The sequence below is a fragment of the Rutidosis leptorrhynchoides genome, chromosome 8 (genome assembly GCF_046630445.1).
Source record: "Rutidosis leptorrhynchoides isolate AG116_Rl617_1_P2 chromosome 8, CSIRO_AGI_Rlap_v1, whole genome shotgun sequence".
Classification (NCBI taxonomy): domain Eukaryota; kingdom Viridiplantae; phylum Streptophyta; class Magnoliopsida; order Asterales; family Asteraceae; genus Rutidosis; species Rutidosis leptorrhynchoides.
In genome coordinates, this window is record NC_092340.1 from 341,404,099 (window position 1) to 341,476,187 (window position 72,089).

Below are 72,089 nucleotides of genomic sequence, written 5' to 3' on the forward strand. Positions count from 1 at the left end.
AAAACTTCAATCAATAATTAAAATAAGACGTAGGTGAAGTGTTATATTAACACGTGGAATAATGATTTGTTTAAGAAAAATAATCGCATTTGTTTGAAATAGTATGGAGTATTTTTTTATTAATAGTTAAGATTATTATATCTTTATCTTTATCTTTTAAAAGGTAAAATCGGCTAATATTTAATTAATTAAGATCATTATATATGTTATCTTTATCTTTTAAGGTAACAATCGGACATAATTTGTTAATAATTAATTTAATATTTAATTTGGTTTAATAATAGAATGACATGTAAAATTATGCAATTCATATTGATTAATAGAATGACACGTAGGATAATTTAAATTAGATTAATTGAGGAGATGACACGTAGGCATAATGACACGTGCTTTATAATAATGTATAGATAGATAATTATTATAATTATAATTATAATTATAATTTATCCATATCCATACTTTCTATTAAATTTCTAAAATGAAGACATCATAAAAAAATAATATCTTTTGTAAAAAAAAATTAAAAATAAAAAAGAAAAAAATCTCAACACTTTAGATGATGTCATAAAAAAAATTAATCAAAAATCAATACGCGTGAATTTATTATATTTCGATCTTTCATTTTCATCTAGGGTGAGAGTTTTTAAACAAATTAGGGTTTCTTCTTGTTTCTACTTCTACTACTTTTGAAGATGATATTGAAGAGAAAATCATGGAAGCATTTTGATTGAGTGTATCTATTATCTAAATCTTCCTCATCTCCACTTCTTTCTTTTCTTCTTCTAAAACTATGCACGCCTCTCCTCTCTTCCTCATCCTTTTCCTCTTCAACTTCAGCTTTTCTTTTTTGTACATGCAACTCAAATTCAAATTGAATACGATTCTAAGAAATCTAATCGATCCTCATCATCATCAACCTTGATGTTAAATTTCCTTTTTTGTATTTCAAGTTGTTGGATAGCATATATAGTTCGTGGGTGTTTGGGTTTCTACTTTCCATATTTTGTGCAGGGCGCATTCCCTTCTATTGTACGTATTCCCTTCTATTATTTTGTGCATGATTATTTGTAATCACGATATATTTTGGGTTTCTTTTTAATTATTTTGGTTCTCTTTTTAAATTAAAATTAAAATAATTGTAGGATAGACATTACTTATTACGTAATAGTAAGAGTATATTTCGGATATACATCGTGAATTCTAATCGTAAAAAATAATAATAAAAGGAGTATATTACACTATTTAATAGAATCGTAATAATAGTAGGATCTTTCATATGTGATGAATTAATGAAATATTAGCTAATAATCTAATTTAATGGTTAGATTTACTTTTTATATAATAATCTAATAGCTGAAATTAAATATGATTTGCTAATTTCCCTTTTGTTAATGGTTAGATTTACTTTTTATATAATAATCTAATAGCTGAAATTAAATATGATTTGCTAATTTCCCTTTTGTTATAATATATATAGATAATAGATAATAGATAATAGATATAGATATAGATATAGATATATAGATATAGATATATAGATATAGATATAGATATACACAGAGATAGAGATAGAGATAGAGAAGATAGAGATAACACTTGTATAAAACATATATACATCACATACTCACATGCCATTATATTAAATTAAATATTAATATTAAATATAAAGTATAGGCATTTATAATATTTAGAATGTAGATGCTGATTATTTTATTTAACGAATAAAATCTCGCAGACGTATCTTAGCACCATTCGTTCTAATATACTCCTCAATGTTCACGGAGTAATAGTTATTATATATAAATAGTGTTGACATTATTTATCAATCCGATTCGGTTTTACATAAATATACTTTTATATGTTTGATCATGATAAGGATTCATAAACCATGTATGCTTTGAAGATATGTGATAATCGTCTAAGAGAATTTATGGTGCCGATATTTATCTATTAATGCGGTTTCAGTTTTACATAAATATAATTTTACTAGTGAAATGACCTGTGGAATCACGGGTTTGTTTAAACTGAATGTAAATGCTAACGTTATTTATTTTAATGACCCGTTCGACTAAGAAACTTACCGTTGTTTTTACAAATATATAGATCAATGTATTTTTGCATACATATGTAACGTAATTAATATCGTAAAGAGAATCCATATTTGAATATTAATAATATAGTAATTATAATTATTACGTAGTATAATAAAAATAAATAGTACTCCGTAATAATAAAGTTTGTTCAAAGTTAATTAATTATATTTTTAATAATAATTAGTAGTAATAATAAATGCTTTTTGAATTTTTTTTAGAAAATTAAAATATAATTATTATATAAAGATTGTACAATATGCTTTAAAATTTATAAATGTGTTGGTGTTATGTTAAAAGTTTAGTATTTTCTTTTATAACAGATTTCATATTATTTTTTAATTAATTTAATATAAAATAATGAAATCATTAAAGATGTTTTAAAATTTTTCTTTTTTATTTTAAATTATTTTTATACTTAAAAAAATATTTATTTATGACATCATTATTTTAGAGATTTAATATTAACTATAGATATGTTTGATCATGATTAGGACTCATAAACCATAATGCATTAAAGATATGTGAAAATCTTCTAAGAGTATTTATGGTGCCGATATTTTATTTTATAAATGTATAGATAGATTTGCGGACACGAATGCTTACGATTATTATATGGTAAATAGTGAAATGACCCGTGAAACCACGAGTTTGTTTAAAGAAACAGTATAATGATATATTGTAGATATTAAGTGAATGTAAATGCTAAAGTCATTTAGTTTAATGACCCGTGAGACCACAGATTTCGACTAAGAAACTTGTCGTTGTTAACTTGGTCAGAATAAATGAACTACATTTATTCTCCCACTACATTTATTTTAGAGGTTTATTAGACTATATATATATATATATATATATATATATATATATATATATATATATATATATATATATATATATATATATATATATGGACTTGGATTGTAAGTAATCTTCGTGCCTGAAATGGAACCGACTCCGGATTGATCTTTGAATCGTGTGAACACTTTCCTAATCGAATATTTCGACCCAATTAGCCATGGGTTACACGAAGTTTCGATTGGGATAAGACAAAGACTAGATTGTTGTCTTGGCTAAAAGAAAACAATCAAATCAATTGCAGAGATTTATCTTCTAATTGTTTAAGTTGAAAGTGTGTGTAAAAAGCCAAAAATCTGGAACCTTTTTCAAATACACAAAGAGATTATTTATAATGGGTCAAAAGGTTTGATGAAGAGTCACAACCTTTGATTCATACTCACTAATGACTTGGAAGTTAATATTCATGTATTTAGACTTTAAATGGTCTAAAAGCATGAAAAACGCAGTTTAAATGCCCTGGAACAACCCCAAAACGTTTGGGGTTCGAATGTGCCTTTTGGGTTGAAAATGCACCTTTTCAGCGACTTAGTGTTAAGCCGCGTAGCGGGCCCAAGAGCCGCACCGCGGGCTAATAAAGGACCAGACTTCAGAACATGCAAAAAGGCTCGACATGAAAATCATGCCTTAAGCCGCGCCGCAGGCCCAGGAGTCGCGCCTCGGCTTAAAGCTACTGCACACCAAATTTTTGTTTAAGCTTATTTTCAAGTGTGTTTATCCTTTCAAGTCGCGTTTCACATTCTTTCAAGTCCAATTCGCATTTCTTAAGTTCCAAACATTATTTCCAAGTTCAAAAGAAACCTCAAACCACCTCACGTTTTACGAACGTGTACTCAACACTCTCCGAATTCGTGTAACGTATCAATGGTTCGAAAACACTTTCAACATAGTAATCCAATCCCTAAAATGAATGTTGGATCATGCTAAAATCACCAACACACACACACACATACACACACACACACACATATATAATATATATATATATATATATATATATATATATATATATATATATATATATATATATATATATATATATATATATATATATATGTATATATATATAATAACGTACAATTTAATTCTAGCAAAAGTGGCGAAAAAATGTACGTTATGGATAAGTAAAGAAGAAACGTGAAGAAGCGTGGTTGGCTGAGTGTTGCATCAACGTTTCCGAAGACTCGAGAGATGGAAATTCGCAAAAACGTAATACTTTGTGGAGCTCGATCTACGACAAGTCTAACAACAAATATGTAAGATGCAATTATGTAATTTAAACGCAATTGTTGTTAAGCTCAAACATATCCTTCGTACAACAAAAATTTCATTAAAACAGCAATAACGCGCGGCAGGTCCCTCACCTAGTTCTTGCTACAAAACAGTTGATAATAACTTGTTACATATAGTACATATACTACATAGTTCACAAGGTTGTCTCATTTGTGGTTCGCTTGTTTGTTCGTAATGTGTGTTGGTTTTTTCGCTCTGTCTAGAGCGTGTGCATTGTGTGTGCGCATTCTCTTTGCTTGGATTTGTTTGTTGTAGTATCGCTTGCGTTCATGTAGTTTTTGCTCATGTGAGGCTCGAAACGGTTAGTGTGTTTAGTTGGTTAGGCTTTGATGTTTTCTTGTTTCGAGGCTCGTCGATTTTTCTTGTATCTGGTTAAGCTCTTTAGTCTTTAGTTATAAAAGTTTTCGTTTAATTCCGCAAAAAAAAATAAAAAATAAAAAAAATAAAGAGCAGAATGAAGCAAATCATACATATCACAACAACCTAACAAGATGATATTACAAAATGCTTTTATTATTTAACTACAACTTCATGGCGTCATCCTTATAAATAATAAACAAATGTTTTGCATAACTTCCTATTGAATTTGTTTAGAGTACAGATTTTTGTTTACATCAATTGAATTTGAGATATAGTCCTTAAATAAACCTACAGATAGTAGTATAATTATAATGCGTCACCTATCTGTGTAAGATCTTCCATAACAGATTTCATATCAGGTCTTTCATCAGCTGGTAGAATACACTTAAGTGCCACCTGAATCATCTCATCAGTAACTTTAACAATAACATCATCACTATCATTCATAATCTGCTGGTTAACACACTCAATAGAACGATTTTCAATACATAACAATCTGACCCATTCAGTCAAATCCACCACCTCACCACTACTACCCAGAATCATCTCAGCAGAACATTTTCCGGTCAGCAACTCAAGTAATATGACCCTAAACGCAATAAACATTACTTTTGAGAGACGGGCAGGGTTTGCTTGTACTACAAAACTCGGGCGGACGGTATCCAAGTGCACCTGCAGTGAGAACCTGTTCGGCTGTCCCTGATGATATCATCAATCGGTGGAATCTGTAATCTATAGTGATTTTGTATCTATCTTCAACACTTAAAATCGGGAGATTACTGGCACCAACTTCTGATGTTTGGTCGACCTTGGTAATGTTGTAAGACCCAATGGTGTATATTGCCCTTTCTTTTTTTAGAAAAGGGTATATCGCTTAGCTTGAACACTTTGGAAAATATAATTTTATTAAGAATAAAGAAAGAAAAACTGATCGTATTATTGATTTGTAAATTGATAATGCTTGAATTGGTTTTTACAATATGAACTACACATCTATTTATATTGTTACAGTGTGCTAAATAAGGAATGGAGCCTAAGTATTCTAGATGAATACTAGCCGTTTGGCCTGCTGTATGGATGCTGTGATCTTGCTATCATTTGACCTATTTATGGAAATGATGAATAGGCATTCTATTCTGATCCTCTGTTTAAATACTTTCTAACACTCTCCCGCACGTTGAACAATGGGATTTCTAATGTTTAACTTGACGAGTACCTCGTGAAACGATCTTCCGTTGACTGATTTGGTTAGGATATCGGCAAGTTGATCTTCAGACCTAACAAAAGGAAGGGAGATTATCTCTGCTTCAAGTTTTTCTTTGATGAAGTTGTAACGACCCGGATTTTTCCGATCGTTTTACACTTATAAGATTAATATTTACATAAATTAAACCTTACCAACATGATAAGCAATCTAAATTGTTGAGACTTATGTTTTTGAAAAGAGTTTTACACAACGTTTGACCGTCCAATTTGACCGATGATATCACGAACTATATAACATACGATAATTATACGTTTGTGTATATATATGTATTTTTATATATTTAACATGATCTAAGAATGTTTTAACATCTCATTGTGTACTAATAACAATGAGTTATAAGTATATTTTGAGACTACTAACTTAAGTTTTCAAAACGATAACTATATGTGACGTTCTTCGACTTAAATACTTAAAACTTATAATGCTTATACATGTATCGTATAGATATGTATTTTATCACTTTTAAAGGATTTATATACATAAAACAATATAAGTATATTTACAAAAGATAGCTTTATTTGAATCCTCGTTCCGTTTTCTCAAGATTTTTATACGTATATCTAGGGTATATGTACTCGTATCATACCCAGCTTCTATACGTAATTACTATTAGTATATACACATCACAATCACTTTATTAGCAGCCATGAGTCAGCCAATTTTGGATCTTAGCATGCATGATTAATCAATTTGGCATATTACAAGACTTTTGCACAATATTACAAATTTATACATCTTTTCACCACCATTTATACTCCATTCCAATTTCATTTTTACTACACATTTTCTCTAACCAAAAACACACTCTTAGGAACCTTAAGTGTTCTTCACAATCTCAGCAAATAACCATGAAGATCTAGCTTCAAAAACAAGCCTTAATCATCATAATAAATTCCTTACAAGAAAACTTCAATAATCCTTCCAAAAATACAAGTTTACTTCCAACCTTTTGATCCAACTCCACCACTCTTTTGGTTCTAGGATTTTTCTCATCTTTTACAGTAACTTTTTCCAAGTAACTTGAGGTAGTAACCTTGTTCATAACCTTATTCGATTCATATTTATATAGCTATCTTATTTTGTGTTGTAAAATTTTAACAACAAGAACATAGTTTGAATGATTTCAAACTTGTTTGCAAACTAAATAGATCCTTCTAACTTAACTTTTAAAACACTTCAAGACCTATAATATATCATAATGATATGCTAACTTAACAAGATATAACTTGGTTTTACAAAGAACATCTTAAAAACTGAATCTACGTCGTCGGAGTGCAACCGGGGGCTGTTTTGGGTTGGATAATTAAAAACCATCTTAAGCTTTGAATTGGAGGTTCATGTTCTGAAAAAATGATATTTCTTATGAATATGTTAACACATAAAAATTTCATGGTTTAACTCAAAGTGTAAGTATTTTTAGAAAAATGATCATTAAATGTTGTTTTTATGATGGAAAATGATCACTTTCATAAGTTTCACTAAAGTTTGACCTATAACCTGTGATTTCGAATACAACCTAAGGTATTTTCAGTTCATATTCTTAAAAATTGACTCGATCCAAGGAAGTGGCAAGTTGAACCAACAAAAACGGAGTTGTAATGAAGAAACTACGACTAAAACAAGATCGGGTATCCGAAGCTAGTTTAGCTACGAAAATATTTGGAGAAAAATTAAATTAATCATATATTTCTAATTAATATGATATTTCATATATATTTACTTATGATTTGATTTTATATATTTCAGGACCACCCATAAACAACACGAGAAGATTAATCATAAGACCTCATGATTGTACGCAACACGTCATTTGACAACACGGTACTTTATGTACGCAACACGTCACTTGACAACATGGTACCATGGGTCGAGATTAATTCTGATCAATACGAATACGATAGGGTCTTTATTTATTTTATTTAAGCAACTAATTGTGGACCACTAACATCGGACTGCTAACTACGGACTAAGAAAATATTAAAAGTATTAAAAGTATATATATATATATATATATATATATATATATATATATATATATATATATATATATATATATATATATATATATATATATAACGATTACTTAAAAAGAAAATATGTTGATATATTATATATATGGTTAGGTTCGTGATATCTATCAGAGACCAAGTCGTGATAAATACCTTCAAGGCAAAAGTGAGTATATAGTCCCACTTTTAAACTCTAAATATTTCGGGATGAGAATACATGCATTTTATAATTTACGTTATGGACACAAGTGATTAAAAATATATATTCTACGTTGAGTTGTACCACTGGCATACTTCCCTGTAACTTGGTAACTACTATTTACATGAGGTATTGTAAACGCGAATCCTGTTGATAGATCTATCGGGCCTGACAACCCCAACCGGACTGGACGATCAGTATTCAACGGTTGCACAGTACTTCGTTTCGGTGACTACACTTGGTACAGTGTAGTAAGATTTCATAATAAAGGGAATATGCGACGTTGATTAAATGTTAAGTATGGTTATCAAGTGCTCAACAACTTAGAATATTTTTATTAAAACGTTTATATATGAAATCTTGTGGTCTATATTTATAACGCTGCCGGCATTAAACCTATATCTCATCAACTTTATGTTGACATTTTAAGCATGTTTATTCTCAGGTGATAACTAAAAGCTTCCGCTGCAACATGTTGAATTTAAGCAAGATCTTGAGTATGCATATTTGTGTCAAAAATAAAACTGCATATCGGAGGATTTGTAATGTAAAATATGTTGGAAGTCGTATTGTTATTATCACATGTAAAGTTTGTAAGTCTAAGATTATCGCTAAACGATAATCATTATTATCTTGTTTAAACCTTGTATTTGTAATAAAAGTTATGGTTTGTATTGTAAAAACGAATGCAGTTTTTGAAAAACGTCGCATATAGAGGTCAATACCTCGCGATGAAATCATATGTTATTGTATTCGTCCTTATGGTTAAGGTCGGGTTATGACAGAAGTGCCGATCTATTTCAATGTGTTTGGTTCGGTCATGTTGGACTGGATTTTCTGAAATCGCGATTGCATCTTCATTGTCACACATGATCTTGATGGGGTCTCGGGGAGGAAATCCGATTTCTGTTAGAAGTTTCTTGATCCATAATGCCTCGGTTACCCCTCTAGTGATTCCCCGAAATTCTGCCTCAGCACTAGAAAGGGCAACTACTTTTTGTTTTTTACTTCTCCATGTGACTAAATTTCCTCCTACTAAGGCAAAATACCCTGAAGTTGATTTTCTATCTCCTTTCTCTCCTCCATAACTAGCATCTGTAAATATTTGAGCTTCTAAGTGACCATTCCTTTTGAACAAAACTCCATCCCCTGCAGTTCCTTTTAGATACTTGATAATCCTCCATACTGCGTCCATATGATGTTTTTGTGGTTGGTGCATAAACTGACTGACAACCCCTACCGCATGAGCTATATCGGGACGAGTGTGGGAAAGGTAGATGAGTTTTCCCACAATCCTTTGATACTGGCTTCGGTCAGCTAGTTCGGCATCTTGTTCTATATATAGCCTTTGATTCGGGATCATGGGAGTTTCAGCTGGTTTGCAATCGACCATTCCTATTTCAGCAAGGATATCAAGGATGTATTTCTTTTGACAAATAAAGATTCCCTGTTGGGATCGTAAGACTTCAATCCCCAAAAAATATTTGAGTCTCCCAAGGTCTTTCATTTCAAACTCTTTAAACAAATTTAACTTTAAGTTTGCAATTACTTCGTGATCATTCCCTGTAATGATCATATCATCTACATATATAATAAGACATGTAATTAAATTTTTTCCTTTGTTTTAAAAATAATGTATGATCGGAGTTACTTTGTTTAAAACCATAATTTTTCATTGCTATAGTAAAACGCCCAAACCAAGCCCGGGGGGATTGTTTTAACCCATAAAGAGATTTTTTAAGTCGACAAACTTCCCTTTCTTTGAAGCCTGATGTGAAGCCGGGAGGGCCTTCCATGTAAACTTCTTCTTTGAGATCTCCATAAAGGAAAGTGTTTTTAACATCAAATTGATGAAGTGGTCAATCTTTGTTTGCAGCAACTGAAAAAAGGACCCTGATGGTGTCGATTTTGGCTACTGGTGAAAAAGTCTCAGAGTAGTCTATGCTATAGGTTTGAGTGTACCCTTTGGCTACTAGTCGCACTTTGTATCTCTCAATAGTGCCGTCAGCTCTGTGTTTGATTGTGAATATCCATCGACATCCAACCGGTTTCTTTGATTCTGGAAGGACACATTTTTCCCAAGTATTGTTATTTAGAAGGGCTTTCATTTCTTCCTCCATTGCTTTTCTCCAGTGGATTGATTTTAAGGCATGTTCTACCTTGGCTGGAATTTCCTCAGAGTATAACGCGGAAGTAAACTGTTTAGCTTCTGTTGATAGATTTCCTTTGGCAATGTTTGCCTTAGGATATCTTGATCTGCGGGATTCCCTCTCAGGGGAGAAGCTTCTCGGTGGGACTCCTCTGTTTATTCTTGGAGAAAGATTGTATTGTTGTTGAGTCTGCTCTCTTGGTTGTTTAACTTGTTGTTCGGGTTCTGATGATTGTTCGGTTTGTTCTGATGATTGTTCTTGTTCAGATGGTTGTTCAAATTGTGGTTCGGGTTCAGAGGATTGACCTGTGGCACTTTCCTGTACTAACACATCTTCATTTTCACGGTTAGAAGTACTACTAGTTTCGAGAGATTCTGTGTTTACCTCATTACGGGGAAGATTCTCGTTGGTAGTACTGATAGATGGAGCACTTTGTGGATTGGTGGCATGAGTCACTTCTTCTGATGATGGTATATCTAGCCAACTCACAGTGTCGTTAGGTTCATTCTCCCCCTGACTCGTGTGCTGGGTAGCATAGAAATATTCGGTTTCTAAAAAATCACAATTCATAGTGACAAACATATGTCTCCTTTTTGGACTATAACATCGATACCCTTTTTGATTGACCCCGTAACCCACAAAGACACATTTCTCAGCACACGCATCAAGTTTTGTTCGTTCGATTTTAGGTATATGAACAAAGACCGAGCACCCAAAAATGCGAGGTTTAAGAGTGAGGTTTAACGGGGGTTTGTAAAATTTGGTTAAGGCTTCGAGGGGATTTTTAAGTTCCAAAGCTCTAGTCGGAAGACGGTTAATTAAATAAGTTGTCGTGGCAAGAGCTTCCGGCCAAAAAGACTTTGGAACATTTGATTCAATCATTAAAGCACGAGTAATTTCTAATAAAATCCGATTTTTCCTTTCGGCAACCCCGTTTTGTTGGGGTGTATGAGGACACGAAGTTTGGTGAACAATACCATTTTCTTGACAAAAGGCTTTCATTTGTGAATTGACAAACTCTCCACCATTATCGGATCTTAAAATTTGTATTTTACTTTGAAATTGAGTTTGAACCATGGCAAAAAACTTAGTAAACATATCAAATACTTCGGATTTATTTGCTAAAAAATATGTCCATGTCATACGAGTGCAATCATCAACAAATAATAAAAAAATATCGGAAGTTATGCCCCCCATTAACCTTTGCGGGCCCCCATACATCAGAGTGAACCAAGGAAAATGGGCGTTCAGTTTTTGTATTGCTTGTTTTAAAAGAGTTTTGATGGCTTTTAGCCAAGATACAAGTTTCACACTCAAACGTTTTATTCTTTGAAAATAAACTAGGAAATAAAATATTTAAATAACCAGCGGACGGATGACCAAGACGCCTATGCCATAACCAAGCTTGTCTCTCAGTGGTTCCATGAGCTAGCATGATAGTACCATCTTGAGTGACTTCATCCACATAGTACAAACCATCACGTTCAGTACCACGCCCAATTATCTCCCCCGTTTTGATGTCCTGTAAGATACAAAATGTTGGGTGTAATAAAACAGTGCAATCGAGTTCTTTGGTGACATGGCTAACCGATAAAAGTTTATGTGAGAGAGCAGGGACGTGTAAACAATTTTTCAAATTTAATTTTTTAGATATTTCAACCATCCCTCCGCCCTTGACTTGGACAACTCCGCCATTTTCCGTTTTAATTTTATTTTTGTTGGGTTTTGATTGTAGAGAAAAGTCGGTTTCGTCAAATGTCATGGTGTCCGTTGCACCACTATCAATTATCCATTCGTTATTTTTTGTTTTATTTGAAACAACGTTAGTGTATGAAACATTAAGTTCGGAAACGTATTTAGGTTTTAATAAAGATTTTTTATTAGTACAATTACTAAAAACAGAGGGGTTATCCGGTAAATTAGTCTTAATATGAGTGTCAAAATTAAAAAAGTCGGATGTTGGTGGGTTAAATGGGGCATTCCCCTTTTCTGCTCCCATTCGTGTCCCCGTTTGGTGAAACCCTAACCCTATTCCCAAATTAGGGTTCGATAACCCTAACCCCAAATTGGGGTCTGATGAATACCCAAAGTTACTTCCACCTTGTTGTTCTGCTGCAATTAAACCGAAACCGCCAGTTGTAGATGCACCGGAGTTGTTGACTTCATTGTTACCTTCGGTGGTTCCTGTTGCCGTCGCCATTGATGCTTTACCTTTTTTTATGGCCGTCGTTCCACCATTCCGGGTATCCAATTACCTTAAAGCATTGTTCCCTTGTGTGTCTTTTCATTCCACACTTACTACACTCGAGTTTATCTTTGTCTCGAGTTGATTGTGAGTAATCAGGTCGGCGGTGATTCTTTGATATGAGTCCATGGCCATCGTGGTCTTTTGTTTTTGATGCTACAAGGCCAGTTGCGATGCCGGAGTGGGTAGGGACTTCGGTCTTAGTGCCAAATATGGTTTGATGTGCAGTTTCTTTGCGAATTGCAGCATAAGCACTCTCAACGGTTGGTAAGGGGTCTAATCTCAGAATTTCCCTTTTGATATTGTCGTGTTTGTGGTCTAAAGCATTTAAAAATTGGAACAATTTTTGTTCTGATCGAAGGTTATTATATTTGACAATGTCATTAGGGTGTTCCATGGGATTTGGATCCCTCATATCAATTTCACCCCAAATCCCTTGCATTTTTAACCATAATTTTTCTAAAGACTTACCTTCTTGCTTGATGTTGTTAGCTTTAACGTGCAGATCGAAGGTTTGCAGCTTGTCTTTGCCTGCACTGTACGTTGTGATGAGTGCATTCCATAGAGCTTTTGCAGTTGGAAATTGGGTCAAGTTGCTTGCAATTTGTGGCTCTATGTTTTGAATAATCCAAGAGAACACAATCAGGTCTTCTTGATTCCATTTGTTGTTTGTAATTGCTGGCGGATCATCGGTCAGATGATTAAGGAGGGCATCGGATTTTCCTCCGATTGCAACCTTCATCATCCTTGACCATAAAGAGAAGTTTGTGTTGTTGAGGATTAAATTGATTTTCAACGAATCTGGAAGCCTGTGTGCTTGAGATTCCATGTTTGCTTGAAATAACTTTGCCAATTGGCTAGTTAATTCACTGATTTCGCTGCTTTGAGTATGGCTGCTGTCTTCTGACATTGTAACCACTCGAATAATAAAAAAAAACAAGGCAGATGATCGAGATACAAAGCGTGTGTACTGATCTTTAGATCCTACACCTTTTGCTCTGATACCATATTAAGAATAAAGAAAGAAAAACTGATCGTATTATTGATTTGTAAATTGATAATGCTTGAATTGGTTTTTACAATATGAAGCTATTTATATTGTTACAGTGTGCTAAATAAGGAATGGAGCCTAAGTATTCTAGATGAATACTAGCCGTTGGCCTGCTGTATGGATGCTGTGATCTTGCTGTCATTTGACCTATCTATGGAAATGATGAATAGGCATTCTATTCTGATCCTCTGTTTAAATACTTTCTAACAAATTTTGTCACTAATTATTTATAGAGTAATATTTTGGTCAGTCATTGTACAGTAATATTCTGGTCAGTTATTCTTAAATACAAATAACTGATTATGTGATTAGCAAATTTATTTATATAATGTAACATTATTTTGCATTTAAAATGATACAAGACAAGATTAAATGATTTTAATATTGTTAATTACTCTTTTTATCAGTACAAAATAACTAATATTAAGCGAAGGACCTCTCATCAATAAATGAGAGAAACCTATCAAAATAAGATACAAGAGAAGACTCGGGGAGCCGGGGCTAGAAAACGAACACGAAACCTAACATAACCGTCCGCAAGCAATAAGCGATCCTAGCTAAGCAACACAAACCAAACCATCACAGAAACTGGACAAAACATCTAAACAAGCAATTGACAAACATAACTAGCAAAAGGCAACTAAATAGGGACTAACAACCACAAACAAAACAACACTAAACCACACGAAAACAAAATCGAAACCGGATGATCATCAACTCCCAAACTCATACAACAAAAACAAAAGGTTCCATTCTTAAAACACCCTGACTCTGTAATGGTTCCTGTTTTTGACACATTATCCAAACACCTCTGATTGCAAGCATCCGGCGTACATGATCTGGGTGTAAGATCATATAGGTAAGATTCAATCTCCTGGCCTATTATTAAGTAAATAAAACAAAACAAAGTTAGGATTCCACACAATATAATTAGTTACTCATATAATAATTTGACTATCTTTAATACACTTTATTTCTTTAATTTTCAATAAATAAAGAAGCCAATAATATAATCCGCATCTATAGTTATATTTTATAATGAATATACAAAATGAAAGTTAAAAGTAGTATATTACCATAGAATTTACAATAATCATCATCAAGTCCACGTATCACCGCTGAAAATAACAGGTAACAAAGAACTAAACATATGACCTTCTTCATTGTGAGCTACTGATCTTTAGTTTTGAAGTTATCCGTATGTTGTGAATGAAGTTGAAGTATTAGAGATGAATTGGATGGACTGTATGAATTGTAAGAATGTTATTGGTGTAGTATAATATAATGTAACATGGGTATCCAACATTTTTTTAACGGACTAATCTCAGGGCGACTACTCGCTTTGCGAGCAGCCCGAAGTCATTGCAGGCGAACCTCCGTGGCCATGAGGGAGAATAACTTTGTGGGTGCAAGGAATCGAACCCTTGACCTCCACATTGGAAGGTCAGGGTCTTACCATGCCACCAACACCCTCATGGTTGTTATTGGTGTAGTAGATATATAGAGATCAAGATCATTAAAATTATGCGTGGGAATTATCAATCAATACTTATTTGGTAAGATCAACTTTAAGTTGCTTTAACTTGGTTTGGTTCAGGTTGTGTATAGAGTTAACATGCATGTGAAGTGGAATCCAATTACAGACTTCAATGGAAGCTAGTTTTTGTATTGTCATGGGTACAAGTTGGCAAAATTGCGTGAGGACTTCCTCTAGTATGTTAAAAAAATGTTATCCTGGTCCAAAAGAATTTTTACGCTTTGAGGAATGCCTATATATACAATTTTGATATTTATTTACTCCGTATATAACTAGTTTAGTACCTCTTATGTGGCTATTCAACATATATAATTTTGTTATTATTATAATATACTAGTTTAATTCAACACTCACGAATTTATAAGATTACAAAAGTGAAATTTCATACTCGAACAATTTAATTAAATTGAATAATGCAATAAATTCATGTCACACTAGGTTAATAATAACTTGTATTCACAGACAAATAAATACTTAGGATTAAGTTGTAAAGGTTTAAGATTAAGTTAGTTTATAGATATTAAGGAAATAAAAGAAGATAGGAATTATCAATTAACGTTCACCGCTGAAACACATTAGACAGAAACATTGAACCTATACACCCATCATGCTTAAAGTGTCCAGAGAGTAAATAACTAAAAGTTTAAATAATCTTATACAAAATAATACATCAGTGTTAGACGGGTTATTATAGGTTGGCCCCCAAGTCTGATATGTGGGCTTGGGTCCGTTAGGGTTTTCTAGGTCTCTTGTATCGCTATAAATACCGCATCAATAATCAATAATATTTACGGGTTCTATTCTATAAGATGGTATCAAGAGCAGAGACCTAGTCGGCCGCCACAAACCGTTGTCTCTACCGCCCGTCGTTTCTATCATCTCTAAATTCTATTCTTCTATTTACAAATCTAGATGCCGTCTTTGCTTTATCAATTCTACTAACTGTACATCGTTCTTTCTCTCTTTGTTATAGCCGAATGAATCCCCGTAAATATTATTGATTATTGATGCGGTATTTATAGCGATACAAGAGACCTAGAAAACACTAACGGACCCAAGCCCACATATCGGACTTGGGCCAACCTATAATAACCCGTCTAACACTCCCCGCAGTCAGAGCGGCGAAATCGTCAAAGCTCGGAATGAAAGAGAACACTTACAATTAAATAAAATAAACATAAGTAACGCTTTTTTTTTCTCTTATTTGCTGCATTAAATAAACTGATATTCGTTGATGCAGTAGCAGATTCCATCTTATAGAATAGAACCCGTAAATATTATTGATTACATTAGCCTCTATTTATAGAGTACATAACCCTAACGGACCCAAGCCCACATATCGAACTTGGGCCAACCTATAATAACCCGTCTAACAATTAGTAGTTGTATAGATGAAGGAATTAACAATATGAACACTCTTGAAGTCATTTAGAATCTACAGAATCTACCTAAAGGCCACACCCATTTATATCTTTTAAGCTACAATACTACAATACTACAATAGAAACAAACTTTCCATTTATTTATCATAGGTAACACTTTCAAAAATAGTTATTGTTGAGTTCCACCATATATACAATAACAAATTCTAAAAACGCCTTACCACAAATGAAATATGATCCGCAGAAATGCGCGGCAAACCCCAACCCTCGTTTGTAACTATTATAATATTGCCGGATATTCTCTGCCGGTTTGTAGCTTTCCGTTGCTCTCCTCCTTCGACCACCGGCATCTCGCCGGTGGTTCGGCTTTTCTGCTTTTCGTGTAATAAGGTCGGTACCGCCTCTCCTCCTTTTCCGGTGACGGGTTTCGCGGGTTCGGTCTCGTCGGTTGTCCTACGGTTTCCAGGCGGCGATCTTGAGCCGTTTGTGCTCAGGATCTGGAAGTTATTTGGGTTTCGGTGATTTTGGTTCTTGGGTTCCGGTCGTCGGTTTTTGGTGGTTGGGTTTCAACGTATCAAGCTTCTTCCTCTTTCTGGTTCCGGCTTCTTTCTGAAGGTGTAGGTAGGCGGCGATTTCCGGTGGAAATCTACTCTCATTTCCGGTAAGTTTTCGTTTTCCGTTTTGGGGTTTGGTGTTTGCGGATGTTGTAGGTATCGATTGGCGTTTTTGTGTCGAAATCCGGTGGAATACGGCAGAATCTGGTGGTTTTCGGCGGTTTCTAACGGTTCCCGGCGGATTCTGCTGGTTTCTGGGGTCCACGGATTTGTAAACCCTTCGAAAATTCGGTGAGAATGGCTTGGCTTCTATTGGTTTGAGTGCGCATTTGATACTGTTTGGTGGTCGTTTCATTGGTTTGTTCATATTATTCCCGTAGCCGAGTCTGTTAGGTGGACTCGGTGTTGTTGCCGGCGTGCGTCGATCTAGTTGACTTCGGAAAATAGGCCTCGGGTTTGGTGCTGCTGGAGTGCCCGGCGTTCATATTTGTGTGCGGCTGTTGAGTTGTAGTGTTTGCGGGGTTGAATACGAGCTCGGTTTTATGGTATATTTAGATTTAGGTTTGGTGGTTATACGTTGTGTTGTCTTTCATTTTCATTATGCTCGTTATCTTTCAATCATTGTAATCGTCCTGGGTGTAGGACGACAAGAGCGAGCTCTTTCAATTTCAATCATTGTCATTTGTATGTTCCACCGGATCTTTACGATCTTTTATATATATATATTAATATTTTCGCCAAAAAAAAAACTATTATAATATTATAATATTTGGCTAGTCATTATTAGATTGGTGATTCATTTACACATGCTCTTGTTTTATCGACAAATAACTTGATTACGTGATCACCAAATTTATTTTGTTAATGTAACATTATTTAGCATTCAAAATAATACGAGCACAACACAAGAATGATTTTAATATTGTTATATGACAAAAAAAAACGTCACTTATATTAACCAAATGACCTTTCATCAATAGATGATTGAGACCTATCAAAATAAGATACAAGAGAAGACTCGGGGAGCCGAGGCTAGAAAACGAACACGAAACCTAACATAACCAGCCGCAAGCAATAAGCGTTCCTAGCCAACCAACACAAACCAAACCATCACAGAAACTGGACAAGACATCTAAACAAGCAATAGACAAACACAACTAGCAAAAGGCAACTAAACAGGGACTAACAGCCACAAACAAAACAACACTAAACCACACGAAAACAAAAGCGAAACCGGATGATCATTAACTCCCAAACTCATACAACAATAACAAAAGGTTCCATTCATAAAACACCCTGAATCTGTAATGGTTCTTGTTTTTGGCACATTATCCAAACACATCTGATCGCAAGCATCCAACGTACATGATCTAGGTGTAAGATCATATAGGTAAGATTCAATCTCCCGGCCTATTATTAAGTAAATAAAACAAAACAAAGTTAGGATTATATACACATGATATAATTAGTTACTCATATAATAATTTGACTATCTTTAATACACTTTTATTTCTTTTTCAATAAATAAAGAGGCCAATAATATAATCCGCGTCTATAAACTATAGTTATATTTTATAATGAATATACAAAATGAAAGTTAAAAGTAGTGTATTACCATAACCTTTACAATAATCTTCATCATGTCCACGTATCACCGCTGAAAATAACAGGTAACAAAGAACTAAACATATGACCTTCTTCATTCTGAACTACTGATCTTTAGTTTTGAAGTTATCCGTATGTTGTGAATGAAGTTGAAGTATTAGAGAAGAATTGGATGGACTGTATGAATTGTAAGAATGTTATTGGTGTAGTAGATATATAGAGATCAAGATCATAAAAATTAATGAGTGTATGAGTGGGAAGCATAAATCAATACTTATTTGGTAAGATCAACTTTAAGTTGCTTTAACTTGGTTTGGTTCAGGTTGTGTATAGAGTTGACATGCATGTGAAGTGGAATCTATTTACAGACTTCAACGGAAGCTAGCTTTTGTATTGTCATGGGTACAAGTTGGCATGTTATGTATGTATTGAGATGAAAAACTTTTATGTTGTCATGTGTAGAAATAGTAAGGTATGAATGGTCATGATAACAATGGAATAAATAACTTCATTGTAAATATAATTATAATGAATAATGAATAGCAAACGTAATGAATAATGGTTACAAACGTATCACCTTAATTACTTAACTAAAACTCCATAGCATCATGCTTATAAATTATAAACAAATGCTTTTATAACTTCAGACTCATAAGCATAACTTACTATTAAATTTGTTTAAAGTACAGATTTTTGTTTACATCAATTGAATTTGTCAGCTGTGTAAGATCTTCCATAACAGATTTCATATCAGGTCTTTCATCAGCTGGTAGTATACATTTAAGCGCCACCTGTACCATCTTTTCAGCAACATTAACCATATCATCACTATCATTCATAATCTGCTGGTTAACACACTCAATACAACGATTTTCAATACATAACAATCTGACCCATTCAGTCAGATCCACCGCCTCACCATTGCTGCCCAGAATCATCTCTGCAGAACATTTTCCAGTCAGCAACTCAAGTAATATGACCCCAAACGCATAAACATCACTTTTGAGAGACGGGCAGGGTTTGCTTGAACTACAAAACTCGGGCGGACGATATCCAAGTGCACCTGCAGTGAGAACCTGTTCGGCTGTACCCGATGATGTCATCAACCGGTGGAGGCTGTAATCGGTTAAAAGTGGGTTTTTCATGGTGGGTGGTTCCAACAAGATGTTGGTGGATTTTAAGTTACCGTGAGGTATCGCTCGCTCGTTGTGAAGGTAGCTTAGACAACGGGCTATATCTACAGCGATTTTGTATCTATCTTCAACGTTTAAAACCGGGAGATTACTGGCATCAACTTCTGTAAAATATGAACTTTAATTAATATTTCAATGAAATATTTGATTAAACTAATAAGCATACTTTTACGAGCCTGTAACCAAGATCAAGCAGACCACAAATGTTTTCAAGAATAATATAACAAGTAGTCTAGGAGCACTAAACTACTACCAAACATTATTCATATTATGTTCTCTAAATATTATAAAAGTACTCAAATAGTGAAGGTAATCCCAACCCATTTACTCATGACCAGGTCCGTTTGAGTTATATTTTGACTTTAACGGGTCAAAGGGGTCAACTTGAGAAAAATGGTAAAAAGAAGCAGGTTGAAAGGGAGAAAACTTGCCAAAAGTGCCTTTTTATGTTTTAAGTCATAATACCTTAGTAACCATCATTTAAAACACTAAGTTCTTTAAACTAAAATTAAACTATCATACAAAACATTTCGGCTAAACCAAGCCCATTTCAACCCACGCAAAGAAAAGGTTTTGACCTGAACCCAAACTGCGCGACCCACCCATTTTCACAATCTAGTAACAAATATGAGATTCGGGTACATGTTTAAAGAAGTTTACCATTAAGATAAAGAGACAAACAAGGTGCATCGATATAACTTGATATAAGCATCTTCTCGTACTCTCGTGGACCCCAATAATAACCCTGCAAAGAAACCAGATTTGGGTGTTTAATACTACCTAGTTTCGTTACTTCTCTTGCAAAATCTTTCTTCCCTTTTGCAATCCCTTCCTTTAGCCATTTAACCGCCAAAACATTACCCGATTGAAGCACCGCTTTATATAACGTTCCATGACAACTCCTACCAATCATTTCGGCGGGTGCTGACGAAAGTTCATGCGCACTAAATGCCACCGAGCTTTGAAAAAGATGAAGTTCCCCAATTAGTTTATCAGGTGAACAAACCTCAACTGTTCCAGGTGGCAGTTCTTCAAATGATCCAGGTGGCACTTGTTCATGATGTTTACTTGAAGATGAACTAAATGCTTCTTCAGCTTTTCTCTTTGCCCCAAGATCTTTCTGGAAACTAACATCTTTTTTAGATTCTTCGGATGTGGCAAGAACCGAAGAGGGTTCTCGTTGACTTTTTTGTTGACTTTCTCGTTGACTTTTTTGGGTTTTATAGCACACAATGAATGTCAATAAAGCTAAGCTACAAAAACCGCCAATTAATCCAGCAATAAGTGCAGGCTTAAAATATGATCTTTTTTTAGACCCGCGACCCGAGTATATGTTTGGAACATTCTCTGATGAAGATGATGAATACGGGAAACTTAACAAAGAGTTTCCGGGATGAAAAGCTGAATCGTGAAAATTCTTCAAGTTTTCAGGTACGATTCCGGTAAAATTGTTATATGTCATGTTAAGTACCTTAAGTGAAACAGGAAGATTATCGGGGATGACACCTTCTAAACGGTTATTAGACAAATCGAGTAACACCAAGTTTTGGTAATTACCGATTTCTTTAGGAAGATGACCGGTTAATGAATTATGAGACAAATCAAGAAACTCGAGGTTCACCAGAGACTTATTTTCTTCAATGGGTATGGTCCCGTTGAAGTTATTGTATGACATGTTTAGATAACTTAATCTTGTTGAGTTAAAAAGACTAGGCAGGAGTTCACCAGTAAACTGATTATGGCTAAAATCAATTATCTTTAGCTCAGGGTATGTTGCTAAAATCGAATCTAGAGCACCATTAACTGAGTTATTGGAGATTTTAAAAGAAGTAAGGCGCAAAAATTGAGAAGTTTGAATAGGGAAACTACCCGTTAACAAATTTGAACTAAGATTAATCTCCTCAACATAGTTTCCCCAACCTTGAATTCTTGATAAGTTACCGGTAAGCAAATTATTGCTTAAATCTATGATAGAACAATGACCTATGATAAGAGGTAAGATGCCAGTGAGCTTGTTGGATGATAAGTTAAGACTCCTTAAAGTTGTAGACGAAATACTGTCCACTGGACCTGCAAAAGAGAATGATTAATGTATAAACAACATCAATCAAAATTAAACTACTATTACTTGTTAAAAAGCCTCTCATAAAACTACAATATAGCTATTTAAAAAGTGTTCTTGATATATAATCTAAAGAGAATTTTACATAAAATTTAGGTGCTTAATGGTTAAGAGAGAATTCAAGCTCAGAATAGTTAAGCACTATCTGTCGTTCAAAGGTCAGAAACAAACGCACTGAATGCTAAATGGTTCAGCATTCTACACTAAACCATTCAATTAGAGGTAAACAAACACACCTTGTTAATAAACTTCTCATAATGAAAAAAATGCAGACTTACACACACATTTAAGCATACCTATAAGCTCATTGAGGCTGAGATCCAATTCCGACAAGATCATTGAACTTCCTTGCAAAAGAGCTTCTGGTAAGGACCCTGTTAACTTGTTGCTACCGAGCCTTAAAATCCGCAACGAAACCATAAAATTAAAAGATGGAACAGTGCCCACAAACTGGTTATCACTTGCATCAAACGCCTCTAAATTATCAAAATAAGGCAGTCCATCATGGGACAATAAGTTTCCACCAAGGTTATTGTGGCTCACATTTAGGTAATTAATCGACGAAACAAATTTGTCTGATCCTAACCCTAAATCCAGGGTTCCAATAAATCCATTGCTACTAAGATCAACATAAACTACACTACCCAAAATCGACAAAAGATCCATCACATTTCCAGAAAAGTTATTACAATGCAAATCAAGATAGTTCAACTGTTTAAGATTCCCAAAAGTGGAGGGGACTGTACCTTCAAGATAGTTCAAAGAAAGATTCAAATGCACCAAACCTTTTATATCAGTAACTGTAATTGGCAATGGCCCATGAAACAAATTAGATGATATATCCAAAAACTCCAACGAAGCAATGGAGCCGATTTCATTCGAAATAATACCTTCAAAACTGTTGCTAGATATCGATAAATTACGTAGCATACTAAGTCCTGTAATCGAAGCAAAATGGAACTTCCCAACTAAACCTAACCCATTAAGCATCACAGATGTCACGTGACCATTGCTGCAAGTAACACCATACCAATCAAGGGGACAACCATCTGAAGCTAACGATTTTGGATTCCATGAATGCAAAACTTTCCCAGATGAATCTTCATGGATACCCTTTTGAATCTCCAAAAGTGAATCCAATTCTGTTGTTCCTACAACAACTAATTTAACAAGCAGCAGTATTATCAAACAGGTGGAGTGCATTTCCACCATTTTATCAAAAACCTAACTTTAACTTCAAAAATCAATCTCCAAAACTGAACTCAATTCTGCGGTAGTAATATCATCGAACAGTTGGTGTGCATTCACACCTTACAACAAAAAAGCCCTAACAAGTGATAAACTAAGTACAATCCAACAAACCCAATACACAGAACGGAAGATAAGATGAATGTAAACAAGAACTGTGAAAAAGATGCGAACTTTGAGTGTTTATGTTGTGGGGTTTGATAGCAGTGTACCTACATTATCACGATATGATGACAGTTTCGATTGGTGAATGAGAATTGGTGAAGAGATTAAGGAGCAAACAGGAGCAGTAGCTAGTTGAGTTGAGTAGGAGTAGTTGGTTGGTGAGTGAAGTAAGTGCATTTGAGAATTGGGGGAAAATAGATAATTTGGATGTATTCAAGTGACCCCGGGAGATGTGACTCATGTGACATGACTTACTGTATATTCTTTTCAAGTATCGGTCCCAATTTTATCGTGCGCCGATAAAAACAAAATACCCCGTAAGCATTTTATTTTTATTACAGTTTTAAATAATTAGTGTACGTATCAAACTAATGAAAAATTAGCCAAAATACACTTTTTTTTTTTTTAGTTTTCAAAGAAAATACATTTTTTTTTTAAAAAAAATTGTCAATATACACTATTGGGTAGACCAAAGTATGTTAAAATACAATGCAAATTTAGAATAATATGGAATTAGTAAATGTATATGGGTAAAATATCTAGATATTAATATGTATAAGAAAATATCTAGATATTAGAATATGAGAGAAAAATCTAGATATTTATGTGTGTAAGAAATATCTAGATATTTATATGTATAAAAATATCTAGATATTTATATATATCCATGGAAATATCTAGTTTCTAGAAACTTCCATGAAGTAGTATAAATAAGGGTGATGATTTCATTTGTAGAGTGTGAAGTAAGTTGTGGAAGTTGTGAGAGTGAAATAAGAAGTGAGTTGTGAAGAAGAGAAGAAGAGTGTGAGTTAGAGAAAGTAGAGAAGAGAAAGCTTTCTAGGTCCTCTATAGTGGGTGTGTTGGGCTCGTCGAAGCTTCCAACAATTGGTATCAGAGCGGGTCATTCGGGACCATTTCTAGTGGAGGAAATCGGTAAACGTTGGACGTTTACATCGGCTTGTTTTCACCAAGGCCCTAAGGGAGATTCTGTCAGAGCACAGTTAGGAACTGTGAAAGCTCATCGGTCTGGGACCAAGCTTATTGGACGTTGGACGTCATGATGGCAGATCTTGCAAGTACGAGCAGTGGAATCAAGAGTCTCAATAACCACAACTATGGTTATTGGCGGACTTGTATAGAATCCTACCTACAAGGACAGGATTTATGGGAAATAGTTGCTAGCAGTGACACAACGCCTCCACCGAAAGAAAATGCCGAAGCCTTGAGAAAATGGAACATCAAGGCCGGGAAGGCTTTATTTATATTGAAGACTACAATCGAGGAGGATCTATTGGAGCACATCCGTGACGAGAAAACACCAAAGGCAGCTTGGGAAACTTTTGAAAAATTATTTTCAAAGAAGAATGAAGCACGCCTCCAGCTCTTGGAAAATGAGCTCGCGGGTATCTCACAAGGAAGTCTGTCTATTTCTCAGTACTTCACCAAGGTGAAATCAATTTGCCGTGAGATATCTCAACTTGCTCCTGAAGAGAAAGTGAGTGATGCAAGGATGAAGAGAATTATCATCCACGGCTTAAGATCAGAGTATAATGGATTTATAGCCGCTGTGAGAGGATGGCCTACTCAACCATCATTAATAGAGCTGGAGAATTTATTGGCTAATCAAGAGGCATTAGCCAAGCAGATGAATGAAGTAACCATAAAAGATGGAGAAGATGCACTCTTTACCAATAAAAAGAAAGCAACATCTCAAAGACAAGAGGCGATGAAAGAAAGTAAGACATATGGGTGGAAGGGTCACCCAAAATCAAAAGGCAACGCTTCAGGGGGAGCTCAACAAGGAAGAAGAGATCATCGCCAATAATACGGGAAAAATGATAAGAGAAAGAATGGTGAATGCTTCAATTGTGGCAAGAAGGGTCATTTTGCTCGAGAATGTAGATTCCCCAGAAGGCGAACTTTCGAAGGAAATGTGGCCGCCGCAAGAGATGAGAAGAAAGAGGTCACATTCGAAGCAACCATTAATGAGGAAACATGGGATGCAGAAGCAGGACTCTCCGTCGAAGCTGACATGGATGATCAAGCTCTTGCAGCAACCTTAAAGTCAAAAATAAACTACAAAGATGATTGGATCAATGATTCTGGGTGCTCAAATCATATGACCAATGATGAGACGAAGCTGCAAGAAATGGAGGATTACAAAGGAAAGAGAGTCGTGTTGACAGCCGACAATTCAAGGTTGTCTATTTCTCACATTGGAAAGACAATAATTCCAAATGAAGGCGACTCTTATAAGCTCCAACTTGAGAAGGTGTATCTTGTCCCTGGCCTAAAGAAGAATTTACTATCAGTACCACAATTGACAGCAGAAGGGAATTATGTGCTCTTTGGACCAGAAGATGTGTCCGTATTCAAGAGAGTGAAGGTGGTTGGCAATCCAATTATGCAAGGAAGAATAATAGAATCGGTCTATGTATTATCTGCTGAAACAGCTTATGTGGATAAGACTCGAAAAAATGAGACGGCTGATCTTTGGCATGAACGTCTTGGGCATGTGGGCTACAACAAGTTAAAGGAGATGATGGTAAAACGCATAGTAAATGGGCTTCCTCAAATTGATATCCGAACAGATACAATATGTGCTGGATGTCAATTTGGCAAAGCTCACCAATTGCCATTCAAGGAGTCAGCGCATCAGTCCAAGACACCACTAGAGCAAATACACTCAGATGTCTTCGGACCAGTGAAACAAACATCACTTGGAGGAATGAAGTATATGATGACATTCATTGATGACTTCTCAAGGTATGTGTGGGTTTACTTCATGAAGGAGAAGTCGGAGACTTTTCAGAAGTTTAAAGAGTTCAAGAAGAAGATAGAAAGTGAGCTCAATAATAAGATTAGGTGCTTACGCACAGATAATGGAGGAGAATATTTATCGACCGAGTTCAATATCTATCTTGAAAAGCACAAGATTAGAAGACAATTAACTTGCCCCAATACTCCACAGCAGAATGGAGTGGCGGAACGCAAGAATCGCCACCTTGCCGAAACTTGTCGAAGTATGCTTCATGGTAAGAATGTACCAGGTAGATTTTGGGCCGAATGTATGAGGACGGCTTCATACGTGATTAACAGACTCCCACAAACAAAGTTGGGATATATTTCACCATATGAAAGATTATGGAAGATCAAGCCAACCGTCAACCATCTCAAGGTTTTTGGATGTGTATGCTACGTCTTCGTACCAGATCATCTACGAAGCAAATTTGATAAGAAGGCAATCCGATGCATTTTTGTCGGTTATGATGAATCAAGAAAAGGATGGAGATGTTGTGATCCAAATACTGGAAAGTGTCATACTTCAAGAAATGTGGTATTTGATGAAGCTTCTTCATGGTGGTCACCACAAAAAATAGAGCTTCCAGAATCAAGTCCCAGAAGAAAGAAAAGAACGTGAAGAGCACGTATTGGATCCAACTAAAGAAGGAGATGGGTCGTACTCTAAGGAAACGAGTCCATGGAAAACTGGTGTGCATCAATCTGTATCCAAAGAGGTTCGTCCAAGCCAAATGGATGTCGAGGAGCATGTGCAAGAATTACGGAGATCAACAAGGCCGAGGCAACCTAATCCGAGGTATGCCAATGCTGCTCATGTGGATGAATCAATACCTATTGAGCCTTCCACTTATGAAGAAGAAGCACAAAGTCAAGAATGGCAGAAAGCGATGGAAGAAGAAATTAATGCTATAAAAGAAAACCAGACATGGAGTTTAGTTCCAAAGCCAAAAGATGTAAAACCAATATCTTGTAAATGGGTTTACAAGGTGAAGACTCAATCAGATGGCTCCATTGAAAGGTATAAAGCTCGACTTGTTGCTAGAGGTTTTTCTCAACAATATGGGCTGGATTATGAAGAAACGTTTAGTCCAGTGGCGAAGATCACAACAATTCGAGCTCTACTAGCTTTATCCGCCAGCAAATCTTGGAAGATGTGGCAGATGGATGTCAAGAACGCTTTCTTACATGGAGAACTTGACAAAGACATTTATATGGAGCAACCAAGAGGCTTTGAGAACAAGTCCCATCCTGACCATGTCTTCAAATTAAAGAAAGCACTATACGGCTTGAAGCAGGCTCCAAGAGCTTGGTACGGGAAGATTGGCGAGTTCTTGGTACAAAATGGTTTCACAGTTGCTCCTTCAGATTCTAGTTTATTTGTGAAACAAGATCAAGGAAAACTAGCCATAGTGCTAGTATATGTGGATGACTTAATCATCACGGGAGATCACTATGAGGAGATCCAAAGAACAAGGGAGAATCTGTCTATCAGATTTCATATGAAGGAGCTTGGAGAACTCAAACATTTTCTTGGACTCGAAATAGAGCAGAAAATAGAAGGATTATTTCTGGGACAACAGAAATATGCGCGAGATCTTTTACAAAAGTACGGAATGCTTAATTGCAAACCTATCTCAACTCCGATGGATCCGAATACAAAACTACGAGCAGATGAAGGAAAATGTCTTCAAGATGTTACCATGTATCGAAAGATGGTCGGAAGTCTTATTTATCTCACAATAAGCCGGCCAGATATATCTTATGCAGTTGGAGTGGTTAGTCGATACATGAGCAATCCGAAGAAGCCTCACCTTGATGTTGTACGATGCATCTTAAGGTATGTTAAAGGCACTATTAACTTTGGTATTTTATACAAGAAAACAAAAGAATGTCACGTGACTGGATATTGTGACGCCGATTACGCTGGAGATTATGATACACGACGGTCAACAACTGGATACATGTTTAGTCTTGGATCGGGAGTAATATCATGGTGCAGCAAGAGACAACCAACTGTATCCTTATCAAGCACTGAAGCAGAATATCGATCGGCGGCATCAGTAACACAAGAAATTATGTGGTTGAAGCAACTAATGGAAGATCTTCATCAATCACCAGATTATCAAGTAAAACTTTTCTGCGATAACCTATCAGCTATTCGTCTAGCAGAGAATCCAGTCTTTCATGCAAGAACAAAACATATAGAAGTGCACTATCATTATGTTCGCGAGAAGGTCCTTGAAGGGGAGATCAAGATGGTGCCAACAAAGACAGATGAACAAGTTGCAGATATATTCACCAAGAGCCTAAGTAAACCAAAGTTTACAAAATTCAGAGTAGCACTTGGAATGGTCTGCAAGACATCGTTGGAAGAAAATTTGCATTGAGGGGGAGTGTTAAAATACAATGCAAATTTAGAATAATATGGAATTAGTAAATGTATATGGGTAAAATATCTAGATATTAATATGTATAAGAAAATATCTAGATATTAGAATATGAGAGAAAAATCTAGATATTTATGTGTGTAAGAAATATCTAGATATTTATATGTATAAAAATATCTAGATATTTATATATATCCATGAAAATATCTAGTTTCTAGAAACTTTCATGGAGTAGTATAAATAAGGGTGAGGATTTCATTTGTAGAGTGTGAAGTAAGTTGTGGAAGTTGTGAGAGTGAAATAAGAAGTGAGTTGTGAAGAAGAGAAGAAGAGTGTGAGTTAGAGAAAGTAGAGAAGAGAAAGCTTTCTAGGTCCTCTATAGTGGGTGTGTTGGGCTCGTCGAAGCTTCCAACAAAGTATTGGGTCGGCCGCGTTGTTTCTTGTTAGGGTAGGCTGGGTAGCCGACCATGAAAAAATGAGAGGTAGTCGACCATGTGTACACAGTAGTCGATCGGGAACTCAATGAAGCTTGATCGACCACCTTGAAAAATGAGGTGGTCGACCAAGATATATGGTGGTCGACCAACACTTTAGTCTACCCAATGGTGTATATTGACAATTTTTTTAGAAAAAGTGTATTTTCTTTGAAATTTTATTTTAAAACAAATGTGTATTTTGGCCAATTCGCCGCTTAACTAAACGCAACCTTAATATAACAAACATCTTGTTACAAAAATATTGTTAAAGTTTTCACTATCTAGTTCTGTAATCAAGTATTAGTTTTGTAATCAAACTATTAGTATACCACATCACTTTTATACAAGTTTCATGCGTCTCACTGAAGCATCACCCGGTTAAGATGAGTCATTGTTATTGTTCTCGATTTCTTTGGCACTCGGCATTATCTCACGTGCAATATTTGTTTTCTTTTTAATGGATTACCTATATGATATGTTTTGTCCTCATGATTACAACATCTTGAGGTCTCATACGAAGTTGACTGTGTTCTATCGCATGTTCATATTTTTCAGATCTTAGTTAAATTTTGGGATTCACATGTTTAAATGTCTTCGGTGTCAGGTGTTTCGCCACTATTTTGTATGTAAGATTTCAGTGGGATTGACGGCGAACGTTTTGGGATTTCTTTAAGTTTTAGGTTGTTTTCCGATTTCGGTGGATTGTCTTACGTTCTTGCCAACAAATGCAAGTCGACAAATAAGTTCTTAGTAATTCTCTCAATATTTCAGTGTTTGTTCAATGTAGTCAGTGTCTTAATCATTAGGTTAAACAAAAATATTGTTGGATCTAGTCATTCGAACTTGCTATGGTTTCGATCGGTTTGTAACAATTAGATCGTTGAATTATTAAAATGGCTTTTCAGCAAAACAAATTGTGTTCGAAGTATAAAAGTTGTTTGCTCTAAAAAAAAAAAAAAAAATTTATAGGTAGGTTATAAAAAATGAAAATGGAAAACTCAAGTGACCCCTTGATATATTATCCAGAATTTAGTGAAATTTGTGAGTTAAATGATGGTCTTGAATGGCGAGGAAAAGCACATGGAAGAAATTATTATGGAAGTTGGACCACTCGCCTATAAAACAAACTTTGCTTCAGGCTTAAACTTTATATATATTGTAAATTGTAAATACAAAATAAAGTACGAGATTAAAAATATTTTAAGGTGTTGCTAGTTCAAAAGTTCATAATCCCATTTTATAATTTAATGATTTTTTTGGTACCTTTTCGACACCATTTATTGTAAAAGAATCAAATTCTATTAATTTCATACACCATACTCCAATTAAAACTACGTCAATCAAGAATATCCTTGAAAAGTTATTCCAAGACATAGTGACATATAACAAACTTGTTCTTTTTTCTTTTTACCATTATATGTATATGTATATGTATGTATATGTATGTACATGTACATCAGTATATGTATATATGTGTAATATTTGTAATTTTTTGGCACACATTCACTATTGATCTTTTTTTCTTTCTTAGAGATTGATGCATTCTTCTGGAGTGAATCCAATTTATCAGTTCCTCATGCTCCTGGGTCTCGAAAGTTCAATAACAAAGCTGATCATATGTTGTATATTTAGAGTTTCGAATTCGAATTTCTGAGAGTCGTGTAATCACTTTCAGATCAAAGTATTTCGATTGTACTATCGAAATCTTCAATCGGATAAAACTCAGAATTTTGAACAATGAATCTGTGTTTTTGTGTCTATGAATTTGAAAAACGTACCAGGAAATTAAATAACCAAAAACGGGGTTTATAACTGCCGAATGGCAGTTCAATCTATAACTGCCGAGGCAGTTTCATAACTGCTAAAAAAGGCTCAAAACCGGGCTTTTATTTTGGGTCAAACCTGGTCAAAATCGAATTTTAAGACATTTTTAATAAAGCGATGTTAGCCAGGGGCTCTGCCCCTTGAACCCCGCCAGGGGTTGCCACCCCTTGGACCCCGCTATCGGGGGCGCTGCCCCCGAACCCCCGTCATAATCAAGATAAGTTCAAACAAGTGTGCACTCCACACTTTCCCAAACTTGTTCGATATTTATCAAGATTATTTTGGTTAATAAATTAATTCCATTACACTTAAATCATATTGGTGACACAAATCAACAACATCATAAGCTTGCAAAGGAACGCATTGACCTAAAGTCTTCTTCGTAATATGATAACCTTCGAGAACTTACTTTGCTTTTGTGATGTTAGTTGTAGTATAACTTAATTATTATTTTAATATATGCAAATTCAACGAATTATGAGAGGCATATTGCAATACTCAAATAGTATAATTGGCCGATGTTATAATTTTGTTTCCCAATCATCTCATAAGTAAGTTAAAAATAAATATGTATTCACATGCAAATAAAAAATCAAGATTCAAGTTAGTTTATAGAGATTTATAGACGATAAAAAAGCAATATATGTGTTTATTTGCCTTTATGATTCAACGATCTATGTGTTCGTATTAAATATAAGAGGACATATAAAAAAGAAGGATATGCGATGCATATATGTTTTTAAAATCCAATAAATAAAAATAAAGTTTTTTTAATTTTCAGTTGTAACGTATTTTGAAGTAAGACAGAAAAACCAACCAACTAGCTAACAAACGTTAACAAGCTAGACAGCTAGCCCAAACACAAAAAACACAAAAATAAAAGAACACCTCTAACCGAGTTGCCAATCCATCATTAACTGATCCACCAATCTGGATGACTTGAAAAAAATGGAAATAAGTTTTAATCGAATAATTGAATAAATAACTTCAAAAAGTTGATCCACGACCTCGGAGCCTTTTTAAAAACTCGATTGAGGAGTTACGAGCATCAACAAGAAAGATATATGCCAAGATTTCTTTCCAACTATTGCTTCTAAAACCAATATGAATAAAACCAACCATCCTCTGCCACAACCTAAAAGAGTATGCACACTAAAAAAAAGTTGAGAATGAGAATCCATACTAGTCATACAAAGAGGGCACTTAAGAATCCGATTAGGATGTAATTCCCATGTTTTAAGTTTGTTTTGAATTTTAAGTCTCGCTCCCGTTAATAACCACATCACAAAAGCATGTATTGAGATGCATTGAGAAAACCACACTACCTCAAACCATTTAGTGTCTTAAATAATAATAACCGAACATTCATACACCTGTTGGTCAGCTCATACCCAACCCAATACATAGCTAGCATCATATAAATTAGGGAGGTTAATATTAGACTTTTTTGTGCCGTTGGTCCCTCCATTATACACCAAATAGTGAATAGCGTCCCTTTCGTTTTTTCTGCTTATAACATCCCTCCATTATCACATTTAAACATACCGTGTCCCTCCGTCAACTTTCCGTTAAAAAGTCTGTTAACCCTTATCATGTGACTTGCAAGTGAGGGTAAATTCGTCTTTTTACCTATCTTCTTCATGGTTGCTCAACTTGTTCTTCCCTAAAATTACAAACCCTAATTCTTTTTAAAAAAAAAATTACAAACCCTAATTCTTTTTAAAAAAATTACAAACCCTAATTCTTTTAAAAAAATTAAACTAAAAACTAAACCTAAATCAAGTTAAACTATTATATAGTTAAACTATTACATCTTTTTTTATTCGTAACTCTAATGTATTTCAAGTTTTCAACACATACCAACTAGCTCACCCCACCCAATTTGATACCTCCAATTTTATAGATACGTATCCATCAGTTACAGTAAAAAAAAAAAGGAGAAGAATTTTAACCAGCATGGTCTCTGCCCTTCATAAGTTAACGTGTATGTCCAATTTTTTTTTTCTGTACGTACTTCCATCCTCTCAGTTACCATAAATATCCAATTTAAATCCATTAATAACACGAATTGAGCACAGAGAAACCATCTACAACTTAAATCTAATCTTCGTGCATAATCATAATTGATTAACATGTACAGATTTATAGGGATTTGATCCGAGTTCATCGTTTAACCGAAAACTTTGAAGATTGAGCAGTTTTGGAAGATTCACTACATCACAGGATGAATTGAGCATAGATATGGAATCCTTATCACCTTTTTATATATGCTACGTGAATTATCAAAACGAATGGAGAAACATCAAATAATTCTCAGATTCAAAGTCAAAGCTTATGAATTTTGGTCAACAAATCAATTCGAGGATTATGTGTTGATTCAGGTTTAATTAATGTATGTCGAGTGTTAGTTGAAGCATTTGGAACGTTATTCATGTAGAAATTGTGTCCTGAAAACAACTAGAAATCGATTTTGATTTTAAAAGTTCATCTTCATGTTCATCATTGATTCATGGAATCTGAAAACATTTTTGTGACAACCCGGAAATTCTTGACCAAATTTAAACTTTATCTTTAAATGATTTAATGTTTTCGACACGATAAGCAAAGTCTGTAATGTTGAGTCACGAAAGTTTTGGAACTATATTCATGTAATCAATTATTCTTTGACTGTTCTCGAAGATTCACGAACAATATATATATATATATATATATATATATATATATATATATATATATATATATATATATATATATATATATATATATATATATATATATATATATATATAACTTAATGTGCATATATATATATATATATATATATATATATATATATATATATATATATATATATATATATATAGATTTCAAGTTATTTAGTAAATGATAGTAACATTCGATTATTGATTCGATTGATATTTAGATAAGTTAACTAAAACGTTTAAGATAAACCAGTAAAACACTAATTTGCTACAGTATTTTCGAATCGCTACAGTACCCGAAAAGCTACAGTGTTTTCGAAAATCACTATTTGCTACAGTAAAAAACTTTGCTACAGTAACTTTGCTACAGTTAAACACTATTTTAAAATGAAAATGTATATATGTATATGTATATACTACGAGACGATGATTTATAGAAGCAAATAACCAAAACACTTAATTGATTAAAGCTACACTTCGAGTGACATAGTTTATCAATGATTAAGTTTAATTTTTGATAAAGGTACACGTCGCGTAACTAAAAGTACTAGTTTTCTAAGCGTACGAAAATGCATTCGAGAAACCGAAATCGGGACATAAGTCGAGTAACAACGTACGAGTCAACGGACCAAAAATTACAAGTCAACTATGCACGTGAATATAATATAATATATAATTAATTATATAAATTAAATATATTATATTTATATTATAATAATATGTCGACAAGCTAGTGTACAAAACGATTGTGAGCTGGATCCCATAGCCATGCGATCGCATGGCCAAGGAGGCTAAACCCCATGCGATCGCATGGGGTACTGTTTCAAGTCAGGTACTATAAAAGCTCGATCTGGTTCCAGCTGAATCTATCTATCCCTCTTTCTCTAATATTACTCCGTATATTTATTTAATTTATTTTATTATTATTATTATTATTATTATTATTATTATTATTATTATTATTATTATTATTATTATTATTATTATTATTATTATTAAGATTAATATTATTATTAATCTTATTATTATTAGTAGTAGTATAATAATTATTAGTATTATAAATAAAATACTACGACGAGGTTATGTCCAAATGATTTCAAAATGGTTTTCGAGCAAGATAGAGCTAAGGAAACTATGGGTTATAACTATGGAGGTTATGAGTAATGTTCGTGGGTATTGTTCGCAAGTCAAACCTAGTGTTTATCATCTTCGTTGCGTCTACGTACTTTCCTGCAATATTGAATCACAATATTGATACGTGAGCATTCATATCTTATCTTTTATATATTAAAAGTGTATCCATGTCTAGTGCTCGAGTATATATGTTTACGCATGCTTGTATGCTAAATTTCGTCGTTAAACAGTTTATGATGAATCACGAATTAAATACATAAATTACTGATAAAAGGTATATGATATGCATGTTTTTGGAAAGCTGGCGAAAAATCAATAACTTTTCATTTACAAATCGCGTAATTTCGATGAACGAATTTAAAGATATGGTCAACTGAATTATTGTTGACATTAATTGAATTGCTTTTGAATCTGCAATTGATATTTAAACAACTTGTTTATAAGATTGATAAATTGGATTTTCAAATATTACTAATCGAGTAAATGAATTTCTATATAAGGCACGTCTCGTCTTGTTGAGCAATTGTCGAAATTGATTGTTTTATCATATTTTAAAGCCTTATAAAAACTATAGTTTAATTTTACAAGAATTGGGAAATTATGTGAAATGTTAGAATGTTTCGATTGCCATGATCATTCAACTATAGTATTGAGTCAGATTGACTTTTTGAAACGACTTTTGATAACTTTTGTATATCGGTCTCGAGAATTAGGATTGTGATACACTATAACCTGACCTAGCTTGATAGACATTTATTGACCAACATATGTTCTATAGGTTGAGATCTACGGTTATTTGGTATTCCGAGTTTCGGTCACATTTCGGTGAACGATTTTATGTGCTGCTAAGGTGAGTTTCATTTGCTCCCTTTTTAATTGCTTTTACAATCTATATTTTTGGGCTTAGAATACATGCACTTTATTTTAAATGCAATGGATACAAGTACATACTAAATTCTACACCGAGTTTGAACCGAAAATCCATTAGCTTTGGTAACTAGTAACTGCCAGTTATAAGAACTGGTGGGCGTGAGTAGTTATATATGGATCCATAGGGCTGACATCCCCGTCTGTTCCAGGTATAGAAACCCTAGTCTGAACTATAAAACAGACGTATGCTATTTAAGTTTAGTACACATTGGTTTGCGTGTATTGTACATGTTGGTTGCATGTATGTTAAAATAGGGGTACTTATTATATAGACGTTAAAGTTTAGTTACCAGGGTGCTCAATCTTGTAGAATATTTTGATAAACGTTTCTGGATGAAACAACTGAAATCTTGTGATCCACCTTTATATACAGATTATACGAAACATTAAAATTATGAACTCACCAACCTTTATGTTGACACTTGTTAGCATGTTTATTCTCAGGTTCCCTAGAAGTCTTCCGCTGTTTGCTTATATGTTATACAAGATATGTGCATGGAGTCATACATGCTTTATTCGAGAAAACGTTGCATTCACAAATCATCACCATCTATCTTATTTTGACTGCATTGTCAACAGAAGTATTATTATAAACTATTATATTACGGTGATTGTCTATATGTAGAAATCATCAGATGTCGAAAACCTTTTATTTAAATATTCATTTATGGTGTGCCTTTTCAAAAGAATGCAATGTTTACAAAACGTATCATATAGAGGTCAAATACCTCGCAATGAAATCGATGAATGACGTGTTCGTCCAAGTGGATTTGGAGCGATCGTCACAGTTTTGGACTCTTATTATTCATAAGATTTGTTAGTCGCTGCATATGGAACATATTTTGATCAGTTTGCAGGTCAAAATTGAAATATATATTCATTAAAAGAATTAGGTTTGTAATTTTAGGGAAGAACAAGTTGAGCAACCATGAAGAAGATGGGTAAAAAGATGATTTTATCCTCACATGCAATGCATATGTCATGATTTAACTGACATTTCTAAAGGAAACTTGACGGAGGGACACGGTATGTTTAAATGTGATAATGGAGGGATATCAAGCCCTATGGATCCATATACAACTATTCGCGCCCACCATTTCTTATAACCGGCAGTTACTAGTTACCAAAGCTAAGGGATTTTCGGTTCAAACTCAGTGTAGAATTTAGTATGTACTTGTATCCGTTGCGTTTAAAATAAAGTGCATTTATTCTCAGCTCAAAAATATAGATTGCAAAAGCAATAAAAAAGAGAGCATATGAAACTCACCTTAGCAGCACATAAGGTCATTCACTGAAATGTGACCGAAACTCGGAATGCAAAATTAATCGTAGATCTCAACCTAGAGAACATATGTTGGTCAATACATGTCTAATAAGCTAGGTTGGGTCATAGTGTATCACAATCCTAATGCTCGAAAATGTTAACAAAAGTCATATCAAAAGTCAACCTGACCCAATATGATCTTTAAATCTATACATGTTTATTAACATAATACTCCGTATAAGTCTTGGTAATTGAACGAATTTATAGTTTATTAAGCTTAAAGTATTATTTATTTCAGGATCTATATTATATTTGAATTATCATGGCAATCAAACATATTTTTATTATTTCACATAGTTTTTCAATACTTGTAAAATCAGATTATAGTGTTTATAAAGCTTTTAAAACAAGATAAGACAGTCAACTTTGACAATTGTTCAACAAGACGAGACGTGCCTTATATAGAAATTCATTTACTCGATTAGTAATATTTAAAAATCCAATTTATCAATCTCATAAACAAGTTGTTTAAATATTAATTGCATATTCAAAAGCAATTCAGGAAACGGCATATTATATGTGTGTAGTAAGTTCACGAATCATAAAATGCGTTTTACGAACTTGAAACTTCAATGGTGAACTTTTAACGATCATTCGACGAGGATTTGGTCATTTTAAATGATGTAATTGTTTGATGATATGTGATTAGTTGTATTTCTCGTCAAAATACATTTCCAACGATATAAGATACGTGTTTTGAATGTTTTCGGTTCATAATTTGTGTCTGAAAATGTTTTGGTTCGAGACTTGTCAAATTGCAGCAGCAGAAATCTGTAATACATTTGGACGCCGTCCCAATCTCTTGGACGCCGTCCAAGCCTTCACTGCTGGACGCCGTCCAGCCATTCTGGACGCCGTCCAGATGATCTATCAGGGGCTGTCCAAAATTGTCATTTTTCATTTAATTCTAACTATGCTACGCACCTCCGATTAACATGAAACTTGGCCAACATGCTCACATATGATTATATAACTTATAAAAATTGTCAGATACCCGACCCGACCCGTTGACTTTGACTTTGACCAAGTTTGACTTTTAGTCAAACTTAACCAAAAACTTATGCAATCGTTCTAATCATCTTTTATACTTGATTCTTGCATGAAACTTGACAACTTGATTCACATGCTATATAATCGAGTCGTAACAAGCCATAGGACTAATTGAACACATTTCGCCCGACCTTGTGTCGTAACCGGTTAATTGATACACTTACTTGTTTAGGTCAAGGCTAAACAACTTTCATGCACACGTTTACTTTGTGAAGTACAATTATACTCGTGCACTCGAGGTGAGATCATAGTCCCATCTTTTCAACAACTTTTATACTTTTAAATCATGGGATGAGAAACATATACAGTTTTATACTACATACTTTTATGCTTTGAACACAAGTACGAAAACAAACATTCCACAGCGAGTTAGAACAAAAAGCCTCAATTCAATTATCATTAGTTACACTTGCAGGGTGTAAGCGAGAACTTATATTATGTGATCACATGGACTTAACGAGCCTCATTCGGATGGTTCGCTACCGTTAGTGGATGAAATATATTTTCGGGTTTAGTGTATGTTCTAACACTACGTAACAGGGTACAAAACAGTTAAGTCTTGATGATTGGGTGCTCGCGAACGTACTTTGGAATGCAAACGATTTGGATAATCAACGTTATGGAAATATAAAATCTTGTGGTTCAAAAACAACATTTACAAATACACCTATGATTTCACAAACGTTTTCGTTGACAGTTTTCTATATGTTTCTCAGGTTCATGAATGGCTATTTGATACATGCTTCCGCGTACACTCATTACTTGCTTGGGGTCAAGCATACATGCATACTGTGACAACCCGAAATTTTTTGACCAAATTTAAACTTTATCTTTAAATGATTTAATGTTTTCGACACGATAAGTAAAGTCCGTAATGTTGAGTCACGAAAGTTTTGGAACTATATTCATGTAATCAATTATTTTTTGACTGTTCTCGACGATTCACGAACAATATATATATAACTTGATGTGCATATATATATATATATGATTTCAAGTTATTTAGTAAACGATAGTAACATTTGATTATTGATTCGATTGATATTTAGATAAGTTAACTAAAACGTTTAAGATGAACAAGTAAAACACTAATTTGCTACAGTATTTTTGAATTGCTACAGTACCTGAAAAGCTACAATGTTTTCGAAAAACACTATTTGCTACAGTTAAATACTATTTCAAAATAAAAATGTATATATATATATATTACAATGTGATAAAATAAAATATTAACTTAATCTTAAAACGATTTGATTTAAAATAATATTATTAAATATATATTAATAAATAACGAGACGTTGATTTATAGAAGCAAATGACCACAACACTCAAATGTAAAGATTACACTTTAAGTAATATAGTCTATCGGTGATTGGGTCGAATTATTAATAAAGGTACACGTCGCATAACGTAACGTGCTATTTTTCTAAGCGTACGAAGTAACTTTCGAAAAAATGGAACCGGGACATAAGTCAAGTGACGACGTACGACTTATCGGAGTAAAAGTTACAAGTCCACTATGCACGAGAATATAATATAATATATAATTAATTTATATATATTATATATATTATATATAAATATAATAACATGTCGACGAGAATAAGTTAAACGAATGTGTGCTGTCAAACCATCCCATGCGATCGCATGGGATATGGCTAGGAAAGCCATGCGATCGCATGGCACCTTTGGGCTGGCCACATCTATAAAACGTGATCGAATTCATTCAGTGTGCACACCTTCTTCTTCTGTATTATTTCCTCCGTATAAATATAAATATTATTATTATTATTATTATTATTATTATTATTAAGATTAATATTATTATTAATCTTATTATTATTAGTAGTATTAGTATTATTACATAAAATACTACGACGAGGTCATGAGCGGGTCACTTTCGAAATGGGTTTTAGAGCGGGATAGAGCTAAGGAAACTATGGGTTATAGCTATGGAGGTTATGGGTAATGTTCATGAGTATTATTCGCAAGTCAAACCTAGTGTTTATCATCTCTGTTGCATCCACGTACTATCCTACAATATTGAATCACAAAATTGATACGTAAGCATTTATATTTTATCTTTTATAAATTAATAGTGTATCCATGACTAGTGCTTGAGTATATATGTTTATGCATGCTTGTATGCTTTAATTTTGTCGTTATATAGTTTATGATGAATCACGGATTTGATACATATGTTATTGCTAAAAGGTATATGATATGCATGTTGTTGAAAAGCTGTCGAAAAATTAATAACTTTTCATTTAGAAATCGTGTGTTTTCGAGGAACGGATTAAAAGTTATTAATTTTATCCTCACATGCAATGCATATGTCATGATTTAACTGACATTTCTAAAGGAAACTTGACGGAGGGACACGGTATGTTTAAATGTGATAATGGAGGGATGCTGTAAGCAGAAAAAAATGAAAGGGGCGTTGTTCACTATTTGGTGTAAAATGGAGGGACCAACTGTAGTGACCCGAACTTTTCCATGTTTATATATATTAAATTAAATTGATATTTACATAATTAAGTGTTTTCAACATGTTAAGCAATCAAACTTGTTAAGACTTGATTAATTGAAATAGGTTTCATATAGACAATTGACCACCCAAGTTGACCGGTGATTCACGAACGTTAAAACTTGTAAAAACTATACGATGACATATATATGGTTATATATATAGTTAACATGATTTTATTATAAGTATGTATCTCATTAGGTATTTTAACAATGAGTTATATACATAAAAATGAGACTATTAATTTAAGAAACTCGAAAACGATATATATAACGATTATCGTTATAACAACGTCTTACTAGGTACATATGAATCATATTAAGATATTGATATACTTGGTTAATTATGTTAAATGATAAGTAAATATATTATTAAGTGTATTAACAATGAAATACATATGTAAAAATAAGACTACTAACTTAACGATTTCGAAACGAGACATATATGTAACGATTATCGTTGTAACGACATTTAACTGTATATACATCATACTAAGATATATTATATATTATAATATCATGATAATATAACAATTTAACATCTCATTTGTTATAATAAACAATGGGTTAACAACATTCAACAAGATCGTTAACCTAAAGGCTTCAAAACAACATTTACATGTAACGACTAACGATGACTTAACGACTCAGTTAAAATGTATATACATGTAGTGTTTTAATATGCATTTCATAAACTTTTGAAAGACTTCAAGACACTTATCAAAATACTTCTACTTAACAAAAATGCTTACAATTACATCCTCGTTCAGTTTCATCAACAATTCTACTCGTATGCACCCGTATTCGTACTCGTACAATACACAGCTTTTAGATGTATGTACTATTGGTATATACACTCTAATGATCAGCTCTTAGCAGCCCATGTGAGTCACCTAATACATGTGGGAACCATCATTTGGCAACTAGCTTGAAATATCTCATAAAATTACAAAAATATGAGTAATCATTCATGACTTATTTACATGAAAACAAAATTACATATCCTTTATATCTAATCCATACACCAACGACCAAAAACACCTACAAACACTTTCATTCTTCAATTTTCTTCATCTAATTGATCTCTCTCAAGTTCTATCTTCAAGTTCTATCTTCAAGTTCTAAGTGTTCTTCATAAATTCCAAAAGTTCTAGTTTCATAAAATCAAGAATACTTCCAAGATTGCAAGTTTACTTCCAAGTTTTCTAAATCCATTCCAAGTAATCATCCAAGATCAAGAAACCTTTGTTACTTACAGTAGTTTATCTTTCTAATACAAGGTAATAATCATATTCAAACTTTAATTCAATTTTTATAACTATAACAATCTTATTTCGAGTGAAAATCTTACTTGAAATTGTTTTCGTGTCATGATTCTGCTTTAAGAACTTTCAAGCCATCCAAGGATCCTTTGAAGCTAGATCTATTTTTCTCATTTCCAGTAGGTTTATCCAAGGAACTTGAGGTAGTAATGATGTTCATAACATCATTCGATTCATACATATAAAGCTATCTTATTCGAAGGTTTAAACTTGTAATCACTAGAACATAGTTTAGTTAATTCTAAACTTGTTCGCAAATAAAAGTTAATCCTTCTAACTTGACTTTTAAAATCAACTAAACACATGTTCTATATCTATATGATATGCTAACTTAATGATTTAAAACCTGGAAACACGAAAAACACCGTAAAACCGGATTTACGCTGTCGTAGTAACACCGCGGGCTGTTTTGGGTTAGTTAATTAAAAACTATGATAATCTTTGATTTAAAAGTTGTTATTTTGAGAAAATGATTTTTATTATGAACATGAAACTATATCCAAAAATTATGGTTAAACTCAAAGTGAAAGTATGTTTTCTAAAATGGTCATCTAGACGTCGTTCTTTCGACTGAAATGACTACCTTTACAAAAACGACTTGTAACTTATTTTTCCGACTATAAACCTATACTTTTTCTGTTTAGATTCATAAAATAGAGTTCAATATGAAACCATAGCAATTTGATTCACTCAAAACGGATTTAAAATGAAGAAGTTATGGGTAAAACAAGATTGGATAATTTTTCTCATTTTAGCTACGTGAAAATTGGTAACAAATCTATTCCAACCATAACTTAATCAACTTGTATTGTATATTATGTAATCTTGAGATACCATAGACACGTATACAATGTTTCGACCTATCATGTCGACACATCTATATATATTTCGGAACAACCATAGACACTCTATATGTGAATGTTGGAGTTAGCTATACAGGGTTGAGGTTGATTCCAAAATATATATAGTTTGAGTTGTGATCAATACTGAGATACGTATACACTGGGTCGTGGATTGATTCAAGATAATATTTATCGATTTATTTCTGTACATCTAACTGTGGACAACTAGTTGTAGGTTACTAACGAGGACAGCTGACTTAATAAACTTAAAACATCAAAATATATTAAAAGTGTTGTAAATATATTTTGAACATACTTTGATATATATGTATATATTGTTATAGGTTCGTGAATCAACCAGTGGCCAAGTCTTACTTCCCGACGAAGTAAAAATCTGTGAAAGTGAGTTATAGTCCCACTTTTAAAATCTAATATTTTTGGAATGAGAATACATGCAGGTTTTATAAATGATTTACAAAATAGACACAAGTACGTGAAACTACATTCTATGGTTGAATTATCGAAATTGAATATGCCCCTTTTTATTAAGTCTGGTAATCTAAGAATTAGGGAACAGACACCCTAATTGACGCGAATCCTAAAGATAGATCTATTGGGCCTAACAAACCCCATCCAAAGTACCGGATGCTTTAGTACTTCGAAATTTATATCATATCCGAAGGGTGTCCCGGAATGATGGGGATATTCTTATATATGCATCTTGTTAATGTCGGTTACCAGGTGTTCACCATATGAATGATTTTTATCTCTATGTATGGGATGTGTATTGAAATATGAAATCTTGTGGTCTATTGTTACGATTTGATATATATAGGTTAAACCTATAACTCACCAACATTTTTGTTGACGTTTAAAGCATGTTTATTCTCAGGTGAATACTAAGAGCTTCCGCTGTTGCATACTAAAATAAGGACAAGATTTGGAGTCCATGTTTGTATGATATTGTGTAAAAACTGCATTCAAGAAACTGATTTCGATGTAACATATTTGTATTGTAAACCATTATGTAATGGTCGTGTGTAAACAGGATATTTTAGATTATCATTATTTGATAATCTACGTAAAGCTTTTTAAACCTTTATTTATGAAATAAAGGTTATGGTTTGTTTTAAAAATGAATGCAGTCTTTGAAAAACGTCTTATATAGAGGTCAAAACTTCGCAACGAAATCAATTAATATGGAACGTTTTTAATCAATAAGAACGGGACATTTCAGTTGGTATCCGAGCGTTGGTCTTAGAGAACCAGAAAATTTGCATTAGTGTGTCTTGTCGAGTTTGTTAGGATGCATTAGTGAGTCTGGACTTCGACCGTGTTTTCTTTAAAAATGATTACTTAACATTTTTGTTGGAAACTATATATTATTAACATGTATATATTATGTGATATATTAATCTCTTAACATGTTTGATATTGTGTGATAGATGTCTACCTCTAGCACAAATCCCATTGACTCACCTAATAATAACGAAGAGTCCAATATATATTGGACTGATTCACAAGTTCCCGAAGAAGAACCGGAAGAAGAATCAGAACCGGAAGAAGAATCAGAACCGGAAGAGGAGGAACCGGAGGAGGAAATAGAACCGGTGGGGGAAATAATAAAACGGTTAAGTAAAAGAAAATCCTCAACCAACCGACCAAGGTTAATTATGGTCAATGGTGTTTCCGCCAAGGAAGCAAAATATTGGGAGGATTACCAATTCTCCGATGAATCGGATTCCGACGAGAATTCCGATGATGTTATAGAAATTACCCCAACTGAATTTAAAAAGGCAAAAGAAAATAATAAGGGAAAGGGCATAAAAATAGAGAAATCTAATTCCAACCCCGATGAACTTTATATGTATCGTCAACCCCAGAAGCCCTTAAGTTGTAACAATGACCCGGGAACCTCTAAACCACCAGGTTTTTCTAAACCAATGTGAAAAACGACGGCTCGTATTAGGGGAACATCATATATCCCTAGAAACTTGGCAAAACGAACCAAAACCGAAGAAGAAGAAACGAGCGAGTCAGAATAAGATAGTTGTATTCGTGTGGTGTAATATATGTAATATAGTGTGCTTATGCTTTATGATATATGTAAAAATTGCTTGTATTAATAAGTATTTTTTTTTATGAATCTAACTCTTGTCTATTTTACAGTATAAAAACACAAAATGGATAGACAACTCAATATTTTAAGAGACCTACCCGGAGACATGATTGATGAAATCTTGTCTAGAGTCGGTCAGAATTCCTCGGCACAACTATTTAAGGCGAGATCAGTTTGTAAGACATTCGAAGAACGTTCCAAGAATGCCTTGGTTTATAAAAGGCTTTCGTTCGAAAGATGGGGGATATCACATTGGGAAATCCATAAGTTACGATGTGTTTACTTTGACGCATATATTGCGGAGAACCCAAATGCTATTTTACGCAACGGGTTAAGAAATTATTTTGACTCAATATATCCGAATATAGGACTTCATGATTTAGAAAAAGCAGCTAACATGCAACATAAAGAAGCATGTTATGCTTACGGGTTAGTAATGTTCGCTTCTCAACAAAGTGAGAACAAGAACATCGGGCTACAACTATTAAACAAAACGTTCCCACAAGTGACGAAGTCGGTAATTGGGGTAAGAAATGAGGTTTTTAGGTTATTACGAGACTGTTGGTCATTACGTAACCCTCGTCCCTTTGATGACGTTACAACACGCTGTCTTATCAACGGCCATAACGGTTATGTTCCACAAGACCAAGGATGGGAAGTAGTCCTAGTAAAACCAGAATGCATGACTTGTTTCTGGACGTATGAATTACGTGTCTTTATTGCCTTTGCTGAACGACTTGTGTACTAGCTAGAATTATCTTCACAACTATCTTGTATCAAAGTTATTGTGTGCTATATTTCATGCTTTATGTAAAATAAGCGGTATTGCAAGTTTGTAAAATATTGTATAAAAGTTTGAACGCGAAATATTATTATAATCAGTTTTTCATATAGAATTGTAGTAGTTGAATTGTATATTAGCTACTAAGTATGAACTTAACAGGTAGGTACTACCCGAATTTAAACTTATAAAACGCTAATATGAAGAAAAAGCTTTTATAAATGAGTTCATATTATGCTACGAAATACTATTAACTACTCTTAATATTCTGTATGATTAACTTGTTCCATTTGACTATTTTGAAGGAAATGGCACCGACTACTCGACACACCGTGAATATGAATGAAGAGGAATTCTGTACTTTTCTAACTTCAAACATAGCCGCAGTACAGGCTGCGCTACATACCAACAATTACCTTGGATCTAGCAGTACAGGAAATTGTGTAGGATGCACCTACAAAGAATTCACTGCCTGCAAACCTTTGGAATTTGATGGAACCGAAGGACCGATCGGATTGAAACGGTGGACCGAGAAGGTCGAATCGGTGTTTGCCATAAGTAAGTGTACTGAAGAGGACAAAGTGAAGTACGCTACGCATACCTTCACAGGTTCTGCGTTAACATGGTGGAATACCTATCTAGAGCAAGTGGGACAAGATGATGCTTACACACTACCGTGGTCAGCATTCAAGCACTTGATGAACGAGAAGTACCGTCCCAGAACTGAGGTCAATAAGCTCAAGACAGAACTTAGAGGGTTACGAACCCAAGGATTTGATATTACCACGTACGAAAGACGATTCACAGAATTGTGCCTATTGTGTTCGGGAGCGTTCGAAGATGAGGAAGAGAAGATCGACGCGTTTGTGAAAGGATTACCGGAAAGAATCCAAGAAGATATAAGTTCACACGAGCCCGCCTCCATACAACAGGCATGTAGAATGGCTCACAAACTAGTGAACCAGATTGAAGAAAGAATTAAAGAACAGACTGCTGAAGAGGCCAATGTGAAGCAAGTCAAAAGAAAGTGGGAGGAAAACGGTGATAAGAATCACCAATACAACAACAACAGCAATTACAATAATAATCGCAACAATTATCCCAACAATCGCAACATCAATCGCAACTACAACAAACGGCCCAACAAGAATAACAACAACAACAACAACAACAACAACAACAACAACAACAACAACAACAGCAACTACAACAATCGTCCCAACAACAATAACAATCGCAACAACAACAACAATCAGAAGCAGCTATGCCAAAGGTGTGAAAAGTATCACACGGGGTTCTGCACCAAATTTTGCAACAAGTGTAAAAGAAATAGTCATAGCGCGGCGAAGTGTGAGGTCTACGGACCAGGGGTTAACAGAACGAAAGGAACAAATGGTGTCGGAACGAGTAATGGCGGAGCAAGTAGTGTCGGAGAAAGTTATGCCAATGTAGTTTGTTATAAATGTGGAAAACCGGGCCACATTATTAGAAATTGCCCGAACCAGGAGAACACGAATGGACAAGGCCGCGGAAGAGTTTTCAATATTAATGCGGCAGAGGCACAGGAAGACCCGGAGCTTGTTACGGGTACATTTTTTATTGACAATAAATCTGCTTATGTTTTATTTGATTCGGGTGCGGATAGAAGCTATATGAGTAGAGATTTTTGTGCTAAATTAAGTTGTCCATTGACGCCGTTGGATAGTAAATTTTTACTCGAATTAGCAAATGGTAAATTAATTTCAGCAGATAATATATGTCGGAATCGAGAAATTAAACTGGTTAGCGAAACATTTAAGATTGACTTGATACCAGTAGAGTTAGGGAGTTTTGATGTGATAATCGGTATGGACTTGTTGAAAGAAGTGAAAGCAGAGATCGTTTGTTACAAAAATGCAATTCGCATTATACGAGAAAAAGGAAAACCCTTAATGGTGTACGGAGAAAAGGGCAACACGAAGCTACATCTTATTAGTAATTTGAAGGCACAAAAACTAATAAGAAAAGGTTGCTATGCTGTTCTAGCACACGTCGAGAAAGTACAAACTGAAGAAAAGAGCATCAATGATGTTCCCGTCGCAAAAGAATTTCCCGATGTATTTCCGAAAGAATTACCGGGATTACCCCCACATCGATCCGTTGAATTTCAAATAGATCTTGTACCAGGAGCTGCACCAATAGCTCGTGCTCCTTACAGACTCGCACCCAGCTAGATGAAAGAGCTACAAAGCCAATTACAAGAACTTTTAGAGCGTGGTTTCATTCGACCAAGCACATCACCGTGGGGAGCTCCTGTTTTGTTTGTCAAGAAGAAAGATGGTACATTCAGGTTGTGTATCGACTACCGAGAGTTGAACAAACTTACCATCAAGAACCGCTACCCACTACCGAGAATCGACGACTTATTTGATCAACTACAAGGCTCGTCTGTTTATTCAAAGATTGACTTACGTTACGGGTATCATCAAATGCGGGTGAAAGAAGATGATATTCCAAAGACTGCTTTCAGAACACGTTACGGTCATTACGAGTTTATGGTCATGCCGTTTGGTTTAACTAATGCACCAGCTGTGTTCATGGACCTTATGAACCGAGTGTGTGGACCATACCTTGACAAGTTTGTCATTGTTTTCATTGATGACATACTTATTTACTCAAAGAATGACCAAGAACACGGTGAACATTTGAGAAAGGTGTTAGAAGTATTGAGGAAGGAAGAATTGTACGCTAAATTTTCAAAGTGTGCATTTTGGTTGGAAGAAGTTCAATTCCTCGGTCACATAGTGAACAAAAAAGGTATTAAGGTGGATCCGGCAAAGATAGAAACTGTTGAAAAGTGGGAAACTCCGAAAACTCCGAAACACATACGCCAGTTTTTAGGACTAGCTGGTTATTACAGAAGGTTCATCCAAGACTTTTCCAGAATAGCAAAACCCTTGACTGCATTAACGCATAAAGGGAAGAAATTTGAATGGAAGGATGAACAAGAGAAAGCGTTTCAGTTATTGAAGAAAAAGCTAACTACGGCACCTATATTGTCATTGCCTGAAGGGAATGATGATTTTGTGATTTATTATAACGCATCAAAGCAAGGTCTCGGTTGTGTATTAATGCAACGAATGAAGGTGATTGCTTATGCGTCTAGACAATTGAAGATTCACGAGCAAAATTATACGACGCATGATTTGGAATTAGGCGCGGTTGTTTTTGCATTAAAGACTTGGAGGCACTACTTATATGGGGTCAAAAGTATTATATATACCGACCACAAAAGTCTTCAACACATATTTAATCAGAAATAACTGAATATGAGGCAGCGTAGGTGAATTGAATTGTTGAATGATTACGACTTTGAGATTCGTTACCACCAGGGGAAGGCAAATGTGGTAGCCGACGCCTTGAGCAGAAAGGACAGAGAACTCATTCGAGTAAAATCTATGAATATAATGATTCACACTAACCTTACTACTCAAATAAAGGAGGCGCAACAAGGAGTTTTAAAAGAGGGAAATTTAAAGGATGAAATACCCAAAGGATCGGAGAAGCATCTTAATATTCGGGAAGACGGAACCCGGTATAGGGCTGAAAGGATTTGGGTACCAAAATTTGGAGATATGAGAGAAATGGTACTTAGAGAAGCTCATAATACCAGATACTCAATACATCCTGGAACGGGAAAGATGTACAAGGATCTCAAGAAACATTTTTGGTGGCCAGGTATGAAAGCCGATGTTGCTAAATATGTAGGGGAATGTTTGACGTATTCTAAGGTCAAAGCGGAGCATCAAAATCCATCAGGTCTACTTCGACAACCCGAAATCCCGGAATGGAAATGGGAAAACATTACCATGGATTTCATCACTAAATTGCCAAGGACTGCAAGTGGTTTTGATACTATTTGGGTAATAGTTGATCATCTCACCAAATCAGTACACTTCCTGCCAATAAGAGAAGATGACAAGATGGAGAAGTTAGCACGACTATATTTGAAGGAAGTCATCTCCAGACATGGAATACCAATCTCTATTATCTCTGATAGGGATGGCAGATTTATTTCAAGATTCTGGCAGACATTACAGCAAGCATTAGGAACTCGTCTAGACATGAGTACTGCCTATCATCCACAAACTGATGGGCAGAGCGAAAGGACGATACAAACGCTTGAAGACATGCTATGAGCATGTGTTATTGATTTCAGAAACAGTTAGGATCGACATCTACCGTTAGCAGAATTTTCCTACAACAACAGCTACCATTCAAGCATTGAGATGGCGCCGTTTGAAGCACTTTATGGTAGAAAGTGCAGGTCTCCGATTTGTTGGAGTGAAGTGGGGGATAGACAGATTACGGGTCCGGAGATAATACAAGAAACTACCGAGAAGATCATCCAAATTCAACAACGGTTGAAAACCGCCCAAAGTCGACAAAAGAGCTACGCTGACATTAAAAGACAAGATATAGAATTTGAAATTGGAGAGATGGTCATGCTTAAAGTTGCACCTTGTAAAGGCGTTGTTCGATTTGGTAAACGAGGGAAATTAAATCCAAGGTATACTGGACCATTCAAGATTATTGATCGTGTCGGACCAGTAGCTTACCGACTTGAGTTACCTCAACAACTCGCGGCTGTACATAACACTTTCCACGTCTTGAATTTGAAGAAATGTTTTGCTAAAGAAGATCTCACTATTCCGTTAGATGAAATCCAAATCAACGAAAAACTTCAATTTATCGAAGAACCCGTCGAAATAATGGATCGTGAGGTTAAAAGACTTAAGCAAAACAAGATACCGATTGTTAAGGTTCGATGGAATGCTCGTAGAGGACCCGAGTTCACCTGGGAACGAGAAGATCAGATAAAGAAGAAATACCCGCACTTATTTCCAGAAGATAAGTCAACACCTCCAACTGCTTAAAATTTCGGGACGAAATTTATTTAACGGGTAGGTACTGTAGTGACCCGAACTTTTCCATGTTTATCTATATTAAATTAAATTGGTATTTACATTATTAAGTGTTTCCAACATGTTAAGCAATCAAACTTGTTAAGACTTGATTAGTTAAAATAGGTTTCATATAGACAATTGACCACCCAAGTTGACCGGTGATTCACGAACGTTAAAACTTGTAAAAACTATACGATGACATATATATGGTTATATATATAGTTAACATGATTTTATTATAAGTATGTATCTCATTAGGTATTTTAACAATGAGTTATATACATAAAAATGAGACTATTAATTTAAGAAACTCGAAAACAATATATATAACGATTATCGTTATAACAACGTCTTACTAGGTACATATGAATCATATTAAGATATTGATACACTTGGTTAATTATGTTAAATGATAAGTAAATATATTATTAATTGTATTAACAATGAAATACATATGTAAAAATAAGACTACTAACTTAACAATTTCGAAACGAGACATATATGTAACGATTATCGTTGTAACGACATTTAACTGTATATACATCATACTAAGATATATTATATATCATAATATCATGATAATATAACAATTTAACATCTCATTTGTTATAATAAACAATGGGTTAACAACATTCAACAAGATCGTTAACCTAAAGGTTTCAAAACAACATTTACATGTAACGACTAACGATGACTTAACGACTCAGTTAAAATGTATATACATGTAGTGTTTTAATATGTATTCATACACTTTTGAAAGACTTCAAGACACTTATCAAAATACTTCTACTTAACAAAAATGCTTACAATTACATCCTCGTTCAGTTTCATCAACAATTCTACTCGTATGCACCCGTATTCGTACTCGTACAATACACAGCTTTTAGATGTATGTACTATTGGTATATACACTCTAATGATCAGCTCTTAGTAGCCCATGTGAGTCACCTAACACATGTGGGAACCATCATTTGGCAACTAGCTTGAAATATCTCATAAAATTACAAAAATATGAGTAATCATTCATGACTTATTTACATGAAAACAAAATTACATATCCTTTATATCTAATCCATACACCAACGACCAAAAACACCTACAAACACTTTCATTCTTCAATTTTCTTCATCTAATTGATCTCTCTCAAGTTCTATCTTCAAGTTCTAAGTGTTCTTCATAAATTCCAAAAGTTCTAGTTTCATAAAATCAAGAATACTTCCAAGATTGCAAGTTTACTTCCAAGTTTTCTAAATCCATTCCAAGTAATCATCCAAGATCAAGAAACCTTTGTTACTTATAGTAGGTTATCTTTCTAATACAAGGTAATAATCATATTCAAACTTTAATTCAATTTCTATAACTATAACAATCTTATTTCGAGTGGAAATCTTACTTGAAATTGTTTTCGTGTCATGATTCTGCTTCAAGAACTTTCAAGCCATCCAAGGATCCTTTGAAGCTAGATCTATTTTTTTCATTTCCAGTAGGTTTATCCAAGGAACTTGAGGTAGTAATGATGTTCATAACATCATTCTATTCATACATATAAAGCTATCTTATTCGAAGGTTTAAACTTGTAATCAGTAGAACATAGTTTAGTTAATTCTAAATTTGTTCGCAAATAAAAGTTAATCCTTCTAACTTGACTTTTAAAATCAATGAAACACATGTTCTATATCTATATGATATGCTAACTTAATGATTTAAAACCTGGAAACACGAAAAACACCGTAAAACCGGATTTACGCCGTCGTAGTAACACCGCGGGCTGTTTTGGGTTAGTTAATTAAAAACTATGATAAACTTTGATTTAAAAGTTGTTATTCTGAGAAAATGATTTTTATTATGAACATGAAACTATATCCAAAAATTATGGTTAAACTCAAAGTGAAAGTATGTTTTCTAAAATGGTCATCTAGACGTCGTTCTTTCGACTGAAATGACTACCTTTACAAAAACGACTTGTAACTTATTTTTCTGACTATAAACCTATACTTTTTCTGTTTAGATTCATAAAATAGAGTTCAATATGAAACCATAGCAATTTGATTCACTCAAAACGGATTTAAAATGAAGAAGTTATGGGTAAAACAAGATTGGATAATTTTTCTCATTTTAGCTACGTGAAAATTGGTAACAAATCTATTCCAACCATAACTTAATCAACTTGTATTGTATATTATGTAATCTTGAGATACCATAGACACGTATACAATGTTTCGACATATCATGTCGACACATCTATATATATTTCGGAACAACCATAGACACTCTATATGTGAATGTTGGAGTTAGCTATACAGGGTTGAGGTTGATTCCAAAATATATATAGTTTGAGTTGTGATCAATACTGAGATACGTATACACTGGGTCGTGGATTGATTCAAGATAATATTTATCGATTTATTTCTGTACATCTAACTGTGGACAACTAGTTGTAGGTTACTAACGAGGACAGCTGACTTAATAAACTTAAAACATCAAAATATATTAAAAGTGTTGAAATATATTTTGAACATACTTTGATATATATGTATATATTGTTATAGGTTCGTGAATCAACCAGTGGCCAAGTCTTACTTCCCGACGAAGTAAAAATCTGTGAAAGTGAGTTATAGTCCCACTTTTAAAATCTAATATTTTTGGAATGAGAATACATGCAGGTTTTATAAATGATTTACAAAATAGACACAAGTACGTGAAACTACATTCTATGGTTGAATTATCGAAATTGAATATGCCCCTTTTTATTAAGTCTGATAATCTAAGAATTAGGGAACAGACACCCTAATTGACGCGAATCCTAAAGATAGATCTATTGGGCCTAACAAACCCCATCCAAAGTACCGGATGCTTTAGTACTTCGAAATTTATATCATATCCGAAGGGTGTCCCGGAATGATGGGGATATTCTTATATATGCATCTTGTTAATGTCGGTTACCAGGTGTTCACCATATGAATGATTTTTATCTCTATGTATGGGATGTGTATTGAAATATGAAATCTTGTGGTCTATTGTTACGATTTGATATATATAGGTTAAACCTATAACTCACCAACATTTTTGTTGACGTTTAAAGCATGTTTATTCTCAGGTGAATACTAAGAGCTTCCGCTGTTGCATACTAAAATAAGGACAAGATTTGGAGTCCATGTTTGTTTGATATTGTGTAAAAACTGCATTCAAGAAACTGATTTCGATGTAACATATTTGTATTGTAAACCATTATGTAATGGTCGTGTGTAAACAGGATATTTTAGATTATCATTATTTGATAATCTACGTAAAGCTTTTTAAACCTTTATTTATAAAATAAAGGTTATGGTTTGTTTTAAAAATGAATGCAGTCTTTGAAAAACTTCTCATATAGAGGTCAAAACCTCGCAACGAAATCAATTAATATGGAACGTTTTTAATCAATAAGAACGGGACATTTCACCAACGACAAAAAAAAGTCTTAATATTATATTGGGTATTTCTCTAACCAAAAACTGTAACATCCCAAATATTTAAGGTATTATTTTATGTAAATTTTTTTATTGCTAAGAAATTAAATGGTAAAGGTTATTTTATGTTAAATGGATAAAAGTTAAGTTTATTGGTTAAGTTAAGAAGGACTAATAGTGCAAAGTTAGAATTAAGGACCTCCTTAACTATAGATGTGATGGGGAGGGTAGAAAGTGTAAATAAGCCAAAGTTATTTTAAATAAAAGAAATCAAATGCTGGAAATCTAGTTTTATTCACAAAAAAATAATACAGAAAGCCTCCTGTATATGTGTGTGTGTCGATTTTAGAGGGAGAAGAAGAAGGAAACCATAAATTGATAAAAGTGTGTTCATGCAAGCTCAAATTGGTGAAATTTAAGATATTCTAAGCACACTAGCAAGCCTTAATTCTTCTTATTTCTCTTCTTGTGCACAAATTAGGGTTCTTAAACTCTAAAAGTCAAGGTATGGATTTTGTGTCCAAATATTGCTTATATGGTGTGTTTATGATGAGTTTTATGCTTAAATAGTTGCTAGTTGTTGAATTGTGCACAATTGTTTGAGTTAGAATGTAATTGTTATTGATTTTGGAAGAGGAATTATGTATAGACTTGCATGATGGATTTTTGTTATGAATATGGTGAATTTGGTGATGTTCTAGTTAAGTTTCTAGTCATGCACACCAAGTGTTTGTTAAAATGTCTCAAAGAGATGATTATGTGTTCTAGCTAGAAATTGTGATGAAGGATGTTCATGTATGAACTTTTGTTATAGTTGTAAGTTATAGAAATTGATAATTTGATAATTTAATGGTGTTAGTAATGAAATTGGATTACTATGCACATTTGATGATTAATGAAAGGATTAAAGAAAAAGTTGCATGATAGAGCTAAAAGGGATGAGTTAGTAATGTACATGATTAAAATGTGATGTTGAATTGGTAACATTGTCATCTTAGGAAAAATGAGATTTTAAGGCTACTTGTATGCTTGTTGTGATTAGGGGGTTAAATGTGTGTGTAAGTATGAAAAGATGTAATGATTCAAGAAAGTTGTGTTTTTGATTGAGTTATGTGATTAATGGGATTAGCTCATGTATAGGTGCTAATCAAGGAAAAGAGATTTCAAGTGATCAAGGAAATTCAATTAAGCAAGGTGAGTTCATAGGGGGTAATATGGGTGGGTTAAGAGTGGCTTAGTGTTCTCGGATTGCATCCGTGCAAGAGAGTAACGACTAAGTGCACTAGTCATGTAGCTTAGATAGAATTATTAGGTTAGCCTAATAATTGTATCTATGGTTGATGTTTAGCTTAGGCAAGGTTATTACATTGCTAGTAATCTTGCCTATGGTTTGTTTTAGCTTAGGCACATTAAGTGTCTATGTATGAAATGATGATGAAATGAAATGATGATAGCTTAGGCATTTTTAGTATGCCTATGGTTAGCTTAGGCATGATTACTAGGGTCGGCCTAGTAAGTCATGCCTATGGTACGAATGAATCGGATCCGAAAGTAAGCAAGCAACCGATAGGTTGAAGGATAAGTATTGTGATTTATGCCCATTGATTTATGTTTTAAGTTTTATTACTTGCCTATAACTCACTAAGTGTAAAAGCTTACCCCCTTGATGTTTTATATTTTAGGGACTAAAGTTCATCGCGAAGGTAAAGAGCCCATTTGAAGTGTTAGCGGAGCATTGGCAATATAGTAAGTGGTATTGCAAGTCTTTCTTAAAATCAGGCTCTAAGGTTACCGCTTACCAACGCCGAACGTTTTGTATGTGTCATTGATGTCGTCGTTTAACTTTTGGGACCAAATGTGAATTTGAAAGTAAAAACATGTTTTTGTAGTTTATTTGGTCATTGTAATGTCTGATGATGAATTGAAAGTGGTTTATGAGATTGGGTTATTGAAATGTTCATGATTTGTGGTTTAGATAAAATGTTGCAGGTCAGGCCCTGGGCCCGTTATATGTCGCGCCGCGGCAAGAGGCTCCGCGCCGCGGCAATGGCCTAGTATTGGTAACAGTAACTGAGTTAAGAAGTGCAATTTTTCCTGTTATGTACCGCGCCGCGACAAGGCAAGCCGCGCCGCGGCGATTGCCCTGTCTGGGCAGTAACTTAGTTTTCCAAAAAAAAAAAAAAAAAAAAAAAAAAATTTACTCGTTCTAAGGCGTTAAAAGTTGGTATCAGAGCTGAGGTTTAAGGGACTTGGATAACCCACGATAGGGATTATCTAGGCTTAAACCATTGTTGTGAAAGGATAAGCGGTTTAGGACTTGCATAAGTGTTTAAGTCGTATAGTTGTGCCATGCTCCATAGGGTAGAGTCATTGACAAGACCCATAGAATAATGAATAAGATTACGAATTGGTTTATGTAAGGAGTTTGATACTCGCTAGCCATGATGTCGTGGTAGACTAGATGTGTAATGAAATGGTGTAATAACAACAGGCCATTGCTATTACTTCATTCTAGTACACATGGACGTCTACTATGGTCATGGTGAATCGAGTTAGGAATTCTTTCAGATTGTTTGGTTTTGATGAATAATGGTGTTACCAGTATTTGAACTAATGGGTTGAATGTAATTTTCAGAATGGCTATTGTATCACCAAACCGAGGTCAAGATGAGGATGATGAGTACGTCCGCACCCCATCCACGGAGTCTATAGAAGACTCTCAAAACGAATCGGAAGAAGTTAACATGCCAAATGACATTTCGGGGCAAATAGGGCAAGCCTTGATACGTTATACCCCAACCTTGTTAGAAAAGATCAAGACAATGATAAACGATCAGTTAGACGAGAAGTTAAAGACTCTTATTGCTAATAACCCTACTTTAAGAGGCGAAGGGGGAAGTGGGGTAAGACAAGAAGAGGTAGAAGCCCCAAGAAGGAAGGATGATCGATTTGAATATAAGAACTTTGCAAATTGCCATCCCCCGGAGTTTCATGGTAAGGTTGACCCAATTGTTAGTCAAAGATGGATCGATGAGATTGAAGAAACTTTTATGTTGTGTGAATGCCCCGAGCATTTAAAGGTAATTTATGCGGCTCATCAAATGAAGGGTAGTGGTTATGAGTGGTGGAATTTTATAGTTAAGTCTCATGGGCGAGACGTGGCTACAAGTTTCTCATGGGACAAATTCCGTGAAATGTTTATGACTCAATTTGCTCCACCCGCCTGAAATGTCCCGTTCTTATTGATTAAAAACGTTCCATATTAATTGATTTCGTTGCGAGGTTTTGACCTCTATATGAGACGTTTTTCAAAGACTGCATTCATTTTAAAACAAACCATAACCTTTATTTCATCAATAAAGGTTTAAAAAGCTTTACGTAGATTATCAAATAATGATAATCTAAAATATCCTGTTTACACACGACCATTACATAATGGTTTACAATACAAATATGTTACAACAAAATAAGTTTCTTGAATGCAGTTTTTACACAATATCATACAAGCATGGACTCCAAATCTCGTCCTTATTTAAGTATGCGACAGCGGAAGCTCTTAATAATCACCTGAGAATAAACATGCTTAAAACGTCAACAAAAATGTTGGTGAGTTATAGGTTTAACCTATATATATCAAATCATAATAATAGACCACAAGATTTCATATTTCAATACACATCCCATACATAGAGATAAAAATCATTCATATGGTGAACACCTGGTAACCGACATTAACAAGATGCATATATAAGAATATCCCCATCATTCCGGGACACCCTTCGGATATGATATAAATTTCGAAGTACTAAAGCATCCAGTACTTTGGATGGGGTTTGTTAAGCCCAATAGATCTATCTTTAGGATTCGCGTCAATTAGGGTGTCTGTTCCCTAATTCTTAGATTACCAGACTTAATAACAAGGGGCATATTCGATTTCGATAATTCAACCATAGAATGTAGTTTCACGTACTTGTGTCTATTTTGTAAATCATTTATAAAACCTGCATGTATTCTCATCCCAAAAATATTAGATTTTAAAAGTGGGACTATAACTCACTTTCACAGATTTTTTTACTTCGTCGGGAAGTAAGACTTGGCCACTGGTTGATTCACGAACCTATAACAATATATACATATATATCAAAGTATGTTCAAAATATATTTACAACACTTTTAATATATTTTGATGTTTTAAGTTTATTAAGTCAGCTGTCCTCGTTAGTAACCTACAACTAGTTGTCCACAGTTAGATGTACAGAAATAAATCGATAAATATTATCTTGAATCAATCCACGACCCAGTGTATACGTATCTCAGTATTGATCACAACTCAAACTATATATATTTTGGAATCAACCTCAACCCTGTATAGCTAACTCCAACATTCACATATAGAGTGTCTATGGTTGTTCCGAAATATATATAGATGTGTCGACATGATAGGTCGAAACATTGTATACGTGTCTATGGTATCTCAAGATTACATAATATATAATACAAGTTGATTAAGTTATGGTTGGAATAGATTTGTTACCAATTTTCACGTAGCTAAAATGAGAAAAATTATCCAATCTTGTTTTACCCATAACTTCTTCATTTTAAATCCGTTTTGAGTGAATCAAATTGCTATGGTTTCATATTGAACTCTATTTTATGAATCTAAACAAAAAAAGTATAGGTTTCTAGTCGGAAAAATAAGTTACAAGTCGTTTTTGTAAAGGTAGTCATTTCAGTCGAAAGAACGACGTCTAGATGACCATTTTAGAAAACATACTTCCACTTTGAGTTTAACCATAATTTTTGGATATAGTTTCATGTTCATAATAAAAATCATTTTCTCAGAATAACAACTTTTAAATCAAAGTTTATCATAGTTTTTAATTAACTAACCCAAAACAGCCCGCGGTGTTACTACGACGGCGTAAATCCGGTTTTACGGTGTTTTTCGTGTTTCCAGGTTTTAAATCATTAAGTTAGCATATCATATAGATATAGAACATGTGTTTAGTTGATTTTAAAAGTCAAGTTAGAAGGATTAACTTTTGTTTGCGAACAAGTTTAGAATTAACTAAACTATGTTCTAGTGATTACAAGTTTAAACCTTCGAATAAGATAGCTTTATATGTATGAATCGAATGATGTTATGAACATCATTACTACCTTAAGTTCCTTGGATGAACCTACTGGAAAAGAGAAAAATGGATCTAGCTTCAATGGATCCTTGGATGGCTCAAAGTTCTTGAAGCAAAATCATGACACGAAAACAAGTTCAAGTAAGATCATCACTTGAAATAAGATTGTTATAGTTATAGAAATTGAACCAAAGTTTGAATATGATTATTACCTTGTATTAGAATGATAACCTACTATAAGAAACAAAGATTTCTTGAGGTTGGATGATCACCTTACAAGATTGGAAGTGAGCTAGCAAACTTGAAAGTATTCTTGATTTTATGAAACTAGAACTTTTGGAATTTATGAAGAACACTTAGAACTTGAAGATAGAACTTGAGAGAGTTCAATTAGATGAAGAAAATTGAAGAATGAAAGTGTTTGTAGGTGTTTTTGGTCGTTGGTGTATGGATTGGATATAAAGGATATGTAATTTTGTTTTCATGTAAATAAGTCATGAATGATTACTCATATTTTTGTAATCTTATGAGATATTTCATGCTAGTTGCCAAATGATGGTTCCCACATGTGTTAGGTGACTCACATGGGCTGCTAAGAGCTGATCATTGGAGTGTATATACCAATAGTACATACATCTAAAAGCTGTGTATTGTACGAGTACGAATACGGGTGCATACGAGTAGAATTGTTGATGAAACTGAACGAGAATGTAATTGTAAGCATTTTTGTTAAGTAGAAGTATTTTGATAAGTGTATTGAAGTCTTTCAAAAGTGTATAAATACATATTAAAACACTACATGTATATACATTTTAACTGAGTCGTTAAGTCATCGTTAGTCGTTACATGTAAGTGTTGTTTTGAAACCTTTAGGTTAACGATCTTGTTAAATGTTGTTAACCCAATGTTTATAATATCAAAAGAGATTTTAAATTATTATATTATCATGATATTATGATGTACGAATATCTCTTAATATGATATATATACATTAAATGTCGTTACAACGATAAACGTTACATATATGTCTCGTTTCAAAATCATTAAGTTAGTAGTCTTGTTTTTACATATGTAGTTCATTGTTAATATAATTAATGATATGTTTACTTATCATAATATCATGTTAACTATATATATAACCATATATATGTCATCATATAGTTTTTTTACAAGTTTTAACGTTCGTGAATCACCGGTCAACTTGGGTGGTCAATTGTCTATATGAAACCTATTTCAATTAATCAAGTTTTAACAAGTTTGATTGCTTAACATGTTGGAAACATTTAATCATGTAAACATCAATCTCAATTAATATATATAAACATGGAAAAGTTCGGGTCACTACAGTACCTACCCGTTAAATAAATTTCGTCCCGAAATTTTAAGCTGTTGAAGGTGTTGACGAATCTTCTGGAAATAGATGCGGGTATTTCTTCTTCATCTGATCTTCACGCTCCCAGGTGAACTCGGGTCCTCTACGAGCATTCCATCGAACCTTAACAATTGGTATCTTGTTTTGCTTAAGTCTTTTAACCTCACGATCCATTATTTCGACGGGTTCTTCGATGAATTGGAGTTTTTCGTTGATTTGGATTTCATCTAACGGAATAGTGAGATCTTCTTTAGCAAAACATTTCTTCAAATTTGAGACGTGGAAAGTGTTATGTACAGCCGCGAGTTGTTGAGGTAACTCAAGTCGGTAAGCTACTGGTCCGACACGATCAATAATCTTGAATGGTCCAATATACCTTGGATTTAATTTCCCTCATTTACCAAATCGAACAACGCCTTTCCAAGGTGAAACTTTAAGCATGACCATCTCTCCAATTTCAAATTCTATATCTTTTCTTTTAATGTCAGCGTAGCTCTTTTGTCGACTTTGGGCGGTTTTCAACCGTTGTTGAATTTGGATGATCTTCTCGGTAGTTTCTTGTATAATCTCCGGACCCGTAATCTGTCTATCCCCCACCTCACTCCAACAAATCGGAGACCTGCACTTTCTACCATAAAGTGCTTCAAACGGCGCCATCTCAATGCTTGAATGGTAGCTGTTGTTGTAGGAAAATTCTGCTAACGGTAGATGTCGATCCCAACTGTTTCCGAAATCAATAACACATGCTCGTAGCATGTCTTCAAGCGTTTGTATCGTCCTTTCGCTCTGCCCATCAGTTTGTGGATGATAGGCAGTACTCATGTCTAGACGAGTTCCTAATGCTTGCTGTAATGTCTGCCAGAATCTTGAAATAAATCTGCCATCCCTATCAGAGATAATAGAGATTGGTATTCCATGTCTGGAGACGACTTCCTTCAAATACAGTCGTGCTAACTTCTCCATCTTGTCATCTTCTCTTATTGGTAGGAAGTGTGCTGATTTGGTGAGACGATCAACTATTACCCAAATAGTATCAAAACCACTTGCAGTCCTTGGCAATTTAGTGATGAAATCCATGGTAATGTTTTCCCATTTCCATTCCGGGATTTCGGGTTGTTGAAGTAGACCTGATGGTTTCTGATGCTCAGCTTTGACCTTAGAACACGTCAAACATTCTCCTACGTATTTAGCAACATCGGCTTTCATACCCGGCCACCAAAAATGTTTCTTGAGATCCTTGTACATCTTCCCCGTTCCAGGATGTATTGAGTATCTGGTTTTATGAGCTTCTCTAAGTACCATTTCTCTCATATCTCCAAATTTTGGTACCCAAATCCTTTCAGCCCTATACCGGGTTCCGTCTTCCCGAATATTAAGATGCTTCTCCGATCATTTGGGTATTTCATCCTTTAAATTTCCCTCTTTTAAAACTCCTTGTTGCGCCTCCTTTATTTGAGTAGTAATGTTATTATGAATCATTATATTCATAGATTTTACTCGAATGGGTTCTCTATCCTTCCTGCTCAAGGCATCGGCTACCACATTTACCTTCCCCGGGTGGTAACAAATCTCAAAATCGTAATCATTCAATAATTCAATCCACCTACGCTGCCTCATATTCAGTTGTTTCTGATTAAATATGTGTTGAAGACTTTTATGGTCGGTATATATAATACTTTTGACCCCATATAAGTAGTGCCTCCAAGTCTTTAATGCAAAAACAACCGCGCCTAATTCCAAATCATGCGTCGTATAATTTTGTTCGTGAATCTTCAATTGTCTAGACGCATAAGCAATCACCTTCGTTCGTTGCATTAATACACAACCGAGACCTTGCTTTGATGCGTCACAATAAATCACAAAATCATCATTCCCTTCAGGCAATGACAATATAGGTGCCGTAGTTAGCTTTTTCTTCAATAACTGAAACGCTTTCTCTTGTTCGTCATTCCATTCAAATTTCTTCCCTTTATGCGTTAATGCAGTCAAGGGTTTTGCTATTCTGGAAAAGTCTTGGATGAACCTTCTGTAGTAACCAGCTAGTCCTAAAAACTGGCGTATGTGTTTCGGAGTTTTCGGGGTTTCCCACTTTTCAACAGTTTCTATCTTTGCCGGATCCACCTTAATACCTTCTTTGTTCACTATGTGACCGAGGAATTGAACTTCTTCCAACCAAAATGCACACTTTGAAAACTTAGCGTACAATTCTTCCTTCCTCAATACTTCTAACACCTTTCTCAAATGTTCACCATGTTCTTGGTCATTCTTTGAGTAAATAAGTATGTCATCAATGAAAACAATGACAAACTTGTCAAGGTATGGTCCACACACTCGGTTCATAAGGTCCATGAACACAGCTGGTGCATTAGTTAAACCAAACGGCATGACCATAAACTCGTAATGACCGTAACGTGTTCTGAAAGCAGTCTTTGGAATATCATCTTCTTTCACCCGCATTTGATGATACCCGGAACGTAAGTCAATCTTTGAATAAACAGACGAGCCTTGTAGTTGATCAAATAAGTCGTCGATTCTCGGTAGTGGGTAGCGGTTCTTGATGGTAAGTTTGTTCAACTCTCGGTAGTCGATACACAACCTGAATGTACCATCTTTCTTCTTGACAAATAAAACAGGAGCTCCCCACGGTGATGTGCTTGGTCGAATGAAACCACGCTCTAAAAGTTCTTGTAATTGGCTTTGTAGTTCTTTCATCTCGCTGGGTGCAAGTCTGTAAGGAGCACGAGCTATTGGTGCAGCTCCTGGTACAAGATCTATTTGAAATTCAACGGATCGATGTGGGGGTAATCCCGGTAATTCTTTCGAAAATACATCGGGAAATTCTTTTGCGATGGGAACATCATTGATGCTCTTTTCTTCAGTTTGTACTTTCTCGACGTGTGCTAGAACAGCATAGCAACCTTTTCTTATTAGTTTTTGTGCCTTCAAATTACTAATAAGATGTAGCTTCGTGTTGCCCTTTTCTCCGTACACCATTAAGGGTTTTCCTTTTTCTCGTATAATGCGAATTGCATTTTTGTAACAAACGATCTCTGCTTTCACTTCTTTCAACCAGTCCATACCGATTATCACATCAAAACTCCCTAACTCTACTGGTATCAAATCAATCTTAAATGTTTCGCTAACCAGTTTAATTTCTCGATTCCGACATATATTATCTGCTGAAATTAATTTACCATTTGCTAATTCGAGTAAAAATTTACTATCCAAAGGCGTCAATGGACAACTTAATTTAGCACAAAAATCTCTACTCATATAGCTTCTATCCGCACCCGAATCAAATAAAACGTAAGCAGATTTATTGTCAATAAGAAACGTACCCGTAACAAGCTCCGGGTCTTCCTGTGCCTCTACTGCATTAATATTGAAAACTCTTCCACGGCCTTGTCCATTCGTGTTCTCCTGGTTCGGGCAATTTCTAATAATGTGGCCTGGTTTTCCACATTTATAACAAACTACATTGGCATAACTTGCTCCGACACTACTTGCTCCGCCATTACTCGTTCCGACACCATTTGTTCCTTTCGTTCTATTAACCCCTGGTCCGTAGACCTCACACTTCGCCGCGCTATGACCATTTCTTTTACACTTGTTGCAAAATTTGGTGCAGAACCCCGAGTGATTCTTTTCACACCTTTGGCATAGTTGCTTCTGATTGTTGTTGTTGTTGCGGTTATTATTGTTGTTGGGATGATTGTTGTAGTTGCTGTTGTTGTTGTTGTTGTTGTTGTTGTTGTTGGGCCGTTTGTTGTAGTTGCGATTGATGTTGCGATTGTTGGGATAATTGTTGCGATTATTGTTGTAATTGCTGTTGTTGTTGTATTGGTGATTCTTATCACCGTTTTCCTCCCACTTTCTTTTGACTTGCTTCACATTGGCCTCTTCAGCAGTCTGTTCTTTAATTCTTTCTTCAATCTGGTTCACTAGTTTGTGAGCCATTCTACATGCCTGTTGTATGGAGGCGGGCTCGTGTGAACTTATATCTTCTTGGATTCTTTCCGGTAATCCTTTCACAAACGCGTCGATCCTCTCTTCCTCATCTTCGAATGCTCCCGGACACAATAGGCACAATTCTGTGAATCGTCTTTCGTACGTGGTAATATCAAATCCTTGGGTTCGTAACCCTCTAAGTTCTGTCTTGAGCTTATTGACCTCGGTTCTGGGACGGTACTTCTCGTTCATCAAGTGCTTGAATGCTGACCACGGTAGTGCGTACGCATCATCTTGTCCCACTTGCTCTAGATAGGTATTCCACCATGTTAACGCAGAACCTGTGAAGGTATGCGTAGCGTACTTCACTTTGTCCTCTTCAGTACACTTACTTATGGCAAACACCGATTCAACCTTCTCGGTCCACCGTTTCAATCCGATCGGTCCTTCGGTTCCATCAAATTCCAAAGGTTTGCAGGCAGTGAATTCTTTGTAGGTGCATCCTACACGATTTCCTGTACTGCTAGATCCAAGGTTATTGTTGGTATGTAGCGCAGCCTGTACTGCGGCTATGTTTGAAGCTAGAAAAGTACGGAATTCCTCTTCATTCATATTCACAGTGTGTCGAGTAGTCGGTGCCATTTCCTTCAAAATAGTTAAATGGAACAAGTTAATCATACAGAATATTAAGAGTAGTTAATAGTATTTCGTAGCATAATATGAACTCATTTATAAAAGCTTTTTCTTCATATTAGCGTTTTATAAGTTTAAATTCGGGTAGTACCTACCCGTTAAGTTCATACTTAGTAGCTAATATACAATTCAACTACTACAATTCTATATGAAAAACTGATTATAATAATATTTCGCGTTCAAACTTTTATACAATATTTTACAAACTTACAATACCGCTTATTTTACATAAAGCATGAAATATAGCACACAATAACTTTGATACAAGATAGTTGTGAAGATAATTCTAGCTAGTACACAAGTCGTTCAGCAAAGGCAATAAAGACCCGTAATTCATACGTCCAGAAACAAGTCATGCATTCTGGTTTTACTAGGACTACTTCCCATCCTTGGTCTTGTGCAACATAACCGTTATGGCCGTTGATAAGACAGCGTGTTGTAACGTCGTCAAAGGGACGAGGGTTACGTAATGTCCAACAGTCCCGTAATAATCTAAAAACCTCATTTCTTACCCCAATTACCGACTCCGTCACTTGTGGGAACGTTTTGTTTAATAGTTGTAGCCCGATGTTCTTGTTCTCACTTTGGTGAGAAGCGAACATTACTAATCCGTAAGCATAACATGCTTCTTTATGTTGCATGTTAGCCGCTTTTTCTAAATCACGAAGTCCAATATTCGGATATATTGAGTCAAAATAATTTCTTAACCCATTGCGTAAAATAGCATTTGGGTTCCCCGCAATATATGCGTCAAAGTAAACACATCGTAACTTATGGGTTTCCCAATGTGATATCCCCCATCTTTCAAACGAAAGTCTCTTATAAACCAAGACATTCTTGGAACGTTCTTCGAATGTCTTACAAACTGATCTCGCCTTAAATAGTTGTGCCGAAGAATTCTGGCCGACTCTAGACAAGATTTCATCAATCATGTCTCCGGGTAGGTCTCTTAAAATATTGGGTTGTCTATCCATTTTGTGTTTTTAAACTGTAAAATAGACAAGAGTTAGATTCATAAAAAAAATACTTATTAATACAAGCAATTTTTACATATATCATAAAGCATAAGCACACTACATTACATATATTACACCACATGAATACAACTATCTTATTCCGACTCGCTTGTTTCTTCTTCTTCGGTTTTGGTTCGTTTTGCCAAGTTTCTAGGGATATATGATTTTCCCCTAATACGAGCCGTCGTTATCCACATTGGTTTAGAAAAACCTGGTGGTTTAGAGGTTCCCGGGTCATTGTTACAACTTAAGGACTTCGGGGGTTGACGATACATATAAAGTTCATCGGGGTTGGAATTAGATTTCTCTATTTTTATGCCCTTTCCCTTATTATTTTCTTTTGCCTTTTTAAATTCAGTTGGGGTAATTTCTATAACATCATCGGAATTCTCGTCGGAATCCGATTCATCGGAGAATTGGTAATCCTCCCAATATTTTGTTTCCTTGGCGGAAACACCATTGACCATAATTAACTTTGGTCGGTTGGTTGAGGATTTTCTTTTACTTAACCGTTTTATTATTTCCCCCACCGGTTCTATTTCTTCATCCGGTTCCGATTCTTCTTCCGGTTCCGACTCTTCTTCCGGTTCCTCTTCGGGAACTTGTGAATCAGTCCACAAATCATTCCAATTTACATTTGACTCTTCATTATTATTAGGTGAGTCAATGGGACTTGTTCTAGAGGTAGACATCTATCACATAATATCAAACACGTTAAGAGATTAATATATCACATAATATTCATATGTTAAAAATATATAGTTTCCAACAAAAATGTTAAGCAATCATTTTTAAAGAAAACACGGTCGAAGTCCAGACTCACTAATGCATCCTAACAAACTCGATAAGACACACTAATGCAAATTTTCTGGTTCTCTAAGACCAACGCTCGGATACCAACTGAAATGTCCCGTTCTTATTGATTAAAAACGTTCCATATTAATTGATTTCGTTGCGAGGTTTTGACCTCTATATGAGACGTTTTTCAAAGACTGCATTCATTTTAAAACAAACCATAACCTTTATTTCATCAATAAAGGTTTAAAAAGCTTTACGTAGATTATCAAATAATGATAATCTAAAATATCCTGTTTACACACGACCATTACATAATGGTTTACAATACAAATATGTTACAACAAAATAAGTTTCTTGAATGCAGTTTTTACACAATATCATACAAGCATGGACTCCAAATCTCGTCCTTATTTAAGTATGCGACAGCGGAAGCTCTTAATAATCACCTGAGAATAAACATGCTTAAAACGTCAACAAAAATGTTGGTGAGTTATAGGTTTAACCTATATATATCAAATCATAATAATAGACCACAAGATTTCATATTTCAATACACATCCCATACATAGAGATAAAAATCATTCATATGGTGAACACCTGGTAACCGACATTAACAAGATGCATATATAAGAATATCCCCATCATTCCGGGACACCCTTCGGATATGATATAAATTTCGAAGTACTAAAGCATCCGGTACTTTGGATGGGGTTTGTTTAGCCTAATAGATCTATCTTTAGGATTCGCGTCAATTAGGGTGTCTGTTCCCTAATTCTTAGATTACCAGACTTAATAACAAGGGGCATATTCGATTTCGATAATTCAACCATAGAATGTAGTTTCACGTACTTGTGTCTATTTTGTAAATCATTTATAAAACCTGCATGTATTCTCATCCCAAAAATATTAGATTTTAAAAGTGGGACTATAACTCACTTTCACAGATTTTTTTACTTCGTCGGGAAGTAAGACTTGGCCACTGGTTGATTCACGAACCTATAACAATATATACATATATATCAAAGTATGTTCAAAATATATTTACAACACTTTTAATATATTTTGATGTTTTAAGTTTATTAAGTCAGCTGTCCTCGTTAGTAACCTACAACTAGTTGTCCACAGTTAGATGTACAGAAATAAATCGATAAATATTATCTTGAATCAATCCACGACCCAGTGTATACGTATCTCAGTATTGATCACAACTCAAACTATATATATTTTGGAATCAACCTCAACCCTGTATAGCTAACTCCAACATTCACATATAGAGTGTCTATGGTTGTTCCGAAATATATATAGATGTGTCGACATGATAGGTCGAAACATTGTATACGTGTCTATGGTATCTCAAGATTACATAATATATAATACAAGTTGATTAAGTTATGGTTGGAATAGATTTGTTACCAATTTTCACGTAGCTAAAATGAGAAAAATTATCCAATCTTGTTTTACCCATAACTTCTTCATTTTAAATCCGTTTTGAGTGAATCAAATTGCTATGGTTTCATATTGAACTCTATTTTATGAATCTAAACAAAAAAAGTATAGGTTTCTAGTCGGAAAAATAAGTTACAAGTCGTTTTTGTAAAGGTAGTCATTTCAGTCGAAAGAACGACGTCTAGATGACCATTTTAGAAAACATACTTCCACTTTGAGTTTAACCATAATTTTTGGATATAGTTTCATGTTCATAATAAAAATCATTTTCTCAGAATAACAACTTTTAAATCAAAGTTTATCATAGTTTTTAATTAACTAACCCAAAACAGCCCGCGGTGTTACTACGACGGCGTAAATCCGGTTTTACGGTGTTTTTCGTGTTTCCAGGTTTTAAATCATTAAGTTAGCATATCATATAGATATAGAACATGTGTTTAGTTGATTTTAAAAGTCAAGTTAGAAGGATTAACTTTTGTTTGCGAACAAGTTTAGAATTAACTAAACTATGTTCTAGTGATTACAAGTTTAAACCTTCGAATAAGATAGCTTTATATGTATGAATCGAATGATGTTATGAACATCATTACTACCTTAAGTTCCTTGGATGAACCTACTGAAAAAGAGAAAAATGGATCTAGCTTCAATGGATCCTTGGATGGCTCAAAGTTCTTGAAGCAAAATCATGACACGAAAACAAGTTCAAGTAAGATCATCACTTGAAATAAGATTGTTATAGTTATAGAAATTGAACCAAAGTTTGAATATGATTATTACCTTGTATTAGAATGATAACCTACTGTAAGAAACAAAGATTTCTTGAGGTTGGATGATCACCTTACAAGATTGGAAGTGAGCTAGCAAACTTGAAAGTATTCTTGATTTTATGAAACTAGAACTTTTGGAATTTATGAAGAACACTTAGAACTTGAAGATAGAACTTGAGAGAGTTCAATTAGATGAAGAAAATTGAAGAATGAAAGTGTTTGTAGGTGTTTTTGGTCGTTGGTGTATGGATTGGATATAAAGGATATGTAATTTTGTTTTCATGTAAATAAGTCATGAATGATTACTCATATTTTTGTAATCTTATGAGATATTTCATGCTAGTTGCCAAATGATGGTTCCCACATGTGTTAGGTGACTCACATGGGCTGCTAAGAGCTGATCATTGGAGTGTATATACCAATAGTACATACATCTAAAAGCTGTGTATTGTACGAGTACGAATACGGGTGCATACGAGTAGAATTGTTGATGAAACTGAACGAGAATGTAATTGTAAGCATTTTTGTTAAGTAGAAGTATTTTGATAAGTGTATTGAAGTCTTTCAAAAGTGTATAAATACATATTAAAACACTACATGTATATACATTTTAACTGAGTCGTTAAGTCATCGTTAGTCGTTACATGTAAGTGTTGTTTTGAAACCTTTAGGTTAACGATCTTGTTAAATGTTGTTAACCCAATGTTTATAATATCAAAAGAGATTTTAAATTATTATATTATCATGATATTATGATGTACGAATATCTCTTAATATGATATATATACATTAAATGTCGTTACAACGATAAACGTTACATATATGTCTCGTTTCAAAATCATTATGTTAGTAGTCTTGTTTTTACATATGTAGTTCATTGTTAATATAATTAATGATATGTTTACTTATCATAATATCATGTTAACTATATATATAACCATATATATGTCATCATATAGTTTTTTTACAAGTTTTAACGTTCGTGAATCACCGGTCAACTTGGGTGGTCAATTGTCTATATGAAACCTATTTCAATTAATCAAGTTTTAACAAGTTTGATTGCTTAACATGTTGGAAACATTTAATCATGTAAACATCAATCTCAATTAATATATATAAACATGGAAAAGTTCGGGTCACTACACCGCCGAGGTTAGTAGGTTGAAATCCGAGTTTATGAATATAGAGCATGGAAGTAAGTCGGTGACCGAGTTTAATGCTGAGTTCAATGACAAGTCTCGTTTTTGTCCGGACTTCGTGTCAAGTCCCAAGTTGATGATGGATCATTATCATGAAAAGTTAAATCCCGAGATAAGTGAATTTATCGACAAGAGCACTTATAAGACCTTAGCCGAGATGATGAATAGAGCACTTGTTAGAGAGCATGAACTTAGGAAGAAGGCGGCGTTTAAACGGAAGTTAGATCAAGACTCTAAGGCGATGCATAATGTTAGTCCGAAGAAGGGTAAGTTTGGTTCCGAATCCCCGCACAAGTCAAAAGGGGGTTTTGTGTCGGGTAAGAGCGGTGGGAAAGAAGCCAAGTTGTGTACTAGATGTGGTAAAAATCATACGGGTGAATGTAAAGCGGGTACCTCCGATTGTTACTCTTGTGGAAAGCCAGGACATAGGGCCGCCGAATGTCCTAAGAAAGGTAAGCAATGTTATTATTGTTTTGAGAAAGGTCACTTTCAAGCCGAATGTCCGGAATACAAGAAGGATTTAGCTAGTGGTAGTGTTAAGAAAGAGGTTAAGACGGAACCGAAGACTAGTGATAGCCGACCAAGGGCCCGAGCTCATCAGATTACCGCACTCGAAGCGAAGGAGTCCCAAAATGTGGTGTCAGGTACCTTTATTGTAAACTCTTTACCTGCGCATGTTTTGTTTGATTCCGGTGCTACGCGGTCGTTTGTATCATATTCTTTTTGTAAGCATTTTAATATGACCCCAAGTATGTTAGAACACCCATTAGAGGTTGAAATAGCGGATAATAAGACCGTGATGGTGTATAGTATCATTAAGGGGTGTGAAATTATTTTGGATGATGAAAAGTTTGTCATTGATTTAATACCCATGCAAATGGGGGAATTTCAAGTAATTGTGGGCATGGATTGGCTAGATGACAATGAGGGGATAATTTTGTGTCGTAAGAAAATAGTGTTAGTTCAATCACCAAGTGGAAAAGTTATATGGATTTATGGGGAACGAGCTAGGCGTGCAATTCCTATATGCACATATGCTAAGGCTAAAAGATTTTTGTCTCATGGGTGTTGTGCGTTTTTGGCACATGTTGTTGATGATTCGAAAAAGGTTGTTGAATTAGATGATGTACCAATAGTTAACGAGTTTCCGGATGTGTTTCCAAGTGAATTGCCCGGTGTACCTCCCGAGCGAGAGGTAGAGTTTGGAATAGATTTGATACCCGGGGCCACGCCAATTGCCAAAGCTCCCTATCGATTAGCCCCGTCGGAAATGAGAGAAATGATGACTCAATTACAAGATTTGATAGATAAAGGTTTTATACGTCCTAGTAGTTCACCTTGGGGAGCTCCGGTTTTATTTGTGAAAAAGAAGGATGGGACTATGAGAATGTGTATTGATTATCGAGAATTGAATAAAGTCACTATTAAGAACAAGTACCCGTTGCCAAGGATAGATGATTTGTTTGATCAACTACAAGGTGCTAGTTTCTTTTCAAAGATAGATTTAAGGTCGGGTTACCATCAATTGAAGGTGAGGGAAGAAGATGTCCCTAAAACGGCTTTTCGAACAAGGTATGGTCATTATGAGTTTGTGGTTATGCCGTTTGGATTAACAAATGCTCCGGCCGCGTTTATGGATTTGATGAATAGAGTTTGTCGACCGATGCTTGATAGGTTTGTAATTGTGTTCATTGATGACATTTTGGTATATTCTAAGAGTGAAGAGGAACATACGGTACATTTAAGACAAGTATTAGAGACTTTAAGAAGAGAAAG

The 72,089-nt window shown here is 34.5% G+C and overlaps 2 protein-coding genes across 2 annotated transcripts; both read right to left on the minus strand.

Annotated features, from left to right (window-relative positions):
• Window positions 1-12,433: 12,433 nt before the first annotated feature.
• Window positions 12,434-13,381, minus strand: LOC139864567 (uncharacterized). Its single transcript, XM_071853150.1, has one exon. The coding sequence runs from the start codon at window positions 13,379-13,381 to the stop codon at window positions 12,434-12,436; it is 948 nt and encodes a 315-aa protein (XP_071709251.1).
• A 5,836-nt stretch (window positions 13,382-19,217) lies between these two features.
• Window positions 19,218-22,860, minus strand: LOC139862689 (LRR receptor-like serine/threonine-protein kinase GHR1). Its single transcript, XM_071851313.1, has 3 exons — window positions 22,212-22,860; window positions 20,454-21,863; window positions 19,218-19,897 (listed from the first exon to the last, which is right to left on the minus strand). The coding sequence occupies exons 1-3, from the start codon at window positions 22,843-22,845 to the stop codon at window positions 19,269-19,271; spliced, it is 2,673 nt and encodes an 890-aa protein (XP_071707414.1). The 5' UTR covers window positions 22,846-22,860; the 3' UTR covers window positions 19,218-19,268.
• Between the last annotated feature and the right edge of the window lie 49,229 nt (window positions 22,861-72,089).

What these genes read in the sequence shown, in the direction of transcription:
- LOC139864567 (XM_071853150.1), bottom strand. Translation starts at nt 13,381, where the DNA reads ATGTCAGAAGACAGCAGCCATACTCAAAGCAGCGAAATCAGTGAATTA.
- LOC139862689 (XM_071851313.1), bottom strand. Translation starts at nt 22,845, where the DNA reads ATGCTACGTAATTTATCGATATCTAGCAACAGTTTTGAAGGTATTATT. An exon ending in CAGCCTCAATGAGCTTATAG is followed by an intron (nt 21,864 to 22,211) that starts GTATGCTTAAAT and finishes TCTCTTTTGCAG; the next exon opens with GTCCAGTGGACAGTATTTCG. An exon ending in TTTGTCTCTTTATCTTAATG is followed by an intron (nt 19,898 to 20,453) that starts GTAAACTTCTTT and finishes CATATTTTACAG; the next exon opens with AAGTTGATGCCAGTAATCTC.